At 39.9% G+C, this 72,089-nt stretch overlaps 3 protein-coding genes across 5 annotated transcripts; 1 reads left to right on the top strand and 2 right to left on the bottom strand.

The window, feature by feature from the left end:
• Positions 1-17,071: 17,071 nt before the first annotated feature.
• On the bottom strand, positions 17,072-18,628 carry fancf (FA complementation group F). Its single transcript, XM_041276855.1, has one exon. The coding sequence runs from the start codon at positions 18,360-18,362 to the stop codon at positions 17,295-17,297; it is 1,068 nt and encodes a 355-aa protein (XP_041132789.1). The 5' UTR covers positions 18,363-18,628; the 3' UTR covers positions 17,072-17,294.
• Positions 18,629-20,613: 1,985 nt separating this feature from the next.
• On the top strand, positions 20,614-49,054 carry LOC121329504 (growth arrest-specific protein 2-like). Of its 3 annotated transcripts, XM_041275088.1 has the most exons (9): positions 20,618-20,990; positions 24,172-24,287; positions 24,735-24,900; positions 27,938-28,050; positions 32,868-33,009; positions 34,466-34,529; positions 35,532-35,688; positions 36,131-36,238; positions 46,134-49,054. In XM_041275088.1, exons 3-9 carry the CDS (start codon positions 24,753-24,755, stop codon positions 46,341-46,343), a joined length of 942 nt encoding a protein of 313 aa, XP_041131022.1. In that variant the 5' UTR covers positions 20,618-20,990; positions 24,172-24,287; positions 24,735-24,752; the 3' UTR covers positions 46,344-49,054. The 3 variants fall into 3 exon arrangements, with proteins under 3 accessions (XP_041131024.1, XP_041131022.1, XP_041131023.1); XM_041275090.1 differs by lacking the exon at positions 46,134-49,054 and having other exon boundaries at positions 20,614-20,990; positions 36,131-37,091; XM_041275089.1 differs by lacking the exon at positions 24,172-24,287.
• A 2,674-nt stretch (positions 49,055-51,728) lies between these two features.
• On the bottom strand, positions 51,729-55,043 carry LOC121330397 (small VCP interacting protein). The gene is made up of 4 exons (XM_041276891.1): positions 54,907-55,043; positions 53,854-53,904; positions 53,074-53,190; positions 51,729-52,567 (listed from the first exon to the last, which is right to left on the bottom strand). The coding sequence occupies exons 1-4, from the start codon at positions 54,967-54,969 to the stop codon at positions 52,553-52,555; spliced, it is 246 nt and encodes an 81-aa protein (XP_041132825.1). The 5' UTR covers positions 54,970-55,043; the 3' UTR covers positions 51,729-52,552.
• Between the last annotated feature and the right edge of the window lie 17,046 nt (positions 55,044-72,089).

The raw sequence follows: 72,089 nt of genomic DNA, 5'->3' as shown, positions 1-72,089 counted from the left end.
GCACACTCACCGGGCATCTTACCCACCATGCAAAAGAACCGGCCCTTTTGCATCCATGTGTATTTTAGAGCTTTTAACATGTCATCTCAATGACAAGGGAAAGGACAGAATCTGCAACGGCAGTGCATCACACAACACTGTCTGCTACACAATGCAAGCCCAAACAAATGAACAAGCAATAAAGAGTTTCTTAAGCAGTTCCTGCCTGGTAATTCCTCTGTCTGCATGCAGGTATTGATTTTCTATTGTGAGACATTACATGTCCATTCTTCGGAGGCACTGATAACAGCTGGTCATTTTGTTTAAGTGGTGCAGTCCCTCGCGTGTGTCAATATCTCATGCGTTTAGAGACCACAATCAGATTAGGAATAGAGCACAAAAAAATCACTTAGAAAAAAGAAAAGGAAAGGAAAGGAATATATATATATATATATATATATATATATATATAAGATATAATATATATATATATATATATCTATATATATATAATATATATATAATTAATATTTATCTTTTTTTTTCGTAGCATATAGTGGACTGCAGAAAGCACACCAAATATACTAGTGCAGTTCCATGGGGAAATTTGAGATATTTTAGATATGGGCTTCTTGTCGATGACAAGATTGCAACTTTTGTGTGAAGCTGGCAAAATTCCCGCCTGCCTCTGGCACGTTGTTGTGTTAACGCATTTGTCATCTCGTTCGTACCTTTTATATCTTGCGAGTGGGAACGCAGTACATCCGCACGTCGTCACTCATTCGACCCTCGGCTGGTTCCTAATTCACTGTCTACGCCGTCTTCATTCGCTGAGTCAGCACCGTTCACAAGCCCTGTGATCGGGTCGACTCGGCGCTTGAGCCCCCTCTCTCTCCCTCCTCACGCATGTGATAGCCTTCGAGACGGAGCAGCTGGGGTGACGTCATTTCCCACTATTCTAGACAGTGTGAGGATTCGTTCACCTCTGTAATGCTGTCTGACATGCTGGTGGAGAAGAGAAACTGAACGCGAGAAGATTGCCATCCAGACTTCCCCCGAGTGTCTGAAGTCAAAAAAGTACGTTCTAAATTATTTACACGCATGCACCGATTGCCTGGTTTTGCCTGTCACAGAGAGCCATATAACAGATGACCATTAATGAAACTCAATTTGCTCTATATCAGTTTGCAGTTAGCAAGTATACAGTGCATTTACAGTGTTGCCTTATATATGTATCTATCTACTACCATGCTTTGCAATATTCTCAGTGGACTCTAGTGAGTTTTACTACCCGTCTATTTTATTGATTATGTATTATTTTACTGGTTATTTTTTCGGTTGAGTTTTGCCAGTCATTCATTGAGTTTCCAATGTGTTTTCTGGACATGGGAGCTTGGAGCTCCACATTGCCTCTGCTGTTTTGCAGAACAAGGAATGGATAAGCAAAATATACAGTAAGGTGCATTGCTCAATAAGCTGGCAGTTACTGGGCAAGCCTTTTATTTCTCCAAAAACAAAGTGACACAAAATCTCAAAAGTTATCATATGTGTTTTTTTATTTTTTTATTTTTTTTTTTATACAGTCTTGTGCATAATTTCTGAGATTGCAATTGTTTGTCAGGACTAAATATGTTACATTTTTCATGAATGCATGAATTTGAATTATCCATAGACAACAATTAAAGCAGAAACCAGCCCTGGGACCCCTGTTTTGTATTTGTTTGTTTCAGTAATGTAAAACAAATACAATAAAACAAAACAGCTAAAAAGCAGCAGAACAGCAGGCTCATCACACCTTCACAGGCGAAGCGTGAGGAAGGTGTTTGCAATTGACACCTGACACAGGATATAAGACTGCTTACAAGAGTTTTAAAATCCTCAATTGGCACAGGCTGGCATGCGATACCTTGCTGCCTAAACCTGGAGGAGACAGGATCTGCACTTAATGGCACAAAACACCATGCTGCGCTTCAGCAGAAGGAATATTTTCAAGCTGTGGAAGGGTAGTGTTGCAGGCAAGCCTGGCTAGCAGGGGGAATAGTGCGCACGGTCTGGGGATTGCAGTTTAAGTGCATGGAAGATATCCATGTTAAATAACCTGGTGCATTATCAAGACATTATCCAAACAGACGGCTCAGATAATTACACTGGCTGGGGTCAAACTGTATTTCCTCCTTACGAGTTTTCATTCCAGTGTGTAACAGAATGACTTCTTGTTTGATTCAAACCTCCAGGCCCCTGGCTCTCCACATCCTCATACACAATTACAGTTAAGCAGACAGCTAAAAAAGAATGTTCCTGCTGTGCTAGGCGTGACACAGTTGTTAATTAAAATGCTGCCTATTTTAGGAAGTGCGGGGAGCCAGCAGCACATGAAAATATCATTTGAAGTAACTGCAGCCATTTGATAAGGTTTTTTTTTAGTGAATACCTTACACTACTAATTTACTTTTTTTGTTTGTTTGTTTAATTAGTACATTTTCATGGATACAATGCCATACAGTTTAACGATCAATATTGATAAATGTGTGTGTTTATTTATTTTTATTATTTATTTATTTTTAATAATTCTTTAGCTGATTTAGAAGTTACATGAAACATTCAAAATTAAAATCAACAGAATACCCAGTGTAAGGATTGGCACAGGTTGTTGTGAGTCCTGGACTCACTGCTCCACCTCTTACATGTGAGCTGAAAAGAAGACTTTAAATTATATAGAAAAAACACAGAACTCAAACTCCCAGTACCAGCAGTATTACACCTTGCTGCTATGTGCATGCTCCACTACACAGATGCGCCTGTTCCCAAAAGCAGGAAGCCTCTTAGTCACATGACTAGGAGGGCCAAACAGGAAAAAAAGTGTTTTTTAAACAAACATTTTCAAAATATTTTTCCCCATTTCTTTTTTTTTTTTTACCACCTATAAGTATATAATATATATTTAAATAATAATTTAATCAGAACCAAACAAAATAGCTGTTGTTTTTCATTGGTCATGTGACCTCACGTGCCACATCCCTTTTTACTGTAACAAAAACAACAACAAAAACAACAACAACAAAAGAAATTAAAGGAAACTTACAAGGATATGAATACATACGTATTTTATAAGAAAAATAAAGAATGCCGCTACAACTAATTTTCAGGTACAGTCACCCTGTCACAGTCGATGAGTTGTACAGCAACTACCAAACAACCTACCAGTTAATAATTACAAACTGTGGATATCATTTAAACCAAAAATCATAGCATCAACAGTTTGTTGAATCGCTAATGGAGAGCAATGGCTCAAGAAAATATAACCACATGGATGGTGGCTGTGTTTTAATTAGTGCTGTACAAGTCAAATGGGAAATTAGCCAAAAGAAAAAGCTTGTCAAATTACAATTTTATTTAGAGCTCTGCCGTGACAAATACAAATGTTCCTGTAAGTAGCGCTAATAAATTGGATGTGTGAACCCTGTCACGGGCTTGCTGACCCTCGTCGGATTTCATTCCCTGATTCTAATTCCGTGTTAAACCAGGCGTGGCCATGTTTACCCTCGTGCTGAAAGTGTAATTCCCTGAATTTGTGTGGAATCATGCACAGATGCACTGGAAGAGAGTCCTGGAAAGACCTGTTTAATTGATCCATGAGTCTCCAAGCTCCCTGCAGCAGCCGTGCAGCCTGGTTTGGCAAGAGAGGGAGGGGGTACCATGAAGCTCAGCTGGGCAGTTCAACCAGCTGGAACCAAACAGAGAGAGAGAGAGAGAGAGAGAGGGAGAGAGAGAGAGAGAGAGAGAGAGAGAGAGAGAGAGAGAGAGAGAGAGAGAGAGAGGACAATCAGTCTCTCATTATACAAAGCAAACACCAGCTCATCAGTGTGGAAAGACAATGATTTAAAACCTTATTAGTGAGATTCTTGACAGGTGTTATTTAATACAACCTTAACTGGGCTGCACCTGAGCACATGTACACAGTGCTCTCCCCAGGCTGGTTCTCGTTGGCTGTCATGGTTCCCTGATTTGTCTATGGATAAAAAAAATAAAATAAAAATAAATTAAAATAAAACCAAAACAGAGTTGAAAGCCTTACTTCACAGAAACTAACTCTGCAGGGGAAATCAATCGTTCCTTGGAACAGACAATTCTGTGAATTATTTATGTTCTCGTATTGGTTCAAATGATATCAGTTTAAAAAAACCCAGACCCCCCTGCCTGCAAAGGTTTCAGCTCATATCCAAGAAACCGGTTTCATATGCCAAACACGTTGATGCAGTCCTTACCAAAGCTATGGGGATAAACTGCAGAGCAACACCTAGGCCAGACTCCAGGAATATTGCATACTGTAATAAAATGTGTGAATAAGAAACAGATATGCGAATGTGTTTATTTTATTAATAGCAACGTAATATATTCTCACAGAATCTCTGCAAGTACGGTTAGAACCTTGGGTTAAAATCCTGAATGACTTTTTTTTTTGTTTTAATGCAGCAATTACAATTTTTAGTACCGAAAAAAACCAAAAACAACAACAAAAAAAAAACCAAAAACAGGGTGTCTAAATAACAAATTAAACTCATTTTAAAACGTCCTTTTTTGGGTATCTATTCCTCCTGGTATCAGCAGTAGCTTGGATTAGGCTTCACTTCCTATAGGTATTTTTGTATTCATGTCAGTGAGCCGTATTGTTGAAACTGAACAGCAGGTGGTGATGGTGTATGTACTTGTGGTTAGTTCTGGTTGTGATCAAGGTTGTTTCCCAAAGCTTTAAAAATATTCACAGTATATCTACTAGAGGCTTGACAAAACTCGTTACCTCTACTCAGAATTGTCTTTAAGAAGTATTTATCGGCAGGTAGCCAATGAATATTTTCTCTACTGTTTAAGGCAGTAAACAATTAAAGTAAACCAGATGAGAGGAAAATTAACTTCCAATCGGCTTCTGAAAGAATCAGGAGTTAATTGCCATTGATTGGTACTCGATTATAAATGTGAGAGTAATCAGCTTTTTTTTTTAATCAACACAGTGGTGAACTGATTTATTGAATACCCACCAATTAAACACTTCTTAAAGACAACTCCAAGTACCAGTACCAGTTTTGGCATGCCCACTGTGAAGATATCACTGTACCAATGGAAAAACGTGACTGTTGCGAATGACAGTCTAGGACATGAGCAGTAGATATGTGACATGCATTGCATATGGATAAGATGAAGAGGTCAGCAGCATCTAGTAAGAAAATGGATAGAAATGAGATTGTTATTGACACGTTTCTGTAATGGATTAGCAACGTGCCAATGACTTGCAAATTGAGTGCTTCAGAGTTTCGGAATCAGCTCATTAAATCTGGACGTGTGGGGAAGAAATCTCAAGGTGCAGTGTGCAGTGTATGCACTGAGCTATTTATAACAGCTCATTGTACAGAAGAATGTACTGAAATAGAAACAGAAGTCAACTTGATTGAATGTATGCACAGAATATTCACTACAAAAGAAATACAAAATATGTGTTTTAAAATGCGATCTGCATAATGCATGTAAACAGATTCTAATTGCGCAACGTGCTCTATACTCTGCAATAATGGTTGGCCTGTATTGGAAAATTTTCTTGAAAATCGCAAAAAAGAAATACCAATACAAAACATACACATATCACTGGCCACACTCAGAAACACAGTAAGTACAGTCAAGAAGATCATGAAGTCATACATAAATCTGTGCTTTTGTACATTATGATAGACGCTTATAAATATACAGTCTAGATCAAACATACTATATATATATATATATATATATATATATATATATATATATATATATATATATATATATATATATATACTGACAGATGGGAAAGCTACAAGCAGTTTAAGTCTAAACGAGGAGAAGCCACGCAAGGTTTTGGTAGCAATTTGTAGGGCTTCACTTGTCATTTTCTCAGCTTTCCCTCACAGGCAGAGCTATAAAAGATTCATCGGCAGTTCGCTCTCCCGAGAGGGACCCGGCACCACATGATTCCTCCGTCTCTATCAAATCGCCTGCTTCTTTGTTTTGAGCAAACTATGTGGAGTAATGGCACCCGGGCCTTTCAGAGGGGTAAATCAACAGGGCAGTTTGCATGCTGATCTCTTTATTCACACAGGCACGACTGACCAGTCACTAACCCCTCATCTATGCCTGATAAAACCACAATCACAACATGTAGTCTGGTCCCCTGCATGCAATTCTGTCAAGTGTATTTTGTATCTGAAACACTGTATAATGCACCAGAGAGAGCCCTGTTTTTGCTAGTTAAGTGGTGTCTGTAGCCCAATAAAGCTTTGCCCGTTCGTGTTCCACAGTCACTTTTGTAATGCTTAAATCTGTGATCCAATAAAGCCAAGTTTTTTTCTATTGTGAAAATAATAAATTTCAATGTTGGCATTCAAACTGGATTCCAAATGGATTTTTATCACATTCAAAATGTGCACTAGGAAACACAGCTTTTTCAAATGAGCTAGAATGAATGTCAAAAAGCATTCATTTTACATACATATACTGTATATAAGATTCACAAACACTGGACATACTGGCACAAAAAGAAATCGAAACTTTGAAAAATGAATGCTTGTTGCTTCTAAAATGTATCCTTGAAAAGACTAATAACTCAAAGCCACTGCAATATTTTGTGCCATAATTCCAGCTATCCTTCCCGACCCTTCATTTTAATGACAGAACACTTTTTTTTCAAACCTGTTTGCACTTTCAGTGTCCTTTATTGTGCTCTTGCATTCAGAGCAGCTGCCAGTGCGTGTGTGTGTGTGTGTGTGTGTGTGTGTGTGTGTGTGCGTGCGTGCGTGTGTGTGTGTGTGTGTGTGTGTGTGTGTGTGTGTGTGTGTGTGTGTGTGTGTGTGTGTGTGTGCGTGTGTGTGTGTGTGTGTGTGTGTGTGTGTGTGTGTGTCTGTGTGTGGGTGTGTGCGTGTGTGTGTGTGTGTGTGTGTGCGTGTGTGTGTGTGTCCTTGGCTGTTTCTCATATCTTTTCTCCTTCGTCTCCTGAGAGAAGGACTGTTTCCATGGAAACTTGGTTACTTATTGTTCGAGAAGGCAACAGTAAAGAAATGAATCGTGGTGCGTTTTTAAATGCGTTTTATGTACACAGAATGTATCTTGCCGATAAATTGAGATTAACAGTGGAAAGGGACCCCTAAACGCCGAGTCCAAAAAAAGAACCAGAGAGACATTCCGATGTGTGAGTTATTTGAGATTCGGCAAGGGCACTAAAGAGTAGAGTGAGTCTGCCAGAGTCTGCTGAGGTACATGCAGGACTGGCCTGCAACAGCTTAGTCAATCTTAAAGCTGAGCTACTGCATAAATGTCATATTCTTAAATACAAATCCAGCACAGGGAAATTATGTAATGCGATGTAAAAATATACCACGTACTGATGCACAGTGATGAGTAGACAGCACCAAATTAATCTTTTAAAAGGTCTCACTGTTATTGTTTTTTGTCTAACAAGAATGTGTTCTCCATACATCTAAAAGATAACATCTATCAACAGAAAAGGAAAGAGAAAAAACACTCCATAAACACATCCTCCCAAGCTACCCCCAGGGGACCTGCGCTGGGGTGCAATAATAACCGAGGAATCACGTGCACTACATCGCTCCCAGATCAGATTCTAGGGCTTCATTTTCACAATAATCTCATTATCTTTTGGATTTACTCCCCCCTCAGTCACTTCTGATTTACTGCTCCACTGTAAGATGCAGACAATTGTGAAAATATATAAGGCTTGCGTTTAAAGGTTGCTGCAGATTCGAAATGTTTACCTCCTCGAACACTACGCTTGAAATGTCTTTCGCTTGTCGCTGGGTTTACAAACACGAGGTTTTGGGAGACTGCATGACACACCAGGGGAGATTTGGGGTTTGATACAGGAAAGTTGCCTCAAACTAGGCCTGCCGGTCTCCTGGATGAAGGATTGAAGCCGCTGTTCCTTCATGTTCACTTGCTTTAGGCTGAAATAGAGTAAAGTAACACCACTATGAATACACTTTGTTTCCTAAAAGTTATCGACACTTTTTTTTTTCCAATAACGGACAGCTGAAACCTTGTATAGCCGTGCAATTGTTCATTCTTTTATCTCATGATTATGAATACAGGACAGCATTCTTCCTTGTTTCATTATAATTGCGTATCTGCCACACAGGGTGCAAGGGAAGAAACGCAGAATGCATTTAACATGCAGGGGTCAAACACTAAAGTGAGTTGAAACTCATTCAAACGATACTACCGCTATCAAACAGAAGGAATGCCATTATTGTTGACGGCTTTCTTGACCAGACTAGGAACTGGACTCAGTGTTCAAGTGATTACGCCAATTAAGCCAATCCCAGCACTTCTAATATGCTTGTTTCATTGTATGATTTTAAAAGCTGCTTGCGCTTTGTATGGTAGTGCACACACAACAGAAGGTCTCTTACAGCCATCACTTCTGACATACATTTCCATATAAATGAAAGCACTGAAAATGTCAATCTGTGATCTCTACTGTGTACTTGGGTTCTTATCCTTCAAGGAACTGCCGGCTATTTATTTAGTAAACATGTGCACAGGTTCATTCCGCGAAGAGACTTGCAAGACACCTTTAACATAAGAACGTTTAAAAGTGCATTTTGACTGCCATGGTGCTGCATTTGGACATCCGCTGTATTAAGCTGCAGTAACAGATCCCCTGCTGCACAGATTCTTTGCTTTGTGTATGCCCGTTACAGGAGGCAGGATTTCTCAGGTTTTCACACGATCCGATCGCTGACGTTGTGTAAAATAGAAAGACAGGTATGGTAGCCTACTCATATGATATGTAAAGACTGTTGATACTCTACTGTGTTGATCTACTGAATGCACACCTGTCTATATAGGCGCTGCTATATATATATATATATATATATATATATATATATATATATATATATATATATATATATATATATATCGATATATATATCATGCCAGACGAACACAATAATACAGATTAGAGCAGAATACTTTGGGGTGGGATGAAATGCAACCCTGTAATTAGAGCGGCTCAGTGCTTTGCTGATTTGGCCAGCCCTAATTCAATGGGATCTCATTGCAATGTATGTACATGATAATCAGAAGCTTATGCCTGTAAGCATAATACAACCCTTCAGGACTGATTGTCTCTTTAGGGACACATACCCCTGTATTCCCTTAAGATGATGATGTCATGTTTGACTCCCAGTATATGCGTTACTGACAGCTTTTCTGTGATTGAATTTACTTGCGTATCTGATTCGAATTCTTACATAATCTCTCGTTCTCTCTCTTTCTCTCGTACGTGACATCACAAGCATCTTAAAGCTTATCCTCCACTGTTTGTTTTCAAACACTCTTCCCCTTTGCAAAGCAATGTTAAACATTCCTATAGTAGTGGACTTTGCTTGGCAACCCCAACAGGATTGAACACATACACACAGCTGTTAATGAATGAATGAATGAATGAATGAATTAGCACTGATGCATGTGCTGGGAATTACAGGCTGCTAATTTAAACTTTAAAAGAGACCCTGCATCAAGCAAACGGTGTGCCTGGAGTGGAGATAGCGCTGTCTGAGCACCCGAGAGCGGGAGACAGTGAGCTGAGACACGGGGGACTGGCTTGGAACCCTAATTCAAAAGAAGTGCTCTCTTTTGAAACTGCAATACTATTGTAATTTATTCTTTTTAAAGCTGGGTGTATTACTGTTCTTAACTACACACCATAAAATCGAAATTCTACTGTATTACTGAACCTGTGTGTGGATCTGTAAGGGACAGACACGCACTTCAACCATTGGTGGACATTTATCTTTGTATATTTTGAGTTTGCTGTGCTGTGTGTATTGATAATTGCACTTGTTATAAATTTGTATAATAAGTTATACATTTCATTTGACTGTTAAGTGCATGTTATATGATTTGTGGTTCAGCTACGTTCTTTGCAATTGTGAAGGTTTGTAATGGGTTTTTCTGCCCCTTCTCTTATCAAGTACACTGGGGTGGGGGTGATATTAACTTAAATCGCCTGTTTAATTTGCGTGAGTGGTTTGGAGATTAAGAGCCTGTTTTAACTAATTGTTCCTTAATGAACTATTCGAGCGGATGCTGGTGTTTTCTTTGTGCAGTGACTTTAAACAAAGGTGGCCGCGGCATGCATTATATTAATCCAGTCGCCGGTAAACAGAAGGAGGTGTATGGGCATTGTATTACAATATTGAATCAAACATTGAAGACCACAGCAAAACCTTAAACGTATGCATCAGTAAAATAATGAAACTGCAGCGCTCGGAATTAAAGAACTAATGGAGTCCTGACAACAGGGACAACACGCCCCTGCGGCATGGGGTCACTTTGCATTTCTAAGAGAATAGAAAATCATTTTCAGAAGGGAATAAGTGATTCCAGTTTATTGAACCAGCCTCTCTGAAAGGCTGCACAGTGTTGGTGATTGAAGGATGGAGCTTTAAAGCGAGAGAGCGGGGTAAAGCAACCACCTTACTTGTTTTTAGGTCTTTCAGAACAGAAGAGCGGCTGCCCTCTAGCGGAAAAATGGGATACAGCAGCTTTAGTTTTACTGAACGTCTCCGTGAAAATGGGATACAGCAGCAGTTTTACTGAACGTCTCCGTGAAAATGGGATACAGCAGCAGTTTTACTGAACGTCTCCGTGAATTCAAATTAAGTGTAATGAAGTAAACAATAAGAAAAAACTGAAAAACGATCACAAGAAGGTGAGATATATATCTCTTCGGCCCACTGATAAGACTGGTCATAAGGTCGATATAAGGTTAAATAAAAGGTAAGCACTTTTTTTTAAAAAAAAAAACCCTATTGTCTCTCAATGATAACCTGCCTTTCTTTCACCAGTTTCTTTCATGACCCGTGCAGTGTGTTCTCGCTACTCTCCTCCCGGTACGAAGCCAGATGAGATGATTAACCAAGTAGAGCTCCCTGGAGCAAAGCACACTCACTGCTCCCGAGTTACAGTGCCTGCGAGGCATGAAGGTCCCTGTGCTGTTTTTCTTTCTTTTTTTTTTTAATAACATTCCATTTTTTGACACAGAGTGCTCTGAAAAAAGCTTCAGCCAGTTCCAGACACGAAGACCAGCCTCAAGAGAGAGGCCCCGTCTGAAATCTGGAGAGGAAGAAAAGTTTGACAGCCGGCTGTTTCATTGAGAGGTAGAGAGAGGGGAAGGGAGAGGTGAGTGAGGGACGAAAGAGAGGCAAAATGAGGAGAGGGAAGATATGGACAGAGAGAAGTGGAGAGGGAGGGAGAGCTTATTAAAAGGCAAGGAAGCTACCGGTTCTCCATGGTGACACACTGCACCTCCAGTCTAGTGGATCAAGGGTTCAACTTCTGTTTGCAGATAACTCCTGGCTGAAGTGGAGGTTGTGTTTATGAATTATCTGTAGAATCAAGGTCCTTGTATTTCTCAGAAAGTAATTATCACATGCGTACTGACATCAGCCTTAGAGCAAGGCCGTGTTTTGCTACACTACTGCAGCAGAGCTGGTGAAAGACAGCCTGGCCTCTGCATTGTGCTTGTGTCTGGGGGTTTGGTTGGAGCAGGCTGGTGCTGAAGTTAAGATTACCCACAGAGACTGGTGTCTGTCCCATCTGTTGGGATCACTCCTCCTCAAGCCAGGGCATTTCTTTTTAAAGATGTCTCAGTCCCATTGCTATGGGTACAGGACTGTTCAGAGAAACCTCAGAGCCGACACTATCCCCTCTCGCTACTCCCTATCAAAATGCAGAATGAAAATGGCAAATACACACTCGGAATATACACATGCTTGAGAGCAGACTCGCTTATGTTAACTCCCAGCTGTCCTGAAGTCAGTTATCATCGAGGCAGGCTCGTGTTCTGTTGTCCACATCAACTGCAATATGATGATGATCAAACAGAAGTTTGTCAAAACTAAAAAGCGAATTCAAAGATACTGTACGTTAACCATCAGGACCCTTGTTTCGAAACAAACTCAAGGGCAATGGCATCAAACTAGCTGAGCTGCAGATACAATTGCGGTGCTAAGTTTAAATGATTGTATTGCTCTATGAAAATCTGCCTCCATGCTTGTCTCTAAATGTTATTTTCTGCCTGCCTAAAGGGCCAGCAGTTTTATTTCACTCCCCTGGCATTTTCACCAGCTCAGGCAATAAAAAAATAACAATAATAATAAAAGAAAAGCCATTTGAAAGATGATTTGTAAAGCAGGATCGTCCCTAGTCATCTGCACCAGTCAGCAGAAGGAACATTATAATTAAGAATGTTTCTTTGCTGTAAATGTCACTCCTATCATTAGTATGGAATAGTGCTGATGCAGACAAATTACAAACAAAATAAAATAACAAATGCCTGCAAAGTGTGCAACATTCCTTGTTTGCAAAATAAATGATTATATTCATTTTGAGAGCAAATTGGTTTAGCGTGCAAACATGACAATGGTTGAAATGGTTACACTGCACTTTAATTTTACAACTACATCGACAGTCTTCAACAGGTGAGCATCAACAGGAGCTGCACACGGTACAGCATCTCTTTCTGCTGTTCAGCTCAAAAACCCAGAGGGAACGTGTCATCCAGTGCAATCCTCCTACATTTGAAGTCAAAATTAACCCCGCCAGTCCCTGCATGCATTGTAGTTTACAGTCTATACTGCCTTTTATAATGCATTTGTGTTCTTTAAAAGTCTTGGCTACTTCTCGTACCCCTGTAAAGCTCACGTAATACAAATTCTAAGAATTAAATGAATAAATATCTACAAATCACTCTCATCCAGCCCATCTCTCTGTCTGCTAACAGACAGGTAGACCTGACCTGGCCCAGCTTGGGTTAAGCCAGACACAGTAGTTAAATAGGAAAGGAAAGCTGCATGGCTCTGTGTCTCCTGTTGTTTGATGCAGTCCTCTGTGATGAATGAGACCTGATTGTTAATACTGTGCGATCCCCTCAGGGTGGGTGACCCCCAGCTCCTGTGTGCTGCACTGCAGTAACACGCCACTAATTCCCCCGCCTCCATCACCTTGCCACGAATAACCATTTCATTGAGATGGAGTCATTCATTGCAGGCCCTGCTAAATGCTTAATTTAAGTTTAATATGTTTCCGCGCAGTTCATGCTGCCTGTGACTTCATTAGAAATGCCAGTCGCATTCTGATGCAGCTTTATTAAAAAATTAAGGCTGCTCAGTTGTTTTATAAGAAGCAATATATTTCACAAGCCTCTGTAGTACGCTGTACACTGCTTGTTATTTTCCATCAATAAGCTTCAGAAATATAGAATGCATGCAGGTAAAAAGTCATGCAATAGTTTAAAGATATATTCCCAGAGATAAATTTTAATATAATAGTGATATAACAGTATCTCAGAAATACTTTTTATATAGAGAGGCTGCTACAGTCTCTACTTGGAAGGTGTGAGAATACTTACTTTCAGTAGACTTTTCTTGGAACAAAAGCTATACTATGTGATGGAAACATTTTTTTTTTCCTCTTCAGACTCATCTCTTACACGGAGACCCTCCCTCAATAAGGGAAGCAGGGGCTTGGGAATGAGGAATGGAGACAAACAGCTTATCAATCCCTTGAAGGTGTTGATATATAGGTGGGAGCACACACTCCACCAAGGAGACAAACTGCTTCTTGAAAACCCAGATGGGCTTTAATTAGAAAAATACTGGTGTGACTCCAGGCAGCAGCAACACAGAAACACAGCTGAGGAACCCCCACCTGCTCTCCCTCATGGCCCCTGGGACCAATTTGCAGGCGCACAGCACAGCGAGCCAAAGTTCCATCGACTCCAATTAGAGGATAGGACTAGGCTCCTAATGGCTGCGGTTGCCGAGACGATACTTGATGCCCCCATCTGTCTTGCTGTGACTGGTGAACCACGTCATGTACCTGCTGCAGATTGTTCTAGTCAGTCACAGACAATTTATTTTATACTCTGCTTATATGAAGACAGAGAAGGCCAGCCTGTCTGTGTGTAGATTGGGGTCAGCTCTGTAGTACATATGAGAGAGGATTCATTCATTCAAAATAAAAAAAAATAAAATACATAAATAAATAACTCAGGCCCTATGGGAAAAGGTCACTTTGAATCCACATTTTAGGTGTATTTAAAAAATAAATTGTTATATAGAAACTGAACATTTTCAACAGGTCTCTATTAAAATAATGTTTTAAACTGCTGGCAATATCACAGAAAGTTCAATTTTTAGTATATATATATATATATATATATATATATAATATCTATATATATATATATATATATTTATTCTCACACATTTTGTTGTAAATTAAATTTCAGCTATATCCATTGGTCTACATCCTAGAAACCAACTACAAAACAGATATCTATTCTCTCGGCCAGAATCATCTGAATGCTTCGTAAAATAAAAAGAAACTTTTGGCTGTAGCTGGTAAGTAAGGCTGTCCAGTATTCGTGCAAACCGGGGTCTGTTCAACTGACCATTAGTGTACCAGTATACCCAGTCACTAAGGGAGCCCCCCAGGTGCCACACTCCACTCCCTTGTAATGGATGACCTTGTTGTAAGCTTGCTGGCTCTGTGACTGATAACACCACCTGAGCTTGTGGCAGGAATCGATTCCCCCTCCCTCATTTACATTCATCACAAACACATACAAAATCTACATTAATGAAATGCACAGAGAATCCTGATTAGGGATGCAGCTCAACGAGAGGAAATCCTGCTTTAGGAAAAGTAGATGATTAGGTATTAGCGTCTGTGCAACTAGACATGAAAGGATGCGTGTAAATGTAGTTTTATAGTTACTGGAATACAAGTGGAGTACTGCTATTTATTTTTTAAGCGGTCTGCCCCAACTGGAACTGTGCATTAAAATCTTGCCAAGAACTGTTTTAGCAACCACAGTAAGAAGCAATACAAACAAGTACACATGCAAATAAGAGATCACTTATTGCCCATTTAAGGTTTAATTGGTTTCTGCAATACTGTGCTGTTGCAGGGTGGAATGTCAGCCCAGCCAATGGCAGTGCTGTGATACAGACTCGAACCCGAGCGATGTGAGCATGCTGCAAAAGAGCCAGCAACCCCCTTTCAAATCAGCAGTCATTCCACAAGCCTACAAGTCTGCTCCACACTGCTAGTTTTCTTCTTTCAAAATCAGTGCATTTTAAATTCCAGAATTGCCAAAAAGCAGATGTACGACCTTTACTGCCCGTCCAGATCTTTTATGCATTTACAGTATGTTACTTTCATTAAAATCAGTAGACTTCAGTTGCATTCTAAAAGTAATTTATCTTGCGGGGAGCTGGGAATAAGATGGTTTTGGGGCAAGTTAATGATTTTAACCCTCAGATCAGGGTGCATTTACATGTGCACTAAGACACCATTACAAAGCTTGGATCCAGATATAGGAAAAAGCTTGATTATGCAACCACTACTTATAAAATGCAATGGCAAATTTCCCTAAATGAATCAATATTATAATGGAATGACCTTCTTCGAATGAGGACACTCATTCTTGGTTCACAGCTGTATTTGGGTATTCAGTTAAGAAGCCTTGCTCTGTTTTTTCCTAAAGGCTGTTTTTGCAGACAAATAAAATAATAATAATAAAAAAATCCTTGTGCTTGTCCTGTGATCAGTATGGTGTAAAGTCCCCTCATACATTGCATTAGGTTTTTATTCACATGGTACTTTTACTCTGACATACATTGACTGCACCCTATAGACCTATTAGGGTCTTTCATGAGCCAGGTATGGAATTTAATGATCTCATTCACAACCAGCTGCGGTATCCAGACACATTCAGCGCGAATAGACACAATGCTTCCTGTTTTAGCCATACCAGCTTCTGGTATCAATTCCCTAACCTTGCCTCAGAAGGACATATTACACATTTCCTTTCAAAAGGAATACTACTGTTAGGTATTTTGTGCATTAGTTAAGATTTTTTGGGGAAAGTAACATTTAGGCTGTATAGCCCCCAATATAGTGACTATGTGGAAAAAAAAAAAGTTTATATACATTTAACATGTCATTAATAAGATCCACAGGCCATCTGGGTTTTCTATTACAAGAACTCCAGCCATTAAAATGAAAACATATGGAAAATGTGTCTATGCCTCCCCAGTGGCACTTCTTATTAACAGGACATTCCTGATAAAAATCTTCATGAGTCACAAGTGTAAAATGCAATATTCAATTTCATCCGGACTACCAGCTGGGAGTTGGAACATTCTTGTGCAGAAATCCCTTGTGAAGGACGTGGCAGGTAAACACTACTATAGGGGAAGCCACTGTGAACATATGAATTCTATTTGTGATGGGACGGCCACGTTCACAGGCCATTTCTGCAGGGGTTTTTTAAAAGTCTTTTTGTGGTGTCTCAAGTTGCCTGGTGAAGTATAAGCAATAGGAATAACAGGCGTCAGTGTCAGCTTGCAGGACTGGCAGTTTATTTTTTTTTAACAGTGAATAACAAGCTGTTTTGTTTTCCAGGATTTATGACTCATGTTGCGATCTGACCAGACCATTAACCCCTCAGCATTTGTGTGCTTTTATGACAAGTTTTAGCTGCAAGCTTACAGGAATGTTGATTCATATTAGTGCAGGGATGGAAATAAGACTCCCATTGCATAGCAGTTTGACCCATTCCTGGTTTTACTATGAGTTTAATAAGACACACCGGAGCGTGTTATCTACAGACTCACTAATCAAGCTCTAAAATGGGTGAAACTGCTATGCAACAGGAGTCTTATTTCCATCCCTGCACTAGTGAGCATAAAGAACATCTTCAAGGTGGATGTTGGACAATAATAAAAAAATGATCCTTATCATAGGAATGCAGAGAGGCTAGAAGCCCAGTCAGTTTGTTTCTGGGATGGGTAGCAGGAGGCTGTAATAAATTCAGTTTCATAGTTTTGTTTCAAATGCTCAAAAGGCATGCCATCTTTACAAAGCCAGTCAACCACTAAAAACAACATTTTACAAGGTTTGCTCAATGCCATAAAAATAAAAGTAAAGAAAAAATATATTTGTTTTTGGTTTATATTTTGAACACATTTCACAACAGCAAAATAAAATAAAACAAAACTTAAAAGAAGAATGTAACTCAACACAGTATATACATTGACAAAAACAAACAAACAAACAAAAAAAACAGAACAAAACAAGCATAAAGTATGCATGCATTAACACTGAGGAATTTCTAAGTAAGTATTTATAGTGGTCATGTGATGCCCATAGCATTCCAGTCTTTTCAGAGACAATAAACACCATCATACATCACATAGCAATCACATTGTCTTTAGTGCAATAAGCAAGTCTGTCCACACGCTTATGCCCCACACTTCAAAATCACCATCATCTGCTTTCAAAGAGCACAAGGCAGTCTCAGTCGCCTCTTTTACTAACGTCGGTCCCTCCAAAAGACCCCTAAAACGGGCCAGCAGTTCCTTCCAGTTTAGTTCTGGAGAACTGCCGTGTCTCCAGGCCCCGCAACTAAAATCATACTCCATAGACCGCGCCCATTTGGTCAAAAACTCCAGGTAGGCGCATCTGAACGAGGGGTACCGGTGAGCCAGTTCAGATAGCAAAGCGCAAGGCACTCGGTGGCAGAATGTTTGTAGCTGGCATCTGTTGCTTAGCAACCACTTCAAAGCCAGGTCCACCGCACCGCTCTCCGTGCTAGTTTGTTTAGCCAAGAGAACAGCAGCCAAGATCTTTGAAAAATCTGACCTGTTTACTTCGTCTTGCTGTAACTGTGCGAAAAGGCTGTCGACAAGCTCGTCCCGCGGGAAAGCGGACGGACACCGCATCCGTGTCTCTAGACTTTTTAATACCATCTCACCCTCTGTTTCAGTTACAGGATCCAACAGCAACAGGTATGGGTTAGTGGCGGTCCTGCGCTCTAGTTTTAGGGCGTGTGACAGGACGGTAGATGCAGCTTTCAACCTGGCGATTCCGAGTAGGTGGTTCAGGTCAGACTGGTCACGCTGCCCCGTTGTGTCACGGCAACAAGGACGGAACCTGACGAAGAGAGTGTCGGACACGGTTTTGGGAAGGGCCGGGTTCGACAACAGCGAGGCGAGCAAGACGCCTCGGCAGTGACCCAAGTCTTCGAAACCCAGCTCACGGTACAGTTCAAACGCGTTGCTCAGGCTTCCGTTGATGGACACCAGCCTGTCGCCCAGTGCTTTGCGGATACGCGTGTTCGTGCGGAACCTGCCGTGCAGGTGCTCAAAATAAGTCGCCCACTGAAAAGCCCGATGGACGGTCTCGGGGTCCCAGTGTGACACATACTCGCTCCGCGCCACTGCCAACAGTTCAGCCACGCCGTTCAGATTCTGCAAAACACTTTCCATGATTTACGTTATCCAAATAAACTGTACGTGAAACGCATATTTTTAACTGCTGCAGCGTTAGCTAAATGTGTTTTATATTACTACAATGCTATACTAGCGCCACCACTCAGCTAAAACTTTAATAGTGTGGCATAACAAACACCTGATTCCCTGTCTAAAACGGATTCTCCATAACAAATTATTTCAGTTTCCACTTAAGTAACTTCACATATAAGCAGTTTTACTGCTGTTGATTAATACCTGTTAATCTTAGTTGCCTTTGCCGCCAGCAGATTTCGAACGGAGCAAAACTTCCGGGAGCAGGTTGAAAGGTTAACAGGCTTTTCTCAATAGAGGACTTGCAAATTTGACGTATTAGTTTTAGAACGAGGCTGTAGATGCGACACAGGAAGGTTCTTAAAGCGCACTCAGAGAAAGAGGCAGGGTGTGTTTCTGGAAAAAAATAGTTTTTATAGCGCACTGAATGAGTCAGTGAGGTATTTTGTTCGAATGTTTTTAAGCACATGCGAGTCTAGTCTGAGTTTGGAACAATGATCCCACTGACCTGGGGAAAACAATGATAATTTAGCCTGGATAGTGAACTTGTTTTAACAGGTGAGATAATATATCAAGTTGATAATTCATCCATTCCTACAGCCTAGTTTAAAAACAAAACAAAACAAAACAAAACAAAAACAAAAGCGTTAAATACATACAACTTTTTAACCCCTGAAAACCAACCATTAGATTATATCTTTTTTATGCATTTCACTTGGTGACTCCGAATGAGACTTATTCCAACTCCATTATTTATTTAAATATATATTAAATACATACAGTTTAGAGTGTAGCTAAAACTTAATTACATTTTCTTTCTTTTGTTCTTTCTTTCTCTCTTTTTTCATTCTTTTTGTCTTTCTTTCTTTCCAACACGCACACAGTACTGCAGTGGTCAATTTCCATGTATTCAGATGCACACAAATGTATTTAATTGTAACTTTTCAGATTAGTTGATTGTGGAGATGTGTAGGAGGCTTGCTTCTTGTTTTCCAGTGTTGGAGGTTGCTCTGTGGGGTAAAACACGTGGCACTTTGCTTATGACATCCTCACTGCGTGTTAAGATCTGGAGCAGACAGTGAGTTGACTGTTTAAATTCCTCAGTGTCACACACACACACACACACACACACACAGGCCCTGTATTGTGCAGCCTGGAAGCCTCAGGGAGCAAACACACAGCGTTATCTAAATGGCAGCATACTTACCTTTAAGGAAAGATTTGCATCATACAGCAATTGGACCCTATTGCCCTTTCACGATGCAAATTACAGGTCACGTGCAGCAATTATGAAAAAAATATTGTGTTCAAGCACGTTTTAGGCATTATCTAATATATATATATATATATATATCTATCTATCTATCTATATATCTATCTATCTATATATATATATATATATATATATATATATATATATATATATATATATATATATATATATATATGTGTGTGTGTGTGTGTGTGTGTGTGTGTGTGTGTGTGTGTGTTACACACGACTATATATATATATATATATCTATGGATACAATAATAAGAATAATAAGAATAAGATAGCAACACCTGCCAAAACACTGTCAATGGGGTGTAGGGGCCAGTCCTCTTGAAACCTCACCAGGCCACCAAGCGCCTACTATCTGCCGCCTATTAAAGTGGGTTCAGTCGGTGGCTAATAGCTCGGTTAGTTGGGTAACAGAGTCCTGTTTGTTAAGTGTACGTCACTAATAATAATACTAGGTGCTGGCATTGCCCTGTGAAAGGAAGAATTCAATTGAGTTTTAAGCTGTAGGGCTGAGTCTCGCCTCTAGAGGGCTGCTAATTCGGGTTCGGGTGAAGCCAGACACATCTGGTGATGCAGCAATTTACGCGAGTACCTTTCCCAAGGAGGTCTGCATTTGCCCTTCATAAAGCCTGATTCTGTATCTACTATATACATGGATCAAGGTAGCTGAGTTACTCACACGAAAGCACTTATTACCATTAATAATACATGCTGCACCTATACAACGTACAGTACAAAAAACTATTCCACATTGCCGCGAATGCATATACTGCGGATATATCACATGGGCATGAATGATGCTATTTTTTTTAACTAGACAGGAATTAGTTTGCCAACTTTGTAAAGAGAGAGAAAGCCGTTTTTATTTGATGTAATATAAGAAGTTGTGCTATGCAGTAAAGCGATGCAGCACGGAGACGAGCAGACTAAGACTAGCAGCGCTGTGGTGTTGGTATTCCCGTGTTTCATAAACGCATACAATACAATCCCAGACAGAGGAGGGCTCCGTGTGTAATACAGTATCCAATTGCAAGGGTAAATCATTGACAATTACGTTTGCCGTGCTCTGCGCTGAATGAGAAAAGGAAAGAAAGAAAGAGAGATAGCAGTAACCATTTGACTCCCGTCTGTGCATGCAGCGGCACTGTGACCATCGGCTGTGCGCAGCGTGCGATGTTTCTGCTGCGTGGTGACACTGCAGAACCCTGGAAAGAAGTTGATGCATGCAAAAGTATGAGGATTTGTAATTTGGACACTTTCACATCCAGCCTGAGGGGACTTGCACTGGATTGTTGCATTGCATCAGAAAAGTGAGTGAAAAGTGACGCGCAAGAAAATGAGAGAAAGAGAGATATTAATAGACTGGGAAGAGAAGGCAGCATTAAGTACAGCGGTATATCAGTAATGTAATATAACTTCATACTATTTAACTGCATAGAATAATGCAACGAGCAACTGGTAAATTATTATTATTATTATTATTATTATTATTATTATTATTATTATTATTATTATTATTATACTGGATCTACAATACAAACGAGAACGTTTTTTTCCTCTTCTTTTTTCAATATTCCACCTCTTACAAATAGTCCACTAGAATATATTGGTTAGTGGGCCAGCAAAATCCAAGCAAAAAAAGACGAGCTACATTTATTTGACTTGCAGTGACGTTTGCTTTTACTTTAGTTTAGGCTTCTAGAGTTGCGTTTAGTTGCGTTTAGTTTTCTAGGGGACTTTACACCGTGGTGTTTCGGGTATTTGTTTCAAATGCAATTTAATTTATTAGTTATTGTTTTATGGAGGTGAACTTGGCAGGGCTTGTTCATCTGTGATCAAGATTAATTCCCAGCTGGAATACATTATGCCAAGTAAAATAAACTAAGTTAATTTACTTAGTTTGTATTCCACCAGCCTAGGCCTGTATTATATTTTGTATAGACAATTACACATAGTAGGCTACAAATACAGCACCTTACTTTTAAACTGACAGAAGCGAATTATATTACTTATATAATCTCAACCTTCAAGTTTGCTTTCATCACCAGTAATAGTTAATAAAAGTTATGGTACACAGCTCTAAACTCAGTATATTACAGTTTACTTTGCTTTCTATGCATTTACAGTACTTTGCAAGTAAAAGAAACCAAAAATATTCTAGAACAGTTTAATGAAAAGTAAAATGTTAAATCTTTAAAAATCATTGTGAAAATAGCCAGTATGGGACACAGCTTAGTGTTCTGTGTACCTAACAAGAATGTATGTCACATGTGAGCCATTGTATGTAACATGTGTTCATAAAATTGCTTCCTCTCCATGGTAGAATGGCTTTACTGTAGCATCACTGATAACAAGAAGCATTGCCCTGCCACCACTGCGCAGTGTTTGCTAGGCTTGTGTATTGATCCATGGCAATACACCACTGTGTCTTGCTACCTGTGAGTATAGCTGTGTCATTCTGCAGGCTTTTCAATTGAGTGCTCAGCTTGGATTGCAATGGGAACTTCAGACTTAATTATTGCTTTGACTGATTTGAATTTTTTTTTTCTGTTATCATCACTTGGCTTAGAGGGCATTAAGACCTTCTTCTTCTTCTTCTACTTCTTTTTTTTTCTTGTGTTTTTCGATCTACAAGAATTTGTATTCTGGAAATTGTTGTCAATAGCATATAGCTTGCTGTGAACTGGAAGCATTGTGTAGTGTTTGCTGACGTTGGACAGCAGGACAGTGTGGTTCTTTTTGATGAAAAGTAGCACTCAGGTGACACCTGCCCAGTCTCAAGCATTGAAGAGCAGGGGTCCTGACCCGAATGCCTTGGTTCATAACCCCTGCCCCGGATGCTTGACTTTCTCACTGGTTGCCCAAGCAATATGGGACCACTTTATAACATAGCACTTGCTTAAAAATAACCTCCCTGTATAAATACTGGAGAATCACTTCCTCATCATTGTACCAGGCTTCTCTATTCTTCTGCAACCACACTACTGGTTACCCCACCAGAGTCAGGTTTCACTAAAATGGTTAATTTTGGAGATTCGGCCACAGGAGAGTTCATTGAATCACGGAAATCATTGAATAATTGATAGAAAAGCTAAACTGGAATAATGCGTGCATTTCATATCAGACAAAAAATGTGATATGCATTTTATATACAATAGTTTTCTACATATAGAGCAGCAATATACAGCAAGCATTGTTTGGTTTATTTTACCATTAGATTGACCTTGAGGCTGGTGGCACACTCCAGTCCCATTTAATGTGTCTTTTTTTCAACTTATATCTTACTATCTGACCAGTGCAGGTGTGAACCTGCTGCAGTACCTAACCACAGTGTTTTAGGGATTGTCCGCTGAACCCTTGACTTGTGACATGAGTCCACCCTGAAGTTCATTATTGAGATTTGCATGAGCGTGCATGGCTTTGTAACTGCTTGCTTATTTGCTTGCTATTTCTTTATCAGGATTTCCTTAGGGCCTGCAGGTCTGCTGTGTGTGATGTTTTGCTGTCGAGGTGAACATGAGATCGCACCTCGTTTGGTTAGAGTTTTTATTTTTATTTTTGTATTGTTCTTTTGTGTATTTTGAGGTAATAACCCACTGAGGTACACTGGCAGTGTGGACTGCTGAAAAAAGAAATCAGGTCACGTTGTTAAAATGTGAAAGGTTTTTCCCATATAAATGAATTTACCACAGTAAACTTGCCCAGTAGATCTGCAGTTTATTATGCTCTGGCCATGCTTATACCATGTCCTTTGCAATGGTGGACACATTACGTGATTATGAAAGACAAAAATAAAAGAATAGAATAGGCTGTTAAAATGACCCGCACCCATCACAGCACAGATACACCTCCTAAGCCCTGAAGGCTTTCCAAAATCATAAAGAAAAAGCTTTTAATGCCCTCTTTACAAACCTTTCATCTCTTCTCCCTCCTGTCTCCCAGGTCATAACTGAGATAAAAACCGACCCCCTTTTGAATAAATGTCAGTGTCTTTTGAGCTGATACAAAATGAAGCTGCATTCCATCATAGCCTGGGATGACAATAATAAACGCATCTCACAGTGGCATCGCAACTCATTACAATCCTGACATTGTTGTTCCCTTTTTACCGAAGCTGCCAGTAAAACATCAGAAAGGCTGCTTAGTTTACACCTGCTCTGCCTGCCAGCACTGCAATTAACTCACAAAGTATCACCGGGTTGAGAGAATAAAAAAGGCAGTTTTGGTTACAGGTCACTCAAATCTGTAATTTTAATCAGCAGCACCATGTTTTTGCAAGATAAATGCAGCACTGTACTGTACCGGTTAGCATAAAAAGCTCCCTGTTCTCTCTGTTCCAAAAAAAAAAAACAGGAGAGGAATTTAGCTGTCAGGGTGATTGAGAAGGTTACATGTCATTAGATGTCCTGTAAACGATCCTGGGCTGAGCTTGCAAGGTGGACAATGCTGCTTATAATCTGAGCTTTCTCCTCCTCTTCTCGTAACACGCAGCAGTGTGGACTGAGCACACAGACTGGGAACAGGCCCCTGTGCTTGCTTTCCAGTAGTGTGGGAGCTCTGAGGGGACAGACCTGTATCTACACCACACTGCAGTGCACAGGCTAAAGGTAACATCTCTCCTTCTGTTCATGTTGACCAGCGTTCACTGAGTCAATGCAAAGTGGAGGCGTAGTCTGAAATGGGAAGATCAGTTTTGCCTTTGCAGATTTTGATTGGTTGATTCTCATCCTGTTAACTGTCTATCTACCAAACTATCTTTTTCTTTGGTTTCTTTGTTTGTGTGTTGATGTACGCTATCTCTGTCCAGTTGTCTATTGTTTATTACCATGGGAAAAGCAAAATGCAGCAAAGCATAACGAAATAATGGTGTAATTGTGGTAAAGCACAGTTAAGCATGCTGAATCAAATACCAGTATGGAAAAGCATGGTGAATACACAGCTCAACCAGTATTGCAAACTGCAAAGTAACTGTCCAGCTGTAAGGGTGGTGATGTATGGGAATTTCATTTCTCATAGGATCCTTCCTGGTTCTTGTTTCCCTGTGTGTGTTGCAGGAGGGTGTCAGCAGGGAAATGATGTGCAGTGCCTTGAGTCCCAAGGAGCCCCGGGGCCCCAGTCTCTCCGACATGCACCAGTACAGCCAGTGGCTGGCCAGCCGGCACGAAGCCAGCCTGCTGCCCATGAAGGAGGACCTGGCGCTGTGGCTCTCAAACCTGCTGGGTAAGAGCGGGCATGGCTCCTCAGGAGCCCATCTTCCATGTGCATGGATCCGTGGATTTGATTCGCAAAGCTTTACTTCACAAGAGTTCAAGTAGTGGAGGGATGGAAATAAGACTCCTGTTGCATAGCAGTTTCACCCATTCCAGGTTTTAGTAAAAGCTTGATTCGACACAGTGTGTAAGTAGCAAGATCAGATGTGTTTTATTAAACTCACAGTAAAACCAGGAATGGATCAAAATGTTTCCATCCCTGATATAGAACACAACTGGGCCAATGTACAGAAAATAAACTACAGCTATATTCTAATTCTGGTCTTTTTCTTTCAAAATGGCTTTACACTCCAGTTCTCCACTTAGCTTAGAGCATCAGCTAATTTTAGAATGAAAGACGATCCTAACTGGCTATTTATTATTTCACGGACATTAGCTGCTAAATCATTCCTCGTCAATAACAGGCCTCCATTGTCTCAGATGTATTGAAGCATGACAGTATTGATCCTTAAACAAGGAGATCAGTTTTTACCACATTGTAACTGTCAGTGTGTGTGAATCCAGTTCTAGCGTTTTGAAATGTTAACAACTGTACAAAAACTCTGTATGAAATTAAATCTGCCAACTCAGTAACTTTAAGACAAATGACAAACGTTTAGGCTCATTCCTCCATCTGTAAAAAGGGTCTAAAAGCTTACATTTAATGAGACATAACTGTAGACAGTGCACCAACATTAAATGTGCTGTTTAGTTCGGGTTCATAAACCACAGTGTGTCCAATTAAATTTTGCTTAAATTGTATCTTTTGCTTGTTTGGGCTCCAGATTTTTGAAATGTATCTATTTGTGCGCTTCTGCACTGTAGTTGATTATTCTGCCTGTCTGAAAGGTTTAGCCTGGTGATATGCATCAAGAAGCTAGACCATGTGTGCAGTATGTATGGCCTGGAGCTGTTAGCTGGTAGTTAGATGCCCATGAAATGAGAGAACACTGCACAGGCAGGGCTGCACTGTGAAGCTTCTACGTGGCGCAGTTATTTGTCTTAATTTAATGCACTTTCTCAGCAGATGCTTTTTCTATGGGCTTCCCTTTACCAGAAAGCAACGATAAAGAGCATTAAAACCCCGATCAATAAAGAACGCATTTATAAAAAGGGGTCAGCGATTCTTTATATCAAGAAAATGAATGTCAAATGCTTTCCCATTTCCCTTCCTTTTGTACCTTGACATTTACTTTTTTATTTTTTATTGTCGTACCTGTGCTGTGTTTCCAGAAGTCTTCTGTTGTTTGCGGTATTTTAGTTGTAATGGCTGCGGTTGACTTGAACAGGCATTCAATGGAATGCCTGTTCTCTTCACCCCAGGCAGACCCATTCGCTTCTTGTAGACGGATTGAATGTAGTCAGCCCATTAGTAACTTGTTGTTTTTGAAAGCAATTAAAAACAAAGGGGATGAAAGCAAAGATTTGTTTTTTTTATCACAGCATCTTTATAGACTTCTTTTTTTGTATTCAAATCTAAGTGCATGTAAACTGATAAATATTTGACAGTGGTGCAGTACCCAGTATTACCATGCACAGGAATGCCAGGAGAAGCATCAAACTATATGTGAATCAATCTTAGTGCATTTGTGTGTGAGCAGCAAGAGCAGAGCCAGTAGTCATAGGGCTAGATCATGTACAGCAAGCCTAAGAGCAGATCCTGGAGTCACAGGGCTGGAACATGCACAGCAAACCCGAGAGCAGAGCCTGGAGTCACAGGGCTGGAACATGCACAGCAAACCCAAGAGCAGAGCCTGGAATCACAGGGCTGGAACATGCACAGCAAACCCAAGAGCAGAGCCTGGAGTCACAGGGCTGGAACATGCACAGCAAACCCAAGAGCAGAGCCTGGAGTCACAGGGCTGGAACATGCACAGCAAACCCAAGAGCAGAGCCTGGAGTCACAGGGCTGGAACATGCACAGCAAACCCAAGAGCAGAGCCTGGAGTCACAGGGCTGGAACATGCACAGCCAGCCCAAGAGCAGAGCCTGGAGTCACAGGGCTGGAACATGCACAGCAAACCCAAGAGCAGAGCCTGGAGTCACAGGGCTGGAACATGCACAGCAAACCCAAGAGCAGAGCCTGCAGTTACAGGGCTGTGTCCTCTCTTTGACATTTTCATTGGGCCAAAGGCATTGGATTTATGAGCTCAGTTCCTGGAGTTTATTTATACTGGCCAGTGAGCCTGAAAGGAAGCGTGGAGCCCTCGGGGTGTGGAATTCAGATCCCAGTACGAAGGTTTCATCTCATTGTACAGTCTCTACCAGATTCCTTCAGCAGCTGGGAGAGAATCAATTACCACATTTGGAACTCATTTAAACAAAACAAGAAAAAAAAAAACCAAAAATGTGTTTGAGCTTTTCTTTTTTTTGTTTTGTTTGATAGCTTAAGAAAAGAGTGATCTAAGTGGGTAGGTATTTCAAACAGAGAGTATTGCCAAGGCTTTCCTACAGTAGTTATGCATTTTCATTGAATACCGGGAGCCTCTATGCAAGTCTATAGCATAGTTTGGATAGTTTGGAGATTGAGATGGATCTGTGCTTAGTTTGTAACTGTGGTTACTTTGATTTTAATTTCCTGAACTGTTTAAACTTTGAGATTAAAAACTTTAACATGTGCTTACCCTCATAAAAGTTTCTTACAGTAAGAGCATAGCAAAGTTCAATAAAGCACAGCGAGAGCATGGTAAAGCATTGTAAAGTATAGTGACGAATGGTAAAGCATATTAAAAAAACATGGCAAACCATGGTAACCTATGGGAAATACACAGTATAACCATGGTAAAAGCATGGTAGAATTACAGAAATACCATGCAAAAATACTTTTAATTGTAGGCACTGCAAAACTTTTGGACATAGCTGTATGTCTATATTTTAAGTCCACCAGTAGTAAGTCCTATCTTAAACTCGTTGAAGTGATACAGGGAAATGTTTCTTAGCTGTGTCTGTTTCTTAATCCTGTTTCTTGGTCTTTGTTTTTCCTCCCTCCCCCAACTCGTCGACTCCAGGCAAGGAGATAACAGCGGAGAGCTTTATGGAAAAACTGGATAATGGAGCTCTGCTGTGTCAGCTGGCAGAGACCCTGCAGGAGAAATTCAAAGAGCTGCCGAACTCTGCCAAGGTACAGGTGCAACAGACAGAAGCGCTATTATCTGCGTACTCAGGATCGCTTTCGGATTTAGAAGCAAATAACTCAAAGGCAGCTCTGACAAGAGCAGAGCTAGCACAGGCGTTATACCAAGACAGGCTGTAAAACAAAACAAAACAAGAAAAGAAAAGAGTTCCTCAGCTCTGAGAGGGAGGAACGGTGTGATCTGGGTTCGAGGCTTCCTATTTCTGTATGGTTTTAGAGTTTGTTCGGAGGAAGCTGTGGGCAAAACTTTCTTTTCAAGCACTCAGAATGTGTGGGTATTCACTGTCTTATAGAAGAACTGCGCTAATGAGTGTCCATGCCAAGCTTTCCGATTGGACGATCTGTTCCCTAGATATAAAAAACAATGTCAAGCACTTCCTGTCTTTCCTTGACATGAGGGATATATTCATGCCAATGCAAATTAAAAATAGGAGAGAAATGTCATTCTGCAATTAGGGAACATTACTTTCTAGAGGCAGTTAAAATGTGAGTTGGCATGTATTCAGGTGTTAATAATAATAATAATAATAATAATAATAATAATAATAATAATAATAATAATAATAATAATAATAATAAATAATAATATGAATTCCAGTGTGGGTATTCTTGGACACAAGCGATTAGAGGAATTTGGAAGATGAAGGCTGTAATTTCAAGTCAAGCTGGGAACGGGACCAGCTGAGCTGATCTGGGAAGAAATGGACAGGACAGGACAGGACCACAAATATCCTCTAATATCACACACCATCCAGGGAACACAGGGAACGGCACACATGCTTTATGAAGTGCAGAATGCTTCTGTCTACGGGAAGCACACTGAGAGTGTCATCAGTTTAAGAGAAGTAGAGTAAAAACAGATTCCTTTTGAATTAGGGAGATGAAAAGCATAGAGTATATTAGTGTTTTATAGTGAAAAATAAATAAGAATTACAGGAGAGAATTTCTAGTCTTGTTTTGAGTAAACTTGCCTTTACTGAGAAAGCAGTGCACAGTTTTGAGTGGAATTATCTCCCCTGGAGTATGTTAACATTGCAGTCTGCAGGTATGCAGTGTTTAAAAGTTCAATAAGAAAAAAACCTGGCAGATCAAATTTCTGATTTTCATTCAGCTAAACTCAAATCATAATCATACAGTTTTTGTGCATGTGTTTGTTAGAGCCTGTTGTGTTGTTTACATGTTTTTCCTTTACTGTTTTCCATATCTATTTACATACAGTCTATACTTAGCTACGAAACTGGTCTTTAAGCTATTATCAAATCCATCATTCTCTGTCATACAGCATGAGTGCAAACACACTAGATCTCCAGAAATGATAGCCAAATTGTATTCTATTTACCTTTCACATACATGCGGAGCAGCAAGTTCAAATAGTCATACGCCACCTTTAAAACACAAAGAGAAAACTGTAGGGTTGCAATGAATTGTGATACTGTCAATAGCAATGTGCAAACTTGCAGTGCCTTACACTGCAAATAGAATGACTACTGCACATTGTAAACAGTAGTGCTTGAATTATGCTGACCGGCTTATATGGGGATCTGAAAATCATACAAAGTACCGGCATCTCTGACTGCTGATCTGAGCCAGACTGTCATTTTCCATGCTTGATGGATAAGGGCTGCTCCAGTCTGTTTAACTCGGAGAACGCAAGATTAGCGGAATGCTTGAGTTCTTGCCGGTTCTGGAGCGAGCTGTGTTCTGTTGCGTCTGTGCGAATCCCTTCTCTCGAGTTACAGTGATTGCGAGGCTGATTGAGCTGACTTTTTTCATAGGCCTGAGGTCTCTCACAATGGTGTGCTTTTCATTCACCCGACAGTCCATGTTGCTTCCTGCTGTCGGCAGCCCCTGCAGCCCCTCTGTTTCTCGTCTCATCTATTAACACCTGGTTGAAATCTTTGGCCAGCCCTTCACATTAGGACCACAGTGCCCTGCAAGGTCAAATGGACTCTGATGCCCTATAAACAGTGATTCACACAGCTTTACGGATGTCATTTTTGAAGCTGTGGGTTCATAGGTCAGCATATTCTGGTAGCTGATGTTAGTGTGTTGTTATAGGGATCTCATTATAAAGCCGATAATCGAGTTGAAAGGTTACAGGTAATAAAACGCAAACTTAAACAACCCCGCTGTACTTCAAGGACATCAATTAAATACATTATGTATTTGTTTCTTGTTTTGTAAGATTAACGACAATTTTAAATGATTAAGCTTTCACCTCCCCCCTCCAATTTCTGGGTAGTTTTAATTTCCTGTGTAGTATGCTGCTAAACTCTTTTTTTCTTATTTAGTCTTTTTATGTGTACCGGTTTAAAGTATGTATTAATCCTGCATTGGAAGCATTTTAAATAAGTATTGTAGGAAATTGTCATGATTATATATATATATAATTGCAAAGTCAAACCTTGGACACAAGTAACTACATTAAGTTGCTTTAACCAACTAAATCATATGCTTGTGATTATGACACAGAAACACTCTTTGCTAGCAGAACAGGCTGTGATATACGGCAGTACTTTCCGGGAAAAGGTGAAACCTTGAGTTTTGCAAAACAAACAAAACAAAACACAGAATGAGCATCATAGGGTTCTGTAAATGGAAGCAGGTTGTGTTGTTTACCAAGGCTGGCATAGCAAATAAAGCACAACAAGAATGTCAAGTATGCATTTAGTAGACACTTTCCAGCACAGCCACAGCAAAGATAAATGACGCCCCTAGCAACTGTTCTTTGGAAGTTCCCTGTTTATTTATATTTTATTATTTATTAATTATTGCAATTGCTTAATGGGATTAGATTTCAGGTCACATGTCCAAAATAATGCTTGTGTGTGAAGCTTCTTGTTTAAAGATTAAGGGCAAGAGGGGATAGAAGCTGTTCTGCACCTAGTCACAAAGTTTAACCAAAGAAATTGCTTTGGCAGATCACTAAAGCAAAGCACCACCAGATCGGTCTGAATCTTCCCACGGCACATAACAGACGAGACACTGCTATAGGCAGCCTCTTAATGATTGAAAATAATGAATTGTGCAAATGTACAACACAGCTTGCTCTGGCTCGCCCGTCCTCCTAGGACTAGGTGACCACACAACATGACTCTACGTTGATGGGGTTGACTTAAACAATACATTGTAAAAACATCAGCAGGGAAAAACAACAACAACAACAAAAAAAAACCCCAGTGATTTTGAATTATTAGAAAAAAAGCCAACCAACAAATACAATACTGTACTGAAACTTAAATTAAAGCACAGAAAAGTTTGTTCATAACTAAAAATGTAAAATAAAATATAGTTTTTATTGTTATATTCATCATCTCGCTGGCAATCTAGGATCTCAAAGCTTGCAGGCTTTACAGTAAAGAGATTTGGATTGTCTTTTTCTCTAACAAAAGGGAAGAAAAGGAATCTCAACATGAGGCTGCATTTCTCCAGCATGACATCACTTTACCTTTCCCTTTCTCAGACTCTCACATCCTGTACTAAACCACATTCATGCACATAAAATGAGCAGGAAGACAGGCAGGAGGGAGAGTCGCTCGCTGGTCATTCGATACCGTTGGCTCCAGTCATGATTGTTTAAAGAAACCGTGGATACACTAGCCAGAGTTAACAATGGTCATTCTTTCCATGTGGAAAGTTAATTATACTGAGGTCTTCCTTACTGGCTTCAAAATTTATACGAAAAAGGAGCTGTGAGCAAAGTAACATAGTCACTAAGATATGAAGTCTGTCTGAGACGAAACAGATGGATTGAAATGCATGGGGGAGAGGGGCTCACTGGGAAATTGCTCTTTGCCCAAATCATAATTTACCTCATGGAATTTAAAGGGGTTATGCCATCTGTATATTCCGAATTTCACAGCTGTATCCTATTTAATGTGTTGTTTTGCTTATCATCGTAATATTCATACTTAATTTACAGTTAAAAAGGAATTTCCAGAAGTTTCTTAGAAATCTGTTGCTCGTCAAAACGAGGCCTGATGTTTTCGACATAGCGGCTTCAGTTTTCAACACCGTCTCACGGGACATCCAATCAGCAGACAGAAATCTGTCCTTAGACCTTCAATTTGCATTTGTTTACAAAACATGTGTGATGCAATGTTGCAGAAACTTTCTCAGACCCAGCATGTTTTTTTTTTTTTTAATTATTATTTAAACTTACCGCAACATTAATAAACATATTTGAAGCCTAGCAACTTGTTTTGAGGCAAAATACAGATTTTTTTGGGGACCAATATAGCTTACAGCTGCGCAAAAATGTTTATTACTGTTCTTACTTTGTTCACTTGGTTTACTAACGAAAGCCCTTTTTTTTAAATATGGGGATTGTTTCTGGAAAAAAATAGGAGGGGGAAAGGAATTACATCTGCACACCCCCTAGTAGTCATTTCCAGCAGTGGCTGGAATAGTTAGTATACCAGGTGATAATAATCCAAGCATTTGATTATTATTATTATTATTATTATTATTATTATTATTATTATTATTATTATTATTATTATTATTTCTTTCTTAGCAGGCAATATGAAGCATCATATTATAAGATATAATAGAATGGCGGCGATGTTAGCTCCGGGGAACAACCAAAGTGCGGTCTCCCTAGCGCCTCAGCATGGCCACCGTTAAACACTGCTTCTGCTCCTCGTGTATTGCCACATTAAGGGCTGTCTGTCAGAGATCCAGCACTACCTTGAATCCCCTTGTGTGTTGGGATCCGACAGCATCTTGTAACTTTTCTAGTGTCTGTGTGAGCAGCAGCAGCAGCTACAGGTTCTCAGCTGACTCTCTGCCCTCTCACCCCACAGAACCAGCCCTTCCGGAGGATCCCTTGCAAAGCCAGCGCCCCCTCCGGGTCATTCTTCGCCCGTGACAACACTGCCAACTTCTTGAGCTGGTGTCGAGAGGTGGGGGTGGGAGACACCTGCCTGTTTGAGTCTGAAGGGCTGGGTAAGCGTCCAGCAGTCTGTCACGGGCGGTCTGTCTGCTGTCTGTGTGTTGCGTGTGTTACCTATCTAACACAAGAGATGACATACAATCCAGAGCTTGTGATTATAATAATGGAGTTTAGCTTTTATGTGATGGTTTTGCTGTCTTTATCAAACCAGATCTATCTATCTATCTATCTATCTATCTATCTATCTATCTATCTATCTATCTATCTATCTATCTATCTATCTATCTATCTGCCTGTCCGCCCTTCCGTCCATCTGTCCGTAAATAAGGAGTAAAATAACTTGGAAGGAAAGTTGCTTTTGCACTTTTGAAGTTTATCCGGAAAGCTGCTTGGTAGACAGAATGGCACAAGCAGAAGACAGGTTTTGATTTCTGTGTTCAGTATAAAGCTGTCCTTTTCTTTCCGCGAGCGCCAGATCTTTGTGAAAAGCAGCGATTGTTGACTTGCGAGGGGACGTCTCAGATGGAGATGAAAGCCTCCTTTTTATTCCTCTGAATGGCTTATTTGTTTCTCGTCAGGAATAAGCAGTCAAGAGACCTGCCCCTCCTCTTTGTAAAGCACTCCAAACGCCCCTTTGACAATGCAAGACGCATCCTTATCTCTCCTGAAAGGGATATGCGCTCCTTGTGCCGGGGTCTTTACACATTTTGTTGTGATCTCTCCCATTTCAATCTGGCCTGTCCTACTTGCCTTACTGAGAGATTGAAAAACTGATAGAGAGAAAGGGTGAGAAAGAGAGAGAGAGGTGCATAGCAGTGACTGACAGCTTAAACCATCTTCCATCAGACATTATCTTAATTTTATTTCCATAGAATTTTATAAGAGTGTCCAAAAAAAACTATAATACTCTAAGTGGAGTTCTACATTCTACTGTACTAAACTATACTGTTTTGCCCATGACTAGATGTTTTTTGAAATGTGTGTCTCATAATTTGCTTGTATACGGCAACACATTCTTGCTGTGGCACAACAGAGGAGCTACAATGCAATCCAATAGCTCTCTATTTGAACTCACAAAGAAGAATGCTGCCTCTGTGTGTAAAAATGTTATACGAATGTTAATAGAAAAAACAAAGCACCAAGCAAGATGTCTTTGGGACTCTGCTTTTCCACGTCTAATGCAATGCAGTGGTTTGAGAGCTTCCTGGGAAGCAAGGGGAAGTGCAGCAGCAGTATCTGCTGCTATGCTGGGGGTCAGACGGTCACAAAGATGCTGAAAGGTGGAACTGCTGCTGTGTGTGTGTGCTGTTCTGTTCTCTACACTCGCTGCTATGCGTGCAGTTTCATCTCCAGTGGATTGCAGTGGGTTGTATTTTGTCTAGTGTTTATGTGGTTTACCTCCTTGTGAGTATCTGGGGAATAGTGCCTTAATAAATAGTATGTTATAATCCTACTCCATGCTCTTTCAAATATTCTGATCTTTAGTTTTGGGTGTTTGTCATTTGACAGTTCTTCATAAACAACCCAGAGAAGTATGTCTGTGCTTACTGGAGCTGGGAAGAATGGCATCCAGGTAAAGTTTTACTGTTAATCTAATGGAGCTGGCTCAATTCAGATATCCTTTTTTAGTTCAGGTTCACAAAACATGTGCTTTGTAATTATACCCTCCTGTGCTTCAGCCAAAAGCACCCGCAAAACCAGGCTCATCCAGACCCAGAATAAACACTGTGCTGTGTAAATAATTAACAGCATAGTGGAAAAGGTGAAAATGTGAACCAACAGCTGGTTCCTTAACCTTTAACCTCACATCTCTGCAATATTCCCTTCATTTCCCCTCTTGGCTAAGACAAAAGCATTCAGGTGGAAAATAAAAAAGAGCGATCGACATTTTTGGGAATAAATATTGATATTTTCCAGCCCATTTAGCTGTGAAATCATTCAGCTGGCATCCTGGCCCATCACTAACCTTCCCAAACTAACAGATCAGGTGTGACAGAGAGAGATGGCTTGTAGTCGCGGGGCCTCGGAACATCTGGAGGACAGCTGTTCAAATAGCCGTCCTCTGTCAGTGTTCCCTGACGCATTTACGTAGGTGGGTTACTGGGGCCAGATCAGCACAGTGCAGCAGAGTACAACCAGCCTCGGACTCTTTTTAAAACCTACCAAGAATAATGTTCTCTTTCAAGGCAAATCCAAGTGTGATGAGAATACTCAAAGCTCCTTACTGAGCGCATCAGAATCTGGGGTTATCAGGAGGGGCCTGCCCTTCTGTCCATCTGTCTGTCCACCTATCCGTATAAATCTCCCATACGGTTGTTTAGTTTTTAATGAGAGCGACTGATCAGATTTTGAATTTACAGGAATGTGTCACACCTGTTATGAGTATCTGCCCATCCACAGAGACCAGATTTTAACAATGGTCGAAACTGTAGGCACTTTATTCAAAGAACTGTAATCCCGATTTACACTGTACAGCATTTAGTGTAGTGCTGCATACGGCATGCGTTACTGAGCTAACTGCATGGACTGCCAGGTAGCTTTGAGCCTGTCTCTGTTGTTTGCCTCCCCTGTGCAGGTACGGAGTGGAGCCCCCCGGGCTCATCAAACTGGAGAAAGAGATCGAGCAGGAGGAGAAGATTTCCATCCCATCCCCCTGCCCCGTCTCCCCCGTCTCCCCCTCACCCAACAAGTCACCCAGCAGGAAAAGCACAGGGAAGCTTCTAGACGACGCTGTGAGTAAAGCCAGAGAGAGATGCTACTGCAGATAATATCTCCTTTTTCGCAAATCCCTCTTATAAAAGTTTTCTGTAGCAAAAGCATTGCAATGTGCAAAAATGCTTTGTTTTTACGTATTACTTTTCGTAACAGCCCAGGAAGATATATAGCATCCTCCATATATATATATATATATATATATATATATATATATATATATATATATATATATATATATATATATATAGGGTATTAAATACCAATTACCAATGTAAACTACAGTAAATGCATAGTATAACTATTGGAAAAATCATAGGGAAACTATAAAATTACTTGCAAATTTACTGCAGTTAACTTTTTATAAGGGATAATCTTTTTCTTTCTTTGGAAGTAAAGGTGTGTAATGTAATTGTACAGAATACTCATCCATTCTAATAGACAGTTTCTCTCCCATTGCAGGTAAAACACATTTCCGAGGACCCTCCTTGTAAGTGCCCTAACAGGTTTTGTGTGGAGATGCAATCCCAAGGAAGATATCGGGTGGGAGAAAAGATTCTCTTCATCAGGGTACAGCAATATACTTTCGATTAGATCACAATCTGTAGTACCACTAATCCCCACCAGAGCCCCCCCCCCTCCGTGCTTACAGTGACCCCTGTTGGTAAGGGGGTCAAACAGCACCCAGGAAGCTGGTGGCCGCTGCTGTTGATTTTTAATGGAAATGTAAGAGCCATGCCATTTCATTTTGAGTTGTGCATAGCAGATGCTTTTCGTGTATGTAGAGGGAGCAGTAGTGGGATTTGTTGGCGTGCAGATCCTGGATTGTGGTGCTGCGAGGGTTAAGGTGGAAGGGGTTTCCTGTCAGATCCGATGCTCTCCTGGGACATCCCGTCTGTCAGGTAAACTTTTTGACGGCCTGTGCTTGGTCTTCATTGCTCCTGGCAGTAACTCGATCACTGCAATTCAGCAATTACTGCCTAATGGAGCACCGGCACAGAGCTGGCATTGTCACCACAGAGCTACTGTCCTGATCAGCAGGCACATTACTGTAGGCTGGCACAGATTCATTCACAGGGTGGAGTGTTTTGCTTCTCTCTTGCTTGGTTCTTGGCCAGTTTAGGGAATTGATAAGGCTGTTTTTTTTGCCTCAGAAATAGAACCCTTTCTTTGTTGCACTGCAGTAAAAGCTACTTTTCTTTGCGGTCACCAGAATGAAGCTGTCATCAGCTGTTAGGAGCCAGTGAGGCTTTTTATTGATCTGTTTTTTCAGTCCAAATATCATTCAGGACACAATGAAAATAATGATATTAAAAAAATTGCCCGTATCAGACTACCTGTACATGAGATTTAATTTTCAGTCATAACAAGACTGCCTTTATTTTAAAAAAAGGTTCATGCATGCTCAAGCCTTACTAAATAAAATAATTGGATGGGTTTTCTTTTCTGTATGTCATGAAAGACACTAAAATTGGCAGCAGTTTACAGTACAATGAGCTGCATTTACAAAGAAATTAAAATGAAATCCATCAGGTTTGCAGCAGTATGGTGTGCTGGAATCAGCCAAGCTCCTTCAGTCTTGACGTCTCTTTAATAAAAAAAAAAAAAAAAAAAAAAAAAAAAAAAAAAAAACAGCCCGGTTGCCAGGGTAGAGGCTACAGAGCTGTCGTCATGACCACGCAGGAAGAAAGAATTCTTCTGGGATGTATTCGGCCTGTGCCAACAGGTAAAGCCTGTGTAACTTAAGGGCTTAAGTGATGTGCTCGATCCTGGCTAAACTGTGCCGAAAAAGCACGGAACTCAAGCCAAATGTTGCATGGGCAAGGCAATCGAGTTACTTTTCAGAGGATAGTTTAAATACTGTTAAAACTGTTTTTCCTCTGAAATTCTGGCTTCAAAAACTGTTGCTCAGCATTGAAGTCGCCAAACTGAATGCAGCGAGGTGAACAGGAGTTAACACTGAACTAAAATTGGGGTACAAGGGAGACAGACTTGTTATTCGCAGGAAGAGGATTCTGCTTTGTCTTGGCTGGTAGTTTGCCAGTTTTGGGAATTAGGAAAATCTGTTTTCAGTGTTGACACTCAGCTCCCTTCCGCTAACTCAGATGTTGGGCTCTAATGAATTGATCTGCCGCCACTTTTTACATTATAAAGAAAGAAGTCTGCTTTTTTATAACTTACTTTTAAAGAAAACAAAAATACAGTAAAGTGAACCACTCACAGTGTTAAAGATGTTGCTTTTCACAGTCTTTTAACAATTCAAGCAGAAGCGATTTAGATTTGTCAATTCAATTTAAAACGATGGATAAGAAGTTATTGGAAGAAGTGACCCCGCCCCATCAGAAGCCCCTTGCAGAAGCCACACCCCCTGGCTGTTCTTCACTCAGAAGCCACACCCTTTGGCTCTTGACATCAATCAGGTTGACACAGGGAATTCATTATAGGTGTGAAGCAGGCAGGCAGTATGGCGACCTGCTGCAATTAAATATATTGAACACCATGGCCTTCCCTGTAATTCAGAGCACCAGGTTGCAGCTGAAACACATTGGAAATCAATGCCAACTTAATGAGCAGTGCCTCCTGATTAAAATCTTAACAGGGGGACACTAATTGCGGACTGGCGTTTACTGCGACTGATGAAACCCTGTTTGTCTGAAGGATTAGCTTCCATAACTAAATGGATCGTGCTGGCAGGAAATCTAAGAGTTTCTCCCATTTGCTGACTGTATTAGTACCATCCAAAGCGTGCTTCAGTCTAACCCCCAGCTGTGCAGACCTGTGAACGACTCTCGATACAAGCTCCCTTCGTCATTATTGTGTCACCAGCAACCTCTAGTGGTCACAAGCTGATATTGCAACCTTTTTACTAGAAACCACTGCAAAAAGCCATTCAAACACTAAAACTACATTTACCTAACATAAATAAGTATATCCTATGATAAACAGTTGTTGTATCTAAAAAATACTGCCTTCAATATATCACATAGAGCGGCGGCATGTCTAAGCTAAAGAGGGGAGGAGACATTTCTCTATACAGGGATGGTATAAGACTCCTGTTGCATAGCAGTTCCACCCATTCCAGGTTTTAATACAAGCTTGATTAGCCACAGTGTATAGGTAACAAGAGCAGGTGTGTCTGATTACATTTATAGTGAAACCAGGAATGAATCGAACTGCTATGCAACGGGAGTTTTATTTCCATCCCTGAGGTAGCGGCGAGGGTATGAACAGATTGCATGCACATGCTGATGATGCTGAAACGCTGAGGCGCTTTAAGAGCCGGATCGAAATTGAATAGATCAACCAGCTACCAGGAACGAGCTACCAGAAGCATAGATGGGTCCAGTGACTTTCTCTCGTTTGTAAATCTTCGCCTGCCTGTAATGCATGTAACTTAATGAGTGACTCTCAAACATCACACATACGGAACTTGTACTGTACCTGGTCACAGTCAATATTACAATCATATTTTTGGAAGCAGCACGTTATGTCAAATAGAACCAATTATCGTAACATCGGGTTTGACCCGACTGCGCGGCAGGCACGTCACGGTCCCCACAGAGAATTGAAGAGCGCTGACCTACCCAGGAGCGCTATTGAGATTTCAAATAAAAAAGTGTGTTTATTTGAGTCCTGTTTGCAGGTCTTTGTGTACTCGGAGGCTACACTCTTCACATGTCAATGTCACTTAGCAACCAAGGACAGGGTCTCTTTGAACTGGGTCCTGCGCGACTCGCTCCTTGAAGGCACGGCAAGTTCTCATTGTGCGCATCGTGAGTGCACCGCATTGAGTCTAACGATGCCTCCAATCCTCTCGGTTTCTTATTTGTTTTGCTGTTTGTGTGCCGCGGAAGCGCTGGGTAATTTCGCGGGGTCAGTGCGACTTTGCAGCTATTTCTCTGCTCTTTCATCTCGTGTTTTTTTTAAATAAAAAATTCCAGACGGTGCCGTCAGCCATTCATTTCAGCCCTTTTGATTCATTTCATGTTTTTTTTTTTTTTAAATTAATTTATTTATTTATTTTTGGAACTCAACAGGCTCAGGAGTCTGATTTGCACTTCTGTTAGCAAGCTGGGAAATATTAATAACAACACAGAAAGAAAGAAAAAAATCTTCTTGCTATTGGGAGTACGAAGAATAAGCTACAACGTTTAAGACTGTGCATAGTTCAAATCAGGAAATATTCGATAGATAATAGCGTATTATGTACAACTGTGCCTTACCTACTACTAGAAAAAGACATTGTTTTTAAATGAATGAACTATATATTTATACTAAGCCATCCACATATATACTTGGTTTAATTGTGATTTATACCCTCAATACCAAGTGAACTGGTTCAACATGAATGGATAACTTGGTTAAAGCAAGCCTTGTACCTCAAGCCGTCCTCTGGGCTTTAGACTGGAGCATTAACTTGGTGACAGCAGTATAACTAAATTATGCTTTAGTTGTGTTCATCTTAATCATGAACATGGTTTTATTTGACTCGTTTGTTCCAGCCGTGTTGGGCTGAGGGCTGTCAGAGAGTAAGAATGGTTAGAATTCAGGTTCAGTCCCAGACCTGAGCCTGGGTTAGCACAGTGCATTGGGCAAGACTTTGTTAACCCTGTCTAACTGGAGACACAACAATCTGGAGTGAGATTGCAGCAGGGCAGTGCCAGTGGATTGGAGAGTCATCTTATCAACCAACCTCCCCCATTTTTGAAGTGTGTTTCTTTACATTTAGAGATCAAAAGGCTCTCTGTATGCCCCATATCATGTCAGATGCTATTGATGTACCCTTAGCAGGATAGGGTATATTGTGGCTTATTCCTCCATGAAAATAATGACCAACACTCAAGGTGCTACAGCCACAAAAAAAAAAAAAAATGGTGCAATGGTGCTGTTTTATTATGATAGATCGTAAGAGATCATTATGATGCACACTGGCATTCAAAAACACATTACCGGGGTGACATGTATTAACACAAGCATATGGGAGAGTAGGTGTTCAGCAACAGTGTGATGTCTGCATTAGCAGGGAGGGATTTCCTTAGAAACAATTACTTCCTTGAACAATCCCCAGAGTGCTAGGATACCATCTCACTATAATGCGTCTGCCATTGATTCGAATCATAAAGGTACCATCATCGCATTGATGAACTGGGTTTGCTCATTAAAAAACCCATTATAACTCCAGCCTCTTATAACCTAGCTCTCGAGTCGAGAGCCCTGCGTTCCAAACAATACACGGACGTGTGCTGGAAAACGGAGCCCCGCTGCGCAGTCCAATTAAAAACTGGACTCCAAAGACCTGAGTATCTGAGGCATGTGGGTTGTGATGTTTTAATGCTGTGCTCGTCCTGTTTGGTATATGCAGGACGTCGAGGGATGACTTTTATTAATAATGACAAGCGATGAGGACTGAGCTTGAAATAAACAGACAGGGAGACATTTCAAATAGCGATAAAGCAACTTGATCTTATCTTAAAGCTTCTTGGTTTATTAATTGTTTCTAAAGCAACATATGATCTTTCTAGATGGCACCTGATAGAAAAGCATTTGTGACTCTTTGTTCTGTCTGCCAGTAACATGAGGGCTTACTGCCTGCCCGCCTGTTTTGGGGTGAGCATTCAACTCTGCTCTTTGTGAATACTTTGCCTTGCTTGCCTGTGCTTTCCCATGCTTTCACTGTGCTGTGCTGCCCAATCACTTCCTTGTCAGTCTGTAGTTTGGTGTTGTCGATGTGATGCAGTGTCTGACTGAAGCCCATGCTCTTCCTCCAGCAGGCTATCAAAGTTTCACCCCTTTACCAGTAACACTTACAGTGGTGGACACCCCACTCCCTTCGTTTTGTGCTCAGCCGTCTGTAAATCATTCAAATAATCAGAGTGCTGTTAAGTAATTAGATTTCTTTCAGGCGTTTTATGAAACATAAAGTTGGCTCGTCTAATTCTTGCAAAAACACAAGATCGGGCAAATGAAATGTGTAGTTAGTGTAGCAAGTCACGGAAGAAGAGTCATTATGTTGTCCTCAGGGCAGTGTAGACTTTTGAACCCCTGCTAACTCACCCGAAAATGCAACATCTTATTAGTCTTTCTCTATAATGCAAGCTGATTACCTTTTTTCTGAACTGCTGAACTGTGAACTGAAGCATTGGCATGTGATTAGTGACAGCTGAAGAGCTTGCTATCGATATGCAACAGTGCTGACCAGACCGAGGCTGGCTATACTTCATGTACATTTTCAATTATTAAATGGCATCTTTTATGAAGCCCTGATACATTCCTAAAGGCTCAGCATTGTTGTCCTTCAGCAATGCACAGTAGTATCTGAGTGTTGAAAACAAACATCGTTAAAGCTAGTCAATGTCTGTAGGCCACCCGCGTTGGTCTTGGTTGCCGAGCAGCCGCACAGTAGGTAGCCCATATGATTTCATCAAAAACAAGACTTACTTTGAATGCTTAACCTGTGGTCAGTGCACATCATCAGGCACTGCACAAGCCTAATACTTGAAGTTGTTTTTAAGTTATTGGGTATTAGTTAAGGCATGATACTCACTGGTTCAGTGGGAATGAGTGAGGAAACTTAAACGCATGGAATTACCTCTTTACAGCACATATGTTTGAATTTGTTTTACTGATTAAACATTGCCGTTGCTCTGGCTTTAGCTTGGCTAATCCAATATTGTGATGACAATACTGCTGCATGCTGGTCATTGGTCATTATTTACTTCAGCAAATACACTTTATCTATGCACTTATTTAAGTAAACAGGAGATACGTCGGTCTGATTTCCATTTACCTGCAGTTCAATGCATTACACTGGGTCTTTCTTTCACTGTGCTGTACTTCTCTTTGTTATGCTGTAATCATGTTATACTGCAGTAGCCCTATAAAAGGATAGTTCTGCTGGTATAAAACCCTTTTATTTTTTTAAAAGGCAGGCATATGGTAGTAAAATAAAACAACAACCACACACATCAGTATGTTTCTCAAAACGCTCTACAGGGAGTGCTCTGTGGAGAAATATTGGTAACTGCTATTGCCTGGGAAACAGGTTTTTGAATATTATTGTGTATGAGTGAAAAATTGCATTTTGCATGCATCAAGTATGCACGATCAATAAGGTAAGTGCCTTTGTGAATTGTAACCGAGGCGCAGGGAATGTGCAAGCCAAGGCAGTGGCAAGGACAATCTGGCAGAAGTAATGATGGGGCTGTCAAATGCAAGCAGGATTCTCACAATGTAACCTCCATCACCCAGCAGAGAGAAGACAGCACTGCATTAAAGCCTTATTAAATAATACTAATAGCCCGCCCGGGGCAGAGTACAACAAGGTAATATCTCCACCTGTAATAAGGGACAGTTATCCTTTAAATCTAGCCCCAGTCTTATTGGAAAGCGTGCCACTTTGCACTGCGTCTGTCAGCATGATTGAAAACCGTTCCCCCACCGAAACTCAATTATGTCATCACTCAGGAGCTGTGGGGACTGGCGTTTCTGCTGGAACAGCGACCTGATAATGTTCTCGTTGATTAATCTTTCGAAGCGCTTTATAAATATTTAATTATATTATACAGCAGTGGGGGGAGGAACTCAATCTGGATCTTTCCTTTGAAGGGAAAAAGGACACGACTTATTTTCTTCTAGTAGCGGGACTTTAACCAGTATAGTTTAACCTACCAGTACTCTAGTACATAACATGCAACTCATTATTCCAGAGCTGCTTGCACTATATCCAGGACTGAGCCGTGTTCTTTAAGGTTTCTGTTAGATAACTAAAAGAGTTCTCCCTGTTCTCATTTCATGTTCCATTTTAGCACGTGTTAACACCACCCAGATCTAGACATTCCTAATGAGCTAGAATCCTAAATAACAGTATCTGTCTTCTGTCCTGTTTGTGTAGCTGCACTCGACTGATCTACAAGGACTCTCGGATACATCACGGTTCTGTTATCATGCCCATTATAATCTCACAGGATCACGTTAATGCAGCTGTAGACTTCATCCCTAATACCATTGCGCTCCCTGTTCTTGTCACATGGCTCTTGCAGAAATCTTCAGGGATAAAATGCTGTCATGGCCTGTCCCGCACGATCCATTCACAGCCCTAGATTCTCTGTTTCCATGCCTTTAGTTGTTTCACCTCTAGAGTAGAATTGCCCCCACCCATTTCAATGCTTTCTTTTAGCAGACCAGCTGCTATCTTTTCATAAGGATTGCTGTCCTTTTACAAAGCAGACCGCATCTGGTGCCTGCTTGAATAATGTATTGTCTTTAATATCTCCATTATACCAATGCTGCCTGCAAACTCAGTTTTAGACCTATTAAATCCTTAGCCAGCCCTGACATTGAAATCCAGCGATTAAGAGCTGTAGAAGATGGGGAATAAAAAGTCTTTAATGCTGCCTAATTGGAAGTAGTAATTGGCTGCCTTTTGTGTGAGATATTTACATACAGCACTGCAGGCTCTGTGTCACGTTAGGCGAGTTATTATCATGGAGAGGACTGGATATCTGGCTTGTCTTACCAGAGACTTAGTAGTGATTTAATAAATGAGTTAAGAAAAAAACTAATGGTAAAAAATTAACAGTGTTGCTGGGCTGACAGAAAACGGATGGTTTTGCAAAGCCTCATGGGAACATCGCGGCCTCTTTGCCAGCTTCTGAAATGAAATGTCCTTCTCTGAAGCTGTTGTCATGGAAACAGGGCCTAGGCTTGAACTATCTTATGCTGCAGCAAGGGGGGGGTACAGCTTTTTAAATTGCATTTTTATATGAATAGTATTTGCAGCCCTTTGTAAAATATAAACAGTCAGGTTTTATTGTGATAGTCTGCTGGGCATGTTTAATAGTGACTTTATTACACAGTGCCTTTAGTTATAGTCAAAAAAGATAGAGGGATTTGGTTACTTTCTGTAAAGGAACTGGACTTTGGAGATGAACCATATTGTGTTAAACATTGCAAAGCAGCATCACCCTCATAAAGACGACACAATTCATTTACGGCTCTAAACATTAGTGATCCATCACTGGTTTGACAAATAGACATCTAATAAATGACTCTCATTCAGCAGTAGAAGAATACAGCTAAATATTCAAGAGGAATTGTGTCCCCTTCTGTATTAATACCCAGATAGCCTGGACTGCATCCAGTTGGTGTTTAATTAGTGAAGTGGCAAGCCTTACTTAAAAGGAGATTATTTCATCAGCCTGTTCTGTTTGAAGTTTCCTCTCAACATCCAGCTGTGTGGCTCAGGCTGGTTTTTGAAGCAGGAATTCATTTTGCATCATGAGATTTCAAACATGCACACGCTTCCTGAGAAGTCACTACTCAAAGTTGGGGAACACGAGCACACAAAAGAAAGTGAAAGAGGATTATATTGAATTAGCCCCAGAAAATCACAGCTGTTTTTCTAACTATTTATTCCCTCTCTCAGTCTGAATTTTAGTGTCTGTAGAAAGCGAAGTGGGTGTGGTGGTTCTCTGCAGTCATGTTGTAGTGTGCCATGCTTATCATGTGATTAAACTACTGCATGTATTTACCCTGCTTTGCCATGGTTACACCAGACCTGTGTGGGATGCACTGTGCTTGCTGTTGCTTTTCAATGGTTTTAGTATACCTTCGCTTTGGCTATGCTGTGATTTCGCATTGCTTTACTGCACTGCAGTATAGTTTTCTTAAGGCAGTGAAATAACTGGAGGTTTTGAAAGCTTTGGAGCAGGGATCAGTCCCTGCCAGTGGTATGTTTGTTCTGTGGTACATATATTTCTTACAAATAATATTTAAGTGTATGGTATCTTACACCTGATTTGAATTGCTTTGTATGTAGGGGTGACTAAGCACAGTTACTGCGCAATTCAGTAGTGATTTAGCCATGCTGACAATACATTAAATATAGTTATTAATTGCTGCACAGTATTAAAAATAAAATAGAACACTAGGTGGGAAGATTTCAATATTCCGTTAAGGACAATCATACGGAAGACTAATAAATTAATACTGCTATTTTAATAATAAAGAATTTCTGATTTGATTTAGGAATTTGTCACATTGTTGTTTTTTAAAACTAGACTCCCAAATATAGTAATTTAATACTATTGTATTCTTATTCTTTTATAAAATTTGACATTTATTTCATTTTTTCTCCCTTTAACAAACATAGTGCTTGTGCCGAAAAGCAGATTTACTGAGCAGAAGCTTCAAAGTGAAAATCAATGGCTGGATCAGCCTTTAGATATATTACCCTAACACATCAAACACATGGTGAATAAAAAAATGGGGGTGAATGATTCCTGACTAGAGTAATGAACAGTGCCCTGGTCTGTGTGTCTGGAGACAGCCCCGGCATGTGGGTTAGGCTATTCCATGCATGCTGTGTAAACAAAATGTGCTTCTTACCTTCTGTTCTAAACATTACTCAGCTTCCATTTGTTCTTCTTTCTGAATCTGAAGCAGTGTCTTCTCCCTTCCCTTTCAGATGCTGAATAACAAGCATGTGATGGTGCGTGTGGGGGGAGGCTGGGAGACCTTCGAGAGCTATCTCCTGAAGCACGACCCCTGCCGCATGCTGCAGATCTCCAGGGTGGAGGGCAAGATGTCCCCTGTCTCAAACAAGTCGCCCAGCCTCAAGGATCTTGGCCCTGACAGCTACCTGGTGGTGGCCGCTAACTACAGGAGCAAGAAGTAGCCGCGCTGTCCCACACCTTTACCGCTGACCACTAGGCGGAAGTCCTTACGTTATTTGCCTCGCTTTCAGTGTCATGCAGAGGGCTCAGCAGATAGAGTGGACAGGGTCTTCAGACGTTCTGCAAATTTTGGAGCTTTATGATAATCGAAGATGTTGCATTTTAACAGTAAGGCAGATAGACGGTAAATTGACCCTAGTTGTCCCAATGTATTTCTGCTGTGATAATTCAATGGAGTACTCTCTCATGTAGAATCAGTGGAGTTAATTCATGATGACCCACCCATCTTGACCCCGTTCCGCCATGTGACATTGAATAGCCAATCAATCACCACCTCATTCGCCCCAAAATGACCAGCCTCATGCAACGTTCAGTGCCCCTTTAGAGTAAACTCAAACACCCTTGCAATTTATCATAATTATAACAGCTTGACTTCAAAAAGTAAACTAACATTCTGATATGGTGTTTAATCAATGTTTAGCTGTTAGTTCACAATGCAGTAATTGCACATCAATCCAGAGCCCTTGATGGCTGCCCCTCTCTCTCACACGGCCCCTGATCAGGCTATGGGCACACCATGTCACACTCACTTCTTTTAAACTCGTTTTACACCAAAGCCAACGTTTTAGGAGAACACAAAACAAGGTGGGTTCAAGATGGGATCATGTGGATCTTGAAAATGTAGATTACTTATTTTAATAATTTCCTTGAATCAGATTTCAGACTGATGGATTGAATTGACTGATTATTAGCTTAGGGTGCTTATGTTCACTTTTTGATCACTTGGTGGCACTGTGTGCTATGCAAAAATCCCAGTTGAAGTAACAGCAGTTACAACATTTGGCCACCGGTGGCACTATGCTTTATGCAAAAAAAGTCAAAGGGTAATAGATGTTATGCTGAGCTACCCTTTGCAGGCCTTAGATGTTAAGCTATAGGACTAGTTACTGGTTTAAAGAGTTGCCTTAAAAATTATGCTTTTTTTAAAATCAATGTCTTGATTTGGTAGCTAGAGATTGTTGATCAATTCTGGTTTCCTTAGCAGTGTTCATTGATCCACTGGCCTGAGCTTTTGCAGGTCTTTGGCAATGAGTTTTAGATGAATTCAGTAGTTTACAATGATTGGTATATATCTGATTATAATGGAGTATGGTGCAAGATGAAACATTTGACCTCTAACCCATTTGGCCGTTTGGATGAGCCGATAGACCCTCTGCGGTTGATCACGGCGTAATTGGGAGAGGTGGAGGGATGTGGCTTGAATGAATGGAAAGTGACAAGTCAATGTATAATGTTTAGGATTGGCTGAAAGGTGATGTAATCTGTGTGCTCTCTCCCAAAGTTCACAATGTTAGGAAGCACGTCTACATTATGGTATTATTGTGATTGTTTCAATGCAATAGTCTTCTTGCACATACAGCATTTCAGCTCAGTTTTGATCCCAGTCACTACAGAAAGGTTGACTGGATTTTTTTCTTTAGCTTATGTACTTTAAAAAAAACCAAAAAAAAAAAAAAAAAAAAACGTTTTAGTTGCATTGATACAGCGATGCCTTTCAGTCTGTTTATCATATCATACTGTATCTGCATCAGTGTACCTGGTAAATAGTTTTTATTTTTTTTACTTATAAAAACACTGTTATAAGGGAATGCAGGAAAACCAGAAAGTTCAGATTTGTTTTAATATCCTTTACTAACTAGGCTCTCTGTTCTTTGTAAAGGATGGGTGTCAAAAAGACATCAGTCTAAAGACATGAATCAACCCCCTGAATTCAACTGCACACAGACTGCTATACTCTTCTTCATCAAGAAACAGGTTCATTTGGATCAAAACAGGCACTCTATGTGAAAGATTGCATCAAAATGAACACAAATGACCTATTTCATCTGTGCAGAGTTCTTACAACTCATAACTGTGTCAATAACAGGTGTATTTGTATCTGGTGAAGACTGATGTGAAGCAAACAGATACAGTTTTTACACTACTGCCATCCTGTGATATGACAATCGTGTGTGGAATATGCAAGCCTTAAACAGCCATTCTTTGTTCCTAGGAGCAATGATATTAAATAATGAAATGTAAACCATTGGACTGCAAAGTTCATTGTGCTGCTTTGAGAAAGAATTATGTTCTTGTGTTACATGGGAGAGGCTGGGCGTGAACCAGTGACCCTGCACTCCAAGCAAGCTTCTTAACCAAAAGTGATAGAGCTTTTAACCTTGTCTCATCTCATCTCACACACAGGGGACAGAATTTATCCAAATTATTTATTCAGGAATTTTCTCCAGGAAATACCATAACCTTTTATAGAAAGCAAAATAATAGTGTGTATCCATTATACCTGGTTTCTGAAAACCCGTCCTCTCCGTGGATAATATGTTCAGAATGCTGCCAGGATATTCCTCATCAAGTACCTTTCTCAGTTTCACATTGTTGCACACAGTTTTCCTATGAGACGCCCAATAACATTGCTTAAAGCAGATGGTCTTTCCTGCATCGTAACATGCACACACTGTAGTATAGTCTAGCACACTTTAGCATAATTTGTATTTATTCTCACTGATACAAACCAATTTTCAGCAACAGTACATTTTATTACATTATTTTATGTAACAGCTCTGCATCAAAATAAGTACAGTCAGGGCAATTTAGAGGGGCTGGATTCTGTTTAGCTCCTCAAATACTTCCTAACACTTTTTTTCCCCCACATACAGCTATGGCTAAAAGTTTCGCATCACCTAGAATTTTAGGATTGAGACATAATAAAAAATAAAAATAAACTATATGAACATAATTTAGACCTTTTTATTTAATTTCGTTAAGTGTATGGAAAACTACAAATAGGTATGTAATTCAATGTGTTAATGTAACATTATTCAGCAGGTTTCATTCGACTTTACGAAGGAAAATGAGTTAATTCTATGGGGTGATGCAAAACTTGACATCACTGTGCATGGAGTCATATGGTAACCCTACACAAGCATTCAATACATTCTCTAATTTTATTTACATGTCCCTTGGATATTAAGACATGAACAGTTGGCTATGGTTTTCCACGCAGAGGATGGTAATCTTATACTGCTATTACTGGAAAGTTGAACGAGTTATACAAGGTGTCTCTTACTTATTTTGTACTGCAACATGTGTTGCAAGGGTCTGGGTGTCAGGGGTGTAATTGTTCTTCGCTGGGATTCGTTTCTCATGCCGGTGTGGATCGTCCAGAGCTTTGCAGATGTGAGGAGTGCTGCTCAGGGGGAGCACGGAGTTCCTAATTGGAAACTGGCAGTGTTGTACACCGCGGAGAATGAATCCGTCTCCTCAAGACCGAATGACTCATCCTTGCCAGAACATCACCCACACAACCAGCAGCTTTCACTTCTCAGGACAAGCTGGGCCTCACAACAGACAGGGAAGGTACATGTTGCATAACAGGGATGTGGGTGTCTTATCTTTACTTACAGCAAGAAGAAAAATAATCAGTATTTTCTATAGAATAATCTATATCTAGTATACACTATATAGAACACCCAATGTTAATTCTGCTGTTGGGCAGTGTTTAATAAGAAAGCTATCTTTTTTTTTTTTTCTGAAGATAAACTATATGCTCCTCTACTGCCATCTAGTGGTGCAAGTCTTAGTTTGCATACATTTGAAAACGATCAAATTAAGAGCCACCAAGAAGTGCACTGCATCCCGTCTTTACTAAGTGTTTTAAAAGAGAAACGCTAAACCTCTGACATGCTTCTAAGACTTATTAAAGCTTGTATGTTACACCTGTTGGTTTAATCTAGCAAAAAAAAGAACACTTGGAATGGAATAGTGCCCTCTTCTAGCAGCTGAAAGAACTCCTACAGAAGTGCTTAGAAACTGAAACAACACTCTTTAAGGACTTTAACCTAGTTTAGTGTTGTGACTGGTGGCAGAATGTGCACATCAATGGAAAGATCAGTACCTGCAATTTAATTATAGAATAGTAACAATAACACTATGTAACAATTTTTGTTCCTGGGTAGTAAGTGTTATTTCCTAATTGCTTATGCCTCAAAAGTATAGAAAATGGCTATTATTCCCCACAAACTTTGCTTTTGTGACCAGGACAGTGATATTTCAAAATATCACTATTTCCAATGGGAAAACGGGCAAATGTGTGTCTTTTTGTTCACATAAAGTCAGAAAAAAACAACATATGAATCGAAATTAACATGTATTTATACTAAAGTAATACAAAAATGACTACAAAAGATTTAGAAGTGAGTAGTTTTTCATGATTTACAAATATACTGTAAATACAGTATAAATACATGTTAATTTGGATTCATATGTTGTTTTTTCTGACTTTATGTGAACGAAAAGACACACATTTGCCCGTTTTCCCATTGGAAATAGTGATATTTTGAAATATCACTGTCCTGGTCACAAAAGCAAAGTTTGTGGGGAATAATAGCCATTTTCTATACTTTTGAGGCATAAGCAATTAGGAAATAACACTTACTACCCAGGAACAAAAAAAAAAAAGTGTTACACAGTGTAATCTTAATTAACATCCCATAATAGGCTCATTGTCCAAATACAGTTTTGCTTAAAACTTGGGAAGATATTTAGTTAAACAACAGTGACATTTGTGTGTGCGTAGGCGGTTTGCTAGATAATGTTTTCAATTTGCATTGAGGTTGTGAGGATATTCAAATGTGAGCAGTAGAAATGCACAGGCTTTTGGTTCCTGGAGCCAATGAGAAGGGACATGCAAATACATCACGAGAAACAAAAATGGCAAAGCCGGGGATTTTCTTTGCAAAATATTTATTTTAACAAACCAAAGCAATGAATTAAGCATTCCTAATGCGGCACAGTCCAAGGCACTGAGGCTGTAAGTACATAGTTTATAATAGGAAAGCATGCCTTTATCTGCTTCAAGAGGAAACTGCTTTAAATAAATTTTCTAATGTCACCCCCTCTCACCCCTCTATACTATTCAGAGCAGAATGGTCACATGACATGGCATACTGGAATGAGCAAACCCAACAATCCAAGAATTTCCTGTTAGAAGCAGTACAACGCCATACTGGAGAAACAGAACTAAGGACAACGGCAAGCCTTTTACTGATGCTTGCCGTTGTCCTTAGTTCTGTTTCTGCTAAGAGGAAACATTAAAATGTAATCTCTTCACTTATTAATACAGCACAGAGTGTAAAGGGAATAACTACGGGTGTACATTTAACATACAGAAAGAATAAATACATCAAATGAAATAGCAAGCTAAAAAAGGTGTTACTACTATGGTACTACTTCAGTCATCCTGTCCACTGAGGCAGCAATAATGACACAGTTAATTACACACTACGAATGGCAGGGTTACTAGTGTGTAAACTACCTCGGCTTCAAAATAAGCAACATTAACCTGTCAAAGCTGACTTCTGAGAGACTCAGCTGTTTAGCTGTAGAAGTAGATACTGCATGGGATTGGGTTCTGAGGGTTGCAAAAACAAAGTAAGTGTGAAAGTTTTAAATGTAAAATCAAGGAAACCAGCAAACTGAACCAAGAAATAAAGCTGGGTTCAGTCTAGCTGACAGCAAATCTTTTCACTAAGTGTACGATGGGTTGGAACAAGGCTGTTCCTTGTAATAATTTAAGGAGTTGAGCGCGGCTTCTCCCTAGGACTTTATTATGATTTTTGATGTAATGTTGATTTCTTGACCAAAGTATTACCAGAAATGGGATCTCAGCTTCTAAGTCAGGCCAGAGATTTCCAGAAACGGACACAACTGGATCAATTACGGTGGGTATGACACATCATCTGAAGTAGAATTTAATCAAAACACTGAGAACACATAACTCAGAAAAAAAGAAAAAAAACACTTGGTTATTTTCAGTTAACACTGGCCTTAGGTTATGAGAACTTACGAGCAACATTTTATTTTTGGTTGAATAACGCAGGACGCAGCCTTCTTTGAAATTCAAGGGGAGGTACAGTCAGAGAGGCCTGGCGAATCCAAGTTGGCTTCTTTCTTGGCATGTCCTGCTTTCCTATGAAGCATATGGGATGGACATTCCTGGGACGCGACGGCACTGAGAATGGCATGATACCGAGTCTCTATGCACACAATACCAACAAGCGACACAGTAGAGAAGGAGCCACTCTGTCAAAGGGGAACCACATCTACGCTGGCAATACTCAAAGCACGTCTTTCTGCAACGCTGTCCAGTAGCTCTTTAACCAACTTGCCACTAGAAGAAAAGACATGGGGGGGGAAATAAATGAATAAACAGTGTTCTGAGTTATGAGAACATGCTGCACTACCTTGTGTGAGCCTGATCTCAGAAGCTAAGCAAGGATGGGCTTGGTTAATACTGGGACCCCACCTGTGAACACCAAGTGCTGTAAGCACAAGACACTACTTCAGATTTAGCACAGAAGAAGAATATGAGGGTATAAACTGAAGCTGAGTCAAAATAAGTTTAGAACAGAAGGTGAGAAGCACTTTTTTACACCAAGAGTTATAAATGCATGGAATAGCCTACCAGGTGAAGTGGTTGTAGGCTCTACAATACTGGGAACATTTTAAAAGTGATCCTCCCAGCAGGGGAGAATGGTGTACTAACGAGGGGCGAGCCTTGATGGGCTGATCGGCCTTCCATTCTTCCCAAACTTTTTGTGTATAACTCAATATAAAGTTGAGTGAATTGTGTGTCTCTGCAGCTTTGGTTAGCACTACTCCCCAGGCTCGGTTTACCTTGAGTCCCCCACCCTCTCCAGATTTAGAGGATGTCAGGATCTGCTTCTCCACCTCCTCTTGTTTCTTTTTCTTCCTCTCCACCGCCTCTGGGTTCTTGATTCCACGATTTGTTACCTGCAGGGGTGCAAGAAAGGACAATTAGACCGGGCTTTAAAAAAAAACAGAGTCTTACACTGAACCACAATTTATTCTTTTGTTTTGAAAAATCTGTTTTAGAATAAAGGAAAACAGTTACCCACACACATCCTTGCTCTAAAATTAAATCAAACCTTTCTTGACAAAAGAACCATGTGTCCATTTCTGGCAGGGATCGTGTTAGGAATAATTACAGGAACAAATAAATGACGGCGTATTGCATTACAGTCATCACTCACAATCTCACACTCAGCTCCGTGATCTCAATAAGAAATGCATGGAACAAGAATGCAACAGACACAGCGACATTCTCTGATTAAGGAGGAACATTTCTTTTTTAGTCATCTGAAAATACTCTTCTAAAACAAGCCAGAAATGACAAGCCGTAAGCTGAGGGAACATGAAGCCACTGTGTTGCTTGGAACTGGGCTCCAGGAGACTGGGCTTTAAGCCACTGCACAGCACACCAGGGGGGTCTTGGGATTGGATACAGCAAAGTTGCCTCAAACTAGGTCTCCCGGTGGTGGTCTCCTGGAACCAGGTTTCAAGCCACTGTTCCTGAAAAGTGTCTTTGTGTTCCCTCAGCTTTACAATTTAAAACAGGATTATTTTACAATGGTTAGGCATTGCTGTATACAATACCTCCTTTTGTCTTTTTTCAGCTGCTTCTGCCAATTGTTTCCTTCTGATTTCCTGCAAAACAGACAGAAGAACGTTTCAGATTTTACCTCAATCAACCAGGCCTGATTCAGAGACACAGTAACTTGATATCCTTCATCTGCTACACTACTGGAGGACTCTTACCAACAAAACACGCTTTAAGCCAAAGGATTTAAGTAATGCTACTCCGAGGATAGGAGACGGGCATGTACATAACAACATATTTGTTGTACAAACTCGTCTTTTAAATCCCCACCCTTTTTGTTTGGAAATATGAGATAAATATTAGATCTGGAGAATGCAATGTTATCGCTTCATACACTAGAATTACCTTTAAAGATAAACAGTGCATATTCTAGTAAAGGTTATTCAATGAGACAACACCTGGGATTCAGTCCATGTTACATGATACAGTTTACAGTAAACAGGTATGTGCTGGTCTTTGTGTTCATGTGCATCATGACATTCTCCTGGTTGCTGCCAGTACAAACTCCCCAGTAAAAAAAACAAACAAACACATAAATAAATAAACTAAATGTCAGCCTGCCTGCACTTTCACATCAAGACTGAAGAAAAATAATTAGATTTTATTGTGGAAAATTGAAATCGATATTTATATGAAGAATGTGTTTTGTGCTGCTATTACAGATAGCTGTACTGATGAGACAGATCAAACTGTCTGGCGTCACCGGCTGTGTCGGGATATCTCACGTTAATAATGACGAGGACTCGTCCTTAGCAACACAGGCGTCGCTATCTATGGAACAGCGACGCTTCCAATCAATTTATATTTCAACTGCACGGACGAGGACGACGTTGCGCCCGATATTTTCCACAAAGCCATTACCTACTCCCGAACTAAATCCTATTATTAATATAAATATAAATATTTAATCCCGTTTTACTGCAGTGTGCGCTGGAAAACCAAACATCGCATATTATTATTTAGTTTATAATTATCTTTAATTTTGCTTCCAAAAAAAAACCAAAAAACAATCGATAATAGTATTAGCAATAATAAATCGTGAAACTTACTGGATCTGGCGTTTCTACCAGGTCTTCGGGCCCTCCGCCCAAGCACGGCAGACACATCCCCATTCTTCAAAATAACTCTAAATTAAATTAATAATAATAATAATAATAATAATAATAATAATAATAATAATAATAATAATATATGGCAATGTATTTGTTACGTTCGATTTAGTCTTTTAGATGGTTTGTTTTAGTTTATATGTATATTTATATTACTATATAATAGTATCTGTGACTCTACACGTTTTGAAACGTTCCTAACGACAGTTATGTTACATATTATGATACTGTTCGGGTGAATTGGTCGATTAGATAAATAATAAAAAAAAAGATCTCTCTAGAGTCCAGAAATGAGCAACAAACAAAAACACAATAAGACTGTCAAAACCGCACTGGATACGTGCAAAGGAGATGCGGTGACGATGGTTGCGTCTTTTCAGAAAATCAGTTTGAGGGGGGGGGGGGGGGGGGGTGGGGGGTGCTTGACGTCACGCTTTTCGTTGGCACCCCGGCCGGCCCAGCCCGGGATAACCGATGCACTGGAATCGGCAAGCTTGCATTGATCCAGACTCCAAACAGACACGCAGCGCCATCGTTTGCCGTGGAGGAGTATGCCTATTTATTAATAGCTAATAACAATAGGTAATTAAACACTGTAAATAGGTATGTACTTGAAACAACCAGTCTACCCTTAAACGCTGAGCGCACTCATTTGTTATACTTTTTTTTTTTTTAAACTAAAGCATATACATTTTAATTATTAACCAGTACTTCAAATGCCACAGTCGGACGTGCACTAGCAACAAATGGTTGAGCTAAAGGTTGTTATTGTTTTTTTTTTTTTTTTTTTTAATTGCATCTAAATTACTTTACTCTGTGTGAAAAATCAAAGCGCAGGGCGAGGGGTTTAGTGATCCGGTGAAAAATGGGCGAGGCAATGACGGAATGGTGAGAGTGCAGTTTGAGCATGCAGCCACCAGATGACGGTAGAGGACCGTGCTGAAAAATCATATAATGACAGAGTGTTAAAGGCTGTTACCAAAAGCCACACAGAAAAACACAAACAAAACAAACACACAAAAAACCCCTTTTTAAAAAATGTTTATTTAAACATTAAATAGATAGATAAACATTAAGGACAAAAAGGCTACTGTTTGGTCTTGGACAAATATATGTGTGTGAGTAGCTATATCTTAAACTTTGATTTAAAAAAAAAACAAAACAAAAAAAACAAAACAGAAAAAGTTTGATTTAAATAGAAGCCTGCTTTTGAAAAAAAAAAAAAAAAAAAAACAACAACCTGTAATTATAAAAAATGTTGTCCCTGAGGTAAAACATGGAAAGTGCAGTAATTTTTTTTCCTGCAGAAACCCACATTAAAAAAAGCAGAATAAGTAAAAAATATTTGGTTACTGTGAAAAAAATAAATCAATATCAAAATCAAAATAAATAATCAAATGTAACCCCTTTACCAGATTTCCCCATCCCCAACTATAAAGCACACAACCCATTTACATTCCATTTACATCTACCATTTCAATGGAAATATTAATGCCCTTTCTGAATTAAACAATGCCATTTCATTTTGACAGGTTCTGGTACTCAGTTTCAATTATGGCATAACTAACCTTTAACAAAGTAATCAAACTGTAAAAATAAATAAATAATCATAACTACTGTATTTTCTTTTAACCTATGCATCAACTATCTGTATTACAGTTTTGTTTACTGTTATATTAGATACTTATAAAGGTAAAATTGTCTAGCTTTTTATACTTTAAAAGTAGACCTTTGAATTATTAAACGTAGACAATGCTATATATATAAAGGGGTAATTGAAAATCTTCCCTATTTTTATGATTAGTCAGTATACAACCCTGAAATGTAATTTACTTGAGAAAGGTAGCTGCAGTTCTACTGTGTTTTTTTTTCACATGAGAAACACAATTATCTGCTGAACAAGTTATCATCACATCAGTAAAGCCATCCAGAATTCTAAGGTGAAACTTAAAAGTGAAGCACACAAACATCTGGGTCTTCTTCACACTGAACAAGAAGGCAGCATCGGCCGAAACGTTTGTCTACTTGAATAGAAAAGGCTTCTAAAATCTTTCCAGAAATGTTCTGTGACTGTCTCACCGGGATTGGTTGTTCCAGAGTTTACATCCAGCTGTGCCCTCTGGTCACTCAAGTGACCGGTTGAAATTATCTGTTCCGAGGCTTTTCAACTGATCTGCGGAGAGGATCTGCAACAAGCAGGACCACAGTTAAACCAGCCAAGAGAGGAAGGTAAATTACAAAGTCCACCTCGTGGCTTCTTAAAGACATCTAACAAGCAGAGCAGAAGTGCCTGGCGAAACAACGCTTCACAGCACAGCAGTGTCTTCGAGGAGGAAGGCTTAAGGCTTGTTCATTCACTTCTATGTTCTCAATCTTGCTAGTGAATGAATTACCTATATACCACATTGCTGTTGTTTTCAGTTTCTTCGGCGCTAAGCACACAGATGACGTAACGCACTCCCACCAGGTCATTGCTAGTCAGGCTGCTCGCTGGCTTGGTTTTCAGGAAGTTCTCAGCTATGCTCTTAGCTTTGAACTGCATTGCTGGCTGCGAGACATATAAAAAAACCCTTACAAACAGTGTTTCACTAAAATCCCTTTTACAGATTCCTAATGACTGAGGACTGTAGACAACACTACCCCTGCTATTGTGCCTTTGTGATTGGCCAGCACACTGCATCAGAAAATGGATGAAAATGAGAAGTGTGGTGTTAGGTCCTACTTTGTATTAAGTGTGTATCTGCAACCCAGAAATAAGCATCAGTAACAGCTTGGTTAAGAACAGGATTGAGACAAGAGCAAGGACTGTACAGTTCCTGTGCTGATGCTCTAAAAGTGCTGGGCAGCAAACCTAAAACATTGTTGTGTATTAAAATGGAGGCTGCACTCATGCTGAGCCAATCCTTGCTTTCTCCGACCGCAGACAGCATATCAATATCCGGAGTAGCAAAGTAGTTGTTGACTTCATCTTGAGAGAAAGCCAAAGCGATTCCCTTCAGGCTGGTGATCGGTTTGACCAGATCTGCTTTCTGACTGTATACCTTTGGAAAGAAACACAGGGTTACAGTGCCAGCCTGAAAGCATGTTTAGAAAGTAATGCCAAGCATCATTCTAAACCTAAAAAAAATCTAAATCTAAATCTAAAAAAAAAAAAAAAACCTCAAGTCAGTGTTTTGGCTTGTATCTTCAGCAGTTTTATGCAATAGCTGATTGTGAAGGCACTTGTCAAAAGAGTTTGTCTACTTTTATCTTAAACACATGCATCCCTGATAAGCTACTTCAGAAAGCACAACCCCCTTCTTTGAAATACCATCTTGTTAGAGCACCATTTTAGGTTTACCCTAACCATAACCCCAAATCCATCCCTCTTCCTAATCCTATCCCAACCCTAAACCAAACTCAACCCCAACTCTTTCCCTAACCCTAACTGTAACCCTAACCTTTACCCTAACTGTAACCTTAACCCTAACTCTAACCCTAACCTTAAATTACAATATTATTTTAATTGTAGATTAATCATCAAGGGAAAAAAATCACAAACAAAAAATGCAGCCAGTGAAACAAAAGCAGTCTGAACTATGTACCTGTAACGCTTTCTCTTTCAAGGCGGTGAGCTGTTCCATACTGAATCCCTTCACGGAGGCTAAGATAGCCAGAGTGTTGGTGAAGGTGTCTGGTGACATGCATTGTAGCAGCACAGGGGGAGAAAGCAGTGCATTGAGAGTTTGTATTTGCTCCATAGTGGGTGGGGCAACACCGCTGCAGTCCACTGCAATAAAAAAATAACATTTAGTGTTACAGCAGTTCACAAAAATCACTAGCAGAGCATCATAAGCAGAGAGGATCAAGACAGGATTAGCATCAATAAGGACTTGCTGGAATCCCCTGTATGGTTCAGGGTAATTGGATAACTTGGCTTTTCTGTAGCATTGTGATTGCAACTACCTGGTAATGAGATTGTGCTGTCCATTCAATTCAATAACTAGCTTATACAAGATCTCTCTATTCAATGAAAGTGACACACGCTGTACCTGCTGCTTGCTTTCTCCTTTTGATGGAGCGTGTTGCTGCAAAATCTCCGAGGACCATTTTAGAGAATGCTTTGCTCACATCGTCCATTTTGGGAGTGAAGTCCAAATATGGGGCTACAAATCCCTCGAGGTCAGCCTAGGCAGTAAGAACAGTATCAGAAAATGTACACTTACTGACCAAATGACACATTCTGGTGCAATTACAGCATTAATTTCAGGCCACAAGTTGTACAGATATCCAACAGGTGTAATGTTTAGTCAATGACAACAAAAGTGTTACCAGAACATATCAGACAGGAAAGCTTTGAAATGCAAAGAATATTAATGGGAAATCCCTTTTGAATTATTATTTTTCAGAAAACAGTTTCATTATCAATGCAAATCTTTATGAATGCATGATATATCTAAGTACGCAAAAAGATTTAGGGTTAGGGTTATATCATGCAAAAAGATTTACACATCAAGTACAATACATTGTAACTATGCATAATAACACTGTAGTTATGTGTAAGTGCCCATGTATTTGCTAAGTAACTATTATGTAAATACACAGTAATCAGAGACACTTCATGCACAGTGTTACTGATGTAAGATATGCTTACGGTGGGTTGGAGCTTCTCCAGTTGTGTTGAATTAAAGGGATTCAAGGGAATTAAAGGGATTGCAGATGATTGAGAACATCATGAGTCCAGGTGGAGGAGATACTGTGTAAAACATCAGCAACATCAGCAACCAGAACCATATCTGTTATTGATATGTTACACCCCACAATGGTATTGATTTCAGATACGTTTTTTAAGGCCACTATGTTTTCCCCATGCTTACTAAAGATTATGGCAGTACGTGTTTACAAATGCGAGAAGCTAGGACCACAAGTGCACAGGTTAATTGAAACGGTCAAATTTGGGAAGATGAAATAAAAAAAGCCCAGCTCTGAAGTTCATACCTGTATGTGGCTGTTATCTTGCTGGAGAACGACTCTTTCACTTTGCCCTCGAATTTGCCACAGTCTTTAAGCTTGTCGACAGCCCCTTGGAAAACATTGGTTCCCATGTTATCAAAGTCCTTCGGGTCGAAGTAGCAAACAACAAGACCCAGATCACAGACCTGGCTTGCATTCAGGGTTAGGGTGTTGTCAAGTTTCTGGAATAGGAAACATGAATGAGACAGCCTACACAGATTTGGAGAATCTCACTGTGTAGGTTCTTACACGTCTCTAGATAGAGTAGATAGGATCTCTTGTTAACATCACATCTGAAGGATTGCCCATCACACTAAGTACCCATAACATCCAGTTAATGTATGAATTGAGTTCTGGCCCCTCTCCAAATCTACATTAGGGATTTCTTGCACCTACTGACCAGGCTCATCTCTGCTAAGCAGTGATTAAAACCCAGACATGGCAATGAAAACAATCAAGTAACTTACAAGGCACTTCTTGATGAATTTGAGTATCTCCTGTCGTCTTGCAGAGCTCCTGGGCAGGAGCTTTGGGTTAGCCTGAGCCAGGAGGGATGCAACTGAAGAACAGGCGGGGCTCGGCATCTTCATCAGCTCATCAAAAGACCTGCAACAGAACGTGGAGTCTCAGAGCCTGATTCAGTTCACTGGTTTAGCCTGATGGAAATGATCCATTCGGGGAAATGAGCCACTTCTACTTGGATACGCATTTTATGAATAACACTGATGATGTTTTAACTGTACCAGATTGCTATTTACACAGACTCTGTTAATTGCATAAACTGGTGATTGCCCTTAAAGTTTGCCTCAAGCTAAGCTAAACATTGCAACAGTTTTTTAAATAGCTTGGGCAAGGTAATTTATTCCAGAACAATAATGCTGCATTCCTACGTGCTTTCAGTAATACGCAGGAAGTCTTTATGTATATATATATATATAGGAAAATACATATATATATATATATATATATATATATATATATATATATATATATATATATATATATATATACATACACAAAACACAAATAACGTTGTAACTTACTTTAAGGACAGGAGAAAACTAGGTGGAATCCGAGTTGTTTCATCCGCTGTCAGGTCAGCCAATTTCTTGTCTAAGGCTTTAAAATAAGCAGCAGCAGCACAGCGAACCTGGAGATTGACAAAGAATACAGTTACTTGTGAATGCAGTGAAAATGTGCATCAAATAGGGGAAATAAACTGATCACATAATGTTAAACTGAATCACGGCAAATAAAAAGCTGTTACGGTTAATTGCAACAAAGGCCACGGTGCATAGTGGCACAGTAGTCCCGGAACAGTTTGGTGTCTCCGCCTGGCAATTGTCATAGCTTTTTCAATTCCATTTAAAGTGTATTTGAAGAGCGGTGATTAGGGGGTACAGATACTCGTACTCGTAATTGTCTTTAAGAAATATTTATCAAGCTGATCTCAAAACAAGAAAGCTTCCTTCCCTCACCTTTACAACCAAGCACCAATTAGTGGCAATGAACTTCCACGCAGATCGTTTTAAAAGACTTTTGGAAGCTAATCTTCCTTTCCTCCGGGGCGCTGTCATTTTAACTGCCGTACTGAGGCTGTAAAGTGACAATGCTATGCAACATACCTGCACAGTGTATATTGCAAATGCACCTACCTGATCTTAATTTTTTCATTTGCAGCGAGAGCTCTCAGTTTATCCACAGACATGCTTTTTATGTTACTGCAAGTCAGCCCAGTCACAGAGTCCTGCAGTTTTCTATAATAAAGGAAAGAAAGAAAAAAACAGGATATCATATTACAAAAGATGGTTATCGGTTCTTCATAACTTCACCTAGACCCTGTGACTAAAAGGCTTTATACTGCATGCGAATTTCTACAAATTTCAATTTACAGAATTGCACCTTGCAAAGCCTGAAAAGTATATTTCTAGTTCGACACGACTGCCTATTTGGGTGATGCTATTTGTGAATTGGTTTTGCAGACAGAAAAGTCATGCATGGATCACTGCAGCTATCACTATTTACCTGTCCCTTGTTCCAGAGAATGGGTCCAGAGTAAACGTGCCGTCACTTGTGTTCTTCAGTGCCTGAGAGGAGATTTCATTTGTCAGTGCGTGTGGCAGCTCTTTCAAAGCTTCATTGATGGATTTGTCCTTTAAGATCTGCAGGGGAGAAACAATGTCGCAATAACTGACAATTCAACACGGAGTTCAGAGCTGTGGAGAAATGCATGAAAAAAAGTGGTTGAAATATTTAAGCTGTAATCCTAGAGAGCATGAATCAGATCTTTATTTTAACACCTACTCAGTAACTGTAAAGATGTATCTCTGCATGTGCTGAATAAACATTTTTGCGTAAAGGAAGAAACCTTAACAGAACAGAAGTTTCCAGGCAGGAAATCTATAGTATCATTAATATACATTTATTGTTTTTCTTTTCAACAATTGTTTGTTTTCAATGTTTTTGGAAACCTGTAAGATTTTGTATTATAATAAAGGTGGTTATTTAACGGAAGATTGACCTGACTGAATTATTAGTAATCCAGTAAAGAGATATTTAAAACCCAAAGATATTGAATATATATTGACTATGTATAAAACATTGTGTAAGTACAGCTTGGACAATTGATTTCTTCTGGACGGGCTGCATGGAATCTGCAAATTCAGAGACATCCTGGGATTTGAAGGCCTCAAGCAGGTCACTGCCCTTCAACTTGCCCAGGACCTTGCTGTCCAAAGCACTGACCAGACAGCCTAGCTTTTTTAGGCCCTCTGCATTCTGCTTGTATAAAAAGGCTTTATGAGCTAGAGTCACACATGGCTTACACCTGCAGCATCAGGGACTTTTTCCAGCAGTGCTTTCTTCTGGGACCAGCCTTTGACTTGGTCCAGGTGGTCCAGAGATTCCTGGATGACTTATTTGCTAAGGTTGCCCAGCTGGTTCACACTGAAGCCCACAGCTGCTTCCCCGAGATTTTTCAGCTCCTCTGCATTTATACTGCCTGCTGGTCTCGACTTCATGAGAATCTGATACACCTGCAGAGGAGAGAGGTTATAAATAAGAATGACGAAAATGATGTTTCGCAGCTTAAATCCCATAACACTTCAGGGGTCTGTTGTTACTGTAGATCGAGATCCTCTTGCTCTAAAAATCATAAACCCATTGTACTGCTGAATGCGGTATGGCATGAAGGGAGTCATAAACACTATCAGGTATTTATACTGTAATAACAGGTTGTTGCAATGCAGTGTCACAAGACCATGTAAAGACACAGACACTGTTATATATGAATATATAGATAATAACTTTTTTAAATGCATGTAGTTAATGTGTGGAGTTTCATCCTCACAAGCACAGTGTTCGAAGTGCATGAATAAATACTGTATTGCTAGTAAATGGTAAAGACAGCGCAGCAGCATGCACCTGTATTTTGAAGTGTGGCCTAGCAACTCTTCAATACATGCATGTGATTCTACTGGAGAGGGCACAGGTACTAACATTTTTCATATCCCGCTGGAGCTCTCCAGCTTCATCATCAGAGCGTTCAGGGTAGATTGATCCAGGTTACCAGCAAAAGGGGCAAAGAAACAAGCCATCTGTCCAAGCCTACAATTAAAAAAAGATAAAGCTGCCTACTATCCCAGCTCCTGTTGTAGACCTTGCATACATTTGGTTTGTAAAACTGCATGCAAATGTTATGTAAAAAGGACCTGACTATTTATCATCTGCTGTAGCTGACATCTTGAGATCTTGACCTTTTTGCATTGCTATTGGTATTATCGCTAGTTCATTTATCATTGGGTTCAAATAGGGTTACACTTACTCTGGGGTCTCGTTTTTATCTGTTATGTTGACGTTGCGCTTCTGGAGCCCCTTTAATAGGAAGTTTGCTTGTGCTGAGTTGAGGTCATAGAATTTGTCAAAGGGTCCGGTGACTTTGTTGTACAAACTGCAGAGCTGTGGAAAAGCAAATAAATATGAACTTCTTTGAAAATACTTAAATACGTGGATGAAGGATGCGCAAAACTAGAGCCTCTTGGGTAGGGGTGACTGGAGAAGTCCCGATACATCACACTAATAAGTGCTGCATTTGGGTTGTATTGTCAGATAAAGTACACTATAGGGTTTTGCTAGTGTAGTGTTTTTAAAGTCATGCAATTTTTGTAGCGTGACCAGAAAATCATCTAAAAGACACATAAAATGCATTGATTGTGTATGAATGAGCTGTTCAGTGGTTCTGTTTATTGCACATTATTTGTTGAAGTGCAAGCGCTCAATGAAGCTGCAGGTGTGCATTTACTTACACTGCTGTTGATATTCACGCCAATGTCCCTGATGGCAGAAATGGGAGCTTGTAGAAGAAAGCTGCCCAGCAATTTAAAAACATTCATGGTGATCCAACTGGATTTGCCTGAGAAAAAAAAAAACAACATATCCTTTAGAAATACAGAAGAGTTCTCTTTTCTTCAATTCAACAAACTGTGTGTGTGTGTGTGTGTGTGTGTGTGTGTGTGTGAGTGAGGCACACACACATATTATATATATAATTAATATAATATATATATCATTATAATAATATATATATATGATATATATATGTACATACAAAATGGATCTTCAAGTTAAAACTATAGGCAGTTATATTATACATGCTAATTTATATAAGCACCAGTTTATATAACCCCAGTGATACTGTGTGCTAGGTTCTCGAAGCTATTTACTCCAAAACATCAATAACATGAAATTATTATAAAGTAATAACACACCCAATAAGGTTATAAAACCAGAAATACAAAACTCAGACATTTGATGCTGGGGCTTGTGAGTAGCCTAGAGTTGTTTCTTATTTATTTTAGAATTGTAAATGTTTTCTTTTCCGCATCAATCAATCAACCAACCAACCAATAAATCAATCAAACCAACCAAACGTAACTTATAAAACATAAAGACATTTGTACTGCTGTTATAAAAGTTATAAAAGCTCTGTGGTATCAGAACCTTTTTACAGAACTTCATCATTGACCCTAATCTGCATTGAACGTACCTATCCCTTGGTCCGGCATGTCATCTTTCTCAGGTTTGTCACCAGGTTTCTCGTCTGGATTCATACCCGGATCCTTTTGAGGAATATTTTCAGGCCACTTGAGTGGTTTCTTGTTAGCTTCTTTGGCAGCCATGTTTTTACAGACAGATCCATCTTCCTGACTGTACATTCCTTCGATCCACAAATAAACCGTTTGTCTGGTGCCAGGGTTCAGGTCGTCATACACCTCAGTCAAGAGCTTAATTCTGGAGAGCAAACGCAGGGCTGGTTTACAAATGTGGGTGGTTTGCATGGTTATCCTTATACAAGTTCACCACTATATTTTTCAGCAGTATTTATGCAGTTTTCCCATGCTTTTTCCTTGGTTATAGTCTGCATGTACCATAGTTAATATAAAGTGTTACCTCTACATGGCTATGCACTGTATGCTCTGGAATCTAAAGTGCTACCAAACTTCACTCAAATGTAACTTGCTGAATTATTTTGCTTAAATTGCTCTGGATGGTATACCAGGTAAAATCTACCAAGCTATGAAAACCAAACCCAAATAACAAGGTCCTAACACTTGGTGTGTGTGTGTGTGTGTGGGTGGGGGTGGGAGCTCAGAATAAATGGTGGCTAGTAAAAGCACAGAGGGGCCAGTGTTTTGTAACTGAGGGCCTGTCTACTCACAAATCAGCCACAGTGCTGGCGTTGGCAGACTGGCTGAATGACATCACGCAGCCGCTCGACAGCTTGGGGAGATTGTCGCCATTGATCTTGAGGAAAGAAGTGAAGTTTGAAGGCGCAGTCAGCTGAGTCGACAAAGTCTCCTCCCACCCTGAACACCTTCCCTGAGAATCATAGGAACAGAAAATCAAAATCCTCATCGTTCCGAAATAGTGAACCGTGGTTACAGTTATGTCATGTCAATTATTTTCGCGTTTGACTTCATGTTGATGTTGATGTCCAAGGGATTGCATTTTAAACATATGAACGGCTGTGCTGGTTGCTCATTCACATACTGTATATAAAATGGATTTCCCAACTCTCACTTACCGTAGGTTTGTTCTCTTTCTTATTGGCTTTTTGACCTGGAAATTGAAAATAATACATTTTTTAAAGTTAGGAAGAATATACACATTTTTCTCATTTTTTGACTGTAGAAACATGTAGATATCATGCAATATTAAGAAATATAGTAGTAAGTAACTGGACAAGACTTGTTGATCCCACTCGTTGGCAGAGAACGTTTAACAACTATGGATATGAAATTTATGCAAATCCTCTGATAGAAATTTTGTTCTATGACTCACTTCCTCTTAATCAAGTCTTGCGGAATCTGTCCAGAAGCACTTTTTGTAATATGTTTATCTGTATATATCTATATATCTATATCTATATCTATATCTATATCTATATCTATATATATCTATATCTATATATATATACACACACACACACACACACACACACACACAATCAGGTCTGTCTTCTAAATACACAAAGTAAAATCCTTATTTACTTATTGGAAAAAGTAAAATTACAGGATATGCCTGGAGTCTACTTCGTAGTAGAGTATTTTTTAAGTGCTCAACTGGTATTTGATGCCTTTAACGTGGCAGGGATACCACTAAACATGTACCTCAATGAAGCACAATTACTTGTCGAGGTAAAAAAAGAATTTTGTCTGGGTTTCACTGATTAACATCTGGACTGAAGAAACTAAAATATTTTACTTTACTGACGTGCAGCCATGTTGCAGTTCCACAGAGGCTCCACTGCAGCCCGAGGGCAGCTCTGCTAACCCAATTAAATGCACTCCAGGTAAGGGGTTTGCTGGTCATTAGTTCAGAGATGTTAGTGGTAGACCTTACACAAGCTGAGGCTGTTTGCCAACAGATGGCACTGTCAACACAGATATACTTCAAATTCCAGAAGGCATCCCAAGCAAACTGTGTCCCAGTGTGTTTCATCTGTACATATGGCAGGAAGGTGGGTTTCTTTGAAGGGGGTGGGATATTACAGCCAACTTCTGAGTCCTATTAATCCAGCTGCTCAGTGTATGGGAACCTCATCAGTACAGGCATACTGAAGCTCAGTGAACGAGGCAGTGTGAAAGAGAGAGTTAGAAGACCCTTGCCCGCTCATATAAATGCAACGATAAATGAAAAAGGGAGCCTGCAAGCCATAAGCCATTTCTATATGGTAATGTTGTTCATTAATACGAAGATTGTGCAACGACTCCCAGGAGCCTGCCTGAGGATTGAGTTTAGATCTGATGACTTTGCTTTGCAACACCTGCTGCTAATTATTTACTTATTTCCTCCGGCTTCATTTTTTATAATTGGATTATTTATTTCGATTTCTTCTATTGCTTAATCTTGTTGATTATAAGAGAAATGCTCTTAGGGTGATTGCTGTCATATCTGTCGTTGACAATCTCGTGTCAAAAATGTTTGATTCCTGCAATTTATAATTTATCAAGCCAGTGCAGCATTGCAGTTTACAAAATATCTTCTTCTTCTTCTTCTGCTTCTTCTTCTTCTTCTTCTTCTTCTTTGAAATTATCCTAATAATAAAATCCAAAACTTGGTTGTTTTGCTGGTGGCAAGGAACACCTTTTAATTTAATTCCAGGATCCAGAATTAATCTGCACCCCTGCAACTCTGCTAGTGCATTTAAAAAACACCCACTTTGGTCAAATAATTTGGTAATACAATCATTTAGAAGAATAGGTTTGTGTTGCAGAGGGACAGCATAACCTCAAACAGAGTCTTGGACAAGCTCATGGTACACATGAAGAGCTACACAGTGATGGGGATAGGACTGTAAATGCTTTAAGCCCACACACTTGTCAACATCATTTCCAAATGCGTTTGACAATGGCTAGTGTTGCATGGCAGTTTAAATCACAACTCAGAAGCATGCGCTGTCTTTTTCAATGTGTTGTTTTTCTGCCTTTGCAACTTTTTAAAACAACTACACTGCTCTCCTGTTCCACAATCCAACAAACCCAGTTGCTAGTGTCTGTCAAGTTCACGGCACAGCCAGCATTCTCGTGACAGACGTCCGGGTGTCATTTTTAGAAGAGTCACTCCAAGTGAATTTGACTGCCAAGACCTTATCCTGCTCAATATAACTCCTCACACCGCCCTGCATCAGCACTGTCAGACTGGGAAACAAGTTGGATATGGCATTGAATGTCCTCTCTCGTGGTAGATAAACAGGCCCAGGTTCTCCCAGGGAAATTCAATACTGCTTAAATACATTAGAAAAGACTGCAATTAACATGTGCTTACAGAGAGATAGAGGACGCAGCAAGAGTTTGTTTCGATGGTGTGTATTCGTGTGAAAGCACCTGCGTGAGGTTTTGTTTTTTAAATGTGTCAGGGTGTGTCATAATAGTGCCACAATCATCTTCCAATATGACAAGTTATACAAGAAGAATACATCACGCCAATTTAAGTATGAATGAACTAATCATAGTTTCCTCTTTAATTAATATAGAATCCATATGAAGTCAACCTGTATTCATGCACACCAACCAGTTCACTGCTGGGATGGATATTTCCAGACCAGCACCAGTCCTGATAAAAAAAAAAAAAAAAAAAAAAAAAAAGTAAAATCTGATTGGCCTGCTGTCTTGCTTGCTGTAGCCCAATGGATGCAGAACTTTCCTTTGAAGCCCGATGTACTAGTGTAACAGACAATGCTGTGTGATGCACTGCCGTTACGGATTCTGTCCCCTGCAGGTGAGCTGAGATGAGGTTAAAAGTTCAAAAAAAATAAAACACAAATGCAAATGAGCCTCTTCGGTTCCAGCCCAGCCTCCACACTAGCATTGAACCCTGCTTCTTAAATAAGCATCTTAAAGAAGATTATTCATATAACATATAAAGAGGAAAACAGCAGAAACGAGAACTTACTATTTGTTGTAATAAAAGAAGTGAGGACCCAGGTTAATGGAAGTACACTACCATTGACTCTTTCTCCAGCGTGGATCAACTGCATGCAGTATGAACGTTGTGTGATGGTACTACTCCTATAATAAGGATGTTGCTGGGAAGACACTAGGTGAGGATAGCACCTAGTCTGAGGGTATGCTGCTAGTGATTATGTAAATTATGTTGTTTTATTGCATTGTGGGCTCCACTTCCAGCATGGGAAATGGTTATCATGCAATGACCTACAAATTACAGAACCTTTTTCTTTTGGGGAACAAAATTTGGAGCTTAATCTTCTCTGTTATCTCTCGTGAGGGACAGTCCTTTTGGAGAGTAATATTTCAAGTTGAGCACTGTGGAAAGGGGTTAAATATTAGTCACCCCCTGTTGTTAAGATTCTGCTGGTGGAGCATTAGGTGGAGATACCCTGGTCCATTGTTTAAGCTTAGCTCTGGGCTAAGATGAGTTGTAGTCAGGCTCATTATTAAACAGCCTCTAGCTGTTGAACTTTACCTGCTGCTTGAGAGGTGAGTCACTCCCTGTCGGCAAACGTAATATCAGAATAAACTACTAAATAGTGTTGTACATAATCAGGTCAACTTAGAATTGTCAAAGAGAAATGTATTTTTCTAGGTTTATAAGAAATCATTATACAAATTCGACACAGGATTGTGTGAATCACCAAGCAGATCACATGAAACTTTAGGGAGCTGCTAAACATTTTGTTGTCATAAGCTAAATGGAAGCTTGAGCACAGGTTAAAATGTGGCATCTCTGGAGTGCTGGAGCAATGTGTTGATAAAGTGACTCTCGTTCTAGGGACAAAAACATCCCTTGCTTACCTGTTGGGGTTTCCCTATTTAAGCACTAGGGGCTCAATCGTTTGGGGTGGCGGGCTATTTTACAGACTCCTACTGCCACTTACTCTCTTATCATCCCAAGTTTGGTATTGATGCTTTTAAACTGCGTTTGACCTAACTGAGTTGAATGTGCTGATTTATATTTGAAATAGTTATATTTACATGGTTCCAAATGTTTTATTGCACTCTGAAAAATGTGCCCTTGCTTTTGCACCTGCTTCAAACGAAGAGGCCCTCATGTTTAATTTATTCCCTCTGCTTTGATAAGCCTCTGAAGATACAGACACTGCACTTGGGCAACACTTTCACTCATACCAGTCCACTCCTTTTCTATTACCCCATGGGGTTTCTTTCCTCTACTGAGGCTAGTTAATCACTTCAACACCATGACGTATGCATGTATGTCAAATGATAGTCAGTTGATAGTCAGGCCACGGACAACAGCGCCCTCTGCGGGCTAAAACAGATCACTGACGACAGTCAGAAAAGAACTAAAACTGGGCACCTTTGTGGTGTTCCAATTACATCAGTCTGTCTCCCGTGTGTCATTGAATTACCCACCACCCTTCCACAGTGGCCTACTGGTAAGACCACAATCAAATACAGCTGAACCATTATCAAATAATCATCTAATGGAGCCTGAAAAAAAAAAAAAAAGATTTAAGTATGTCACAAACAATACTTACATTCTTCTGTTTTTTTTTTTTTTTTTTTTTACATAATTACTAGTAACTATGTAAATTAACATAATTACTTTTAATTAACAGTTAGGGCCCTATGAAAGGGCCATTTTCTGATTAGAGTTTTTACCATTAAAAAAAGTGGAATTGGGTTGATTTATGTACTTATGTACACTGCAGGAGCAGCAAGATGTTGCCTTCCTCTCAACTGCATTTATCAGCCCTACCTGTTAAACTGAAGTGCATGACATTTTAACAAGGCAGTGTATGCTGGTGTTTTTGAGTCTTTGTTTTTGAGTCTTTGAATCAGTTTGTCACGAGAAATCCATCTTTCAATCTGGCTACTTGTACTGCAAAATAAATACAGCCCAAGGTGTCTGATAAATGTCAGTTTCAGAATTAACTGCTTATTTTTTTATGTGGCACAGCTGTTCTAAATCGCTTTGAATGCGGTAGAATGACCTTGAACACAACATATTTTAATTTTTTTTTTTTTTCGCCTTTCCTGTTCAGTCTGGGCTTTTGTTCTTAATAACTTATCTTGAGCCCAAAGCTAATATTGATCTTTAAAAAGATATTTCATTTCAAAATTCAAATCAAATCTCAGGTCAGGTCATACTTCTGTGTCGACAACAAAGCTGAAACTTAATTCCCAACCTAACTCCAACCAAACAAGCTGTGGGCAGCATTTTCTAAGGTTTATCTTTCTGTAAAGTTTTGTAGTGCCTCGTTTTAAAGTTTTGTCAATGCAAAATGCACAGAGGATATGACCTACTGTACATCTACCCTCCTGTAAGAACATGTAAAAATGTTAATGACTCTTATGCGGTAACTCATGCGCAATTACACAAAAAATGACCGGTGAGATTCTGGTTTCTTAATGTAATTACATGTTAATGCAATAGAGACCATTACAATGTAAGCAAATACTTATTACCATTTAATAACAAGAACAACCAGTAGTTGTTACCAGTTCTTGCCAAGTTCTTACCATGTTACTACCATGTCATTACACAGCTTTGTGAGCCCTGCAATCTACAGTGCAACCAAACGTTACATCATTTTGGACAAGCAGTTCTATAGGCAAAAATCCTCAGAAAAGACAGACATCTATGGCCCATGTTGCCAGGGGATATGCATAATATGTAAACACTAACCAAGTGTGAAAAATGTGCAGATGTACATAGTGGGCTGCCAGTTCAGCGCTCTGTGGTGACTCTTCTAGCAGGATCCCTATTTTATCAGTGTCAGTAAGGAGTGTGAAATTTGGGAAGAGACTTGTGGATTTTGGGATGTATTTCTCCCATATTTGTGTGTATTTGGAGCAGGACAGCAGGAAGTGCATCTTTGTTTCTACCTCTCCTGATTCACAGTGGAGGCATAGCTTGAGCGCTCTGGCTGCCCAGGACTTCTTGTGCTTCAGTTTTGATGGCCAGGCTGTGGTCTGTACGTTTGTCTTTCTTTTGTGTTTTTAATTTTAATTAAATAATCTACAATTGGAATTTTCTGTTTAGGGCTTGATAACATTCTAATTTGTTTTGTGATGTAATATCATTTTTCTAATTTTCAATGTATTTATTTCAATTTGTTTCCAGGTTGTTGTTGTATTGTGCACAGCGTC

This window comes from Polyodon spathula, chromosome 17 (assembly GCF_017654505.1).
Source record: "Polyodon spathula isolate WHYD16114869_AA chromosome 17, ASM1765450v1, whole genome shotgun sequence".
NCBI lineage: Eukaryota > Metazoa > Chordata > Actinopteri > Acipenseriformes > Polyodontidae > Polyodon > Polyodon spathula.
The sequence above is the reverse complement of the archived record's forward strand: the minus strand, read 5'-3'. Positions and strand labels throughout refer to the sequence as shown.

Coding starts and splice junctions, on each gene's coding strand:
- fancf (XM_041276855.1), bottom strand. CDS start 18,362: ATGGAAAGTGTTTTGCAGAATCTGAACGGCGTGGCTGAACTGTTGGCA.
- LOC121329504 (XM_041275089.1), top strand. CDS start 24,753: ATGATGTGCAGTGCCTTGAGTCCCAAGGAGCCCCGGGGCCCCAGTCTC. Junction 28,051..32,867: donor AGCTGCCGAACTCTGCCAAG/GTACAGGTGCAA, acceptor CTCACCCCACAG/AACCAGCCCTTCCGGAGGAT. Junction 34,530..35,531: donor CTGGGAAGAATGGCATCCAG/GTAAAGTTTTAC, acceptor TCCCCTGTGCAG/GTACGGAGTGGAGCCCCCCG.
- LOC121330397 (XM_041276891.1), bottom strand. CDS start 54,969: ATGGGGATGTGTCTGCCGTGCTTGGGCGGAGGGCCCGAAGACCTGGTA. Junction 53,905..54,906: donor TGGTAGAAACGCCAGATCCA/GTAAGTTTCACG, acceptor TCTGTTTTGCAG/GAAATCAGAAGGAAACAATT. Junction 53,191..53,853: donor CTGAAAAAAGACAAAAGGAG/GTATTGTATACA, acceptor GCACCCCTGCAG/GTAACAAATCGTGGAATCAA.